The 71,598-nt window shown below is 40.4% G+C and overlaps 5 protein-coding genes and 1 long non-coding RNA gene across 7 annotated transcripts; 5 read left to right on the top strand and 1 right to left on the bottom strand.

Annotated features, from left to right (window-relative positions):
- The first annotated feature begins 14,850 nt into the window (after positions 1-14,850).
- KLHL9 (kelch like family member 9) lies at positions 14,851-19,999 on the top strand. Its single transcript, XM_008544597.2, has one exon. It carries the CDS (start codon positions 16,132-16,134, stop codon positions 17,983-17,985), a length of 1,854 nt encoding a protein of 617 aa, XP_008542819.1. The 5' UTR covers positions 14,851-16,131; the 3' UTR covers positions 17,986-19,999.
- Positions 20,000-24,704: 4,705 nt separating this feature from the next.
- LOC103567856 (uncharacterized) lies at positions 24,705-32,351 on the bottom strand. Its single transcript, XR_011531769.1, has 3 exons — positions 31,870-32,351; positions 31,099-31,167; positions 24,705-27,591 (listed from the first exon to the last, which is right to left on the bottom strand). It is a non-coding gene; the product is annotated as an uncharacterized lncRNA (long non-coding RNA).
- Positions 32,352-32,446: 95 nt separating this feature from the next.
- On the top strand, positions 32,447-33,057 carry LOC139078706 (interferon alpha-2-like). The gene has a single exon (XM_070590524.1). It carries the CDS (start codon positions 32,447-32,449, stop codon positions 32,948-32,950), a length of 504 nt encoding a protein of 167 aa, XP_070446625.1. The 3' UTR covers positions 32,951-33,057.
- A 7,409-nt stretch (positions 33,058-40,466) lies between these two features.
- On the top strand, positions 40,467-42,308 carry LOC103567855 (interferon alpha-1). Of its 2 annotated transcripts, XM_070590086.1 has the most exons (2): positions 40,467-41,214; positions 42,274-42,308. In XM_070590086.1, exons 1-2 carry the CDS (start codon positions 40,575-40,577, stop codon positions 42,306-42,308), a joined length of 675 nt encoding a protein of 224 aa, XP_070446187.1. In that variant the 5' UTR covers positions 40,467-40,574. The 2 variants fall into 2 exon arrangements, with proteins under 2 accessions (XP_070446187.1, XP_008542820.2); XM_008544598.2 differs by lacking the exon at positions 42,274-42,308 and having other exon boundaries at positions 40,467-41,345.
- A 15,169-nt stretch (positions 42,309-57,477) lies between these two features.
- On the top strand, positions 57,478-58,092 carry LOC103567852 (interferon omega-2). The gene has a single exon (XM_008544596.2). It carries the CDS (start codon positions 57,505-57,507, stop codon positions 58,090-58,092), a length of 588 nt encoding a protein of 195 aa, XP_008542818.2. The 5' UTR covers positions 57,478-57,504.
- Positions 58,093-67,294: 9,202 nt separating this feature from the next.
- Positions 67,295-67,849, top strand: LOC139078428 (interferon alpha-2-like). The gene has a single exon (XM_070589800.1). It carries the CDS (start codon positions 67,295-67,297, stop codon positions 67,847-67,849), a length of 555 nt encoding a protein of 184 aa, XP_070445901.1.
- The last annotated feature ends 3,749 nt before the right edge of the window (positions 67,850-71,598 follow it).

The raw sequence follows: 71,598 nt of genomic DNA, 5'->3' as shown, positions 1-71,598 counted from the left end.
AGTGCTACCCATTGTATTGTTCCACCTCCGGAGAACCTACCTCTGTTCCAGTCGACGCTTTACACATCTCTGTTCTCCTTCCAAGTTCTCAAGCTACTGCTGACTTTTCAGCTCCATGTGCACTGGAGTTTTTTGAGCAAATGAGAGTCCTGTGCCTAGTGGAGTCAGAACGTGGAACCGCCTAAACAGAGGCATAGATGAGCTTCTGGATTCTTTGGGTGTAGGCAAAAGTGTCCCTGTATTTAGTGTTTCTGTGCTGGTCTGCACTTCACGGGGCCTTGACCACTTGAGAGCGGGAATCAGCTGACAGGGAGGCTGGAGGCGTGGCCACGTTCACACTGTTGCTCTCCACGCTGGAAACCCTCAGTTGCTTTGACCTGGTGCTGCATGGTGATCCCACTACATCAGGTCCACTCTTTGTGCCATCTAATGTGCTCTCTCTACAGACATAGCATGGCTATATTCTCGCTGCTAGCAGCCATCGAAATAACCCTAGAAGATATGTCCCATTTTCTCTTTAGAATAGCTCCCCAGGAGTCTGTAAGATACCTGTGGGGCAAGAAAATACCTTATCAAACCATGATCCCTTGGCATCTAGCCCAGTGGCTACCATTGGAGGAGCTCCAGCAATATTCATGAAGAGAATAATGAAAGGAATAAGAAAAATATAAAGAATAATACCAACACAGTATATGTAGTTGATTCAAGAGAATAATATAAACTGGATCAAAAGACATAATGTAAAGAGTTTATTATTCAAGGGAAGTTATAAAAGAAGATTTTTTAAAAAATTTTATTGAGGTCATAAAGACTTATAACATTGTAAAATTTCAGTTGTACATTATTATTTGTTAGTCACCATATAAATGTGCTCCTTTACCCCTTACGCCCACCCCGCAAAACTCTTCCCCTCTGGTAAGCACTAATCGGTTCTCTTTGCCCATGTGTTAGTTTATCTTCCACATATGAGTGAAATCATATGGTGTTTGTCTTTCTCTGTCTGTCTTATTTCGCTTAACATAATACCCTCCAGGTCCATCCATTTTGTTGCGAATGGGACAAGTTTGTCTTTTTCTGGTTGAGTAGTATTCCATTGTACATGTATACCACATTTTCTTTATCCAATCATCAATCGATGGGCACTTGGGTTGCTTCCACTTTAAAAGAAGATTTTTGAGGAGCTTTTTTTTTAATTGATTACAAGAATATTTTCTTCAAGTTTGTATTTGCAAGATGTAAAATATCAGAATGAGAAATAAGTTCCTGGTTATTACTGGAATACACTCTCTCCACTCTTCTTTTTGCGTTTTTGTAAGTACCTGGAAAGAACTGTTGATTGCTTTTTTTTTCAGCTTGGCAAAAATAATATAATTGATTAGAGAGTTGAACATAACATTCATCTTTATTTTCTGATCTTTTTCCTATGGGTATTACTAAATAAAGGAAGAGTGCACTTCAGTTTTCTTCCTGACAGCTTCCTTCAGATAGGGAATGATACCCTGGAAGAATCTTTGAAGAGCAATACCCAAATATGACAAGCCTGAAGGATTTCTGCTTTCGTCTTTTGTTCCAGCTGTTCCTGATTTTACGGTCAAGCCTAGAGCGTAATTTATCCAGGAGAATCTTCCTCTAAGCAGCGCTGTAATCTTCTATGCTGGACACACTGAAGATTTGCTGGACATTCTGATGGCAAAAACAGGGAGCTTACCTCTTCTGGGCTTTGATGATCTCTCTACTTTTCTCAAGAAACTTGAAGTGGATTCTGGCATTCTAGCGGAACTGAGAGGCGTTCCTTTTTAGAGGCATGCCTTACAAACATGAAAAGTTCCTTATTTTCCAGGCTGTGGCTCCAAGGCCTATGCCAACCGAAAGAACAGGCACAGCTACAGCAGAGCGTCACCACTGCCATCAGCAGAGAAACCAGGGAGTCCAGAATCTCAGCGCTTCACCTGGATACAGTGACACTGAGCGCGTGGCCACCGCTCAACAGCGCGCGCAAACCCCCGTCGCTGCCCCCAGCGGCCGGCAGGGGGCGCCCGCACTCGCCGTGACCGACCCTCCGGCGCCGCCCGCCCAGCGGGACCCGCCTGGGGCTCCGGCCGCGGACACCGGGAGACCCGGCGCGTCGCCGTCCGCGGGAGCCCGGCCCGGGCGAGGCGCCGCGGGGCTCAGGGACCGCGCGGGGCGGGACAACGCGGAGCAAAGGCTTCCTTTCGGCCCGACGCCGCGGGGAGCTCCGCCGGGGCCCCGCCAGAGCCTTCCGCTGCCTGCGCCTGCCCGCGTCCATCCTTCCCTTTCTCCTGGAAGGTCGGGGCCACACCGTTTCCAAGAGCGCGCGCTCATTCGGGGACCGGCGGCTCGAGGTCAGAGCGTGCTGTGGGCTGTTTCCAGGTTCACGAGGCTTTCTGGGGAGAAAGACACGAATTCGGGGAAACGGAGACGCAGCTACAATATGGACACGAATCTATATATAAGATTTTATTAAGTTTTAATGGTTAATTTATCCTACAAAGTTAGAGTCGTTGAAAACTATTAAAGAGTAGGTGTACTAAAACACAGATTAACTTTAAAGATTTGTTTATACCAAACCCAGTTATAATTTCCTGGGCCTTAGTGAAAGCAAATTCGGCAATAATATTGTCAGAATTACTTCTTTACTTACCTTATTTTCAATTGAGAGAATTGCCATCTTTAATTTTAGCTTGCTGAAACAGTTTTGGAGAAACACCATATAAGTTATGATTTACGTTAATTCCTTCTCCATCTCGTCCCTAATGTATGTCCAAATTACAGGAGATATTCTTCCTGTCCCACGGTTTGACAATAGGATTTTATGGCAGGCCAATATTTTGATATCTTTTCTTTGGCTGACAACAATAATAATCATTTTGTTGGCACATTTTTAGGGAGCTGTCTCTATTTTGACAAAATCAAAATTTCCAGCAAGTACTTCTGTGTATAGGGTGACTGAAGAATGACCAAAAGTTTTCATTATGAAAGCTTTAATATACAGGTAAGCAAATCATATTTTTTAGCAGCGTTGTGTGAAAAGGGTCCAAGATATTTAGCAAGTAAGTATATTTCAGTTTCTTTGGTGAGAAATTTATAGACAGAATGGAATTTGTCAACATTTAACTTTGCATTTCACCCCCCCCCCCCACACACACACACATTTGTAAATCTCTCAGGCTTTTGTAATTGCAGGGCCAGATCTTATCTTTATTTAAAATTTTGATATTTTGTTCACCAAGAATTTTTTTATCATTAGTTTTGATTTTTGAAAATATTACATTAATATATCACTTTGCCTCATTACGAAATCATTTGGCACCCTGTTTCAATTTGTATCTGAGGCAAGTTCCAAATTCACCTAAACCTAATCCCACACTGGAATAGCCTTTGTTATGAAGAGTTGTGATTTTCCTTGGCTGAAAATTACATCTGAAAATCATAGAACATCCCCTTTCCTATCCCTCACTGAATTTTTTTTACAAGTTATCTTTGTCTTTATGACATTGTTTTACCTTAAACATTATTACTAGAGGTGATCTGAAACTAAGTGAAGATGAGGGAAGAGGTTATCTATATCATTTATTTATACGTTTCACAGAGTAGTTATGATCTCCCAAACAATTTGCTAAGATGCAGGTTCTCCAGAAAGAGCTTCAAGTCTGCGTGCGATTTCTCTTCTGTGCTAGGCACAGCCTTAACAATGTAGGCTGGGCTTTGCTCCTTCATGTCCTGCAGACTGCCCCCTGGCCTAGAGTTCCCATTTGGGAGGTGCTAACTTCCCTGACCCTTAAGCTTAAAAAACAACCAAGAAATTGTCAAATCGTCAGGTAAACTATGTCACACCCAAATCACAAAATTAGGTCAACATTCGTGAACTGCCATGGAAAGATTTCCAGGATATATATTATGTAGAAATATCAAATGGTATCAAAGAAATATCAAATGTTGATGCCTTTGGTATAATTATATAAAAGCATATCCAAAAAATGCACTGGTCCAATAGAGAGAGTTTGAGATGCTGACTCCTCAACTTTCGTGGATGGGGCTACCTTGAGGTCTCACTGTCTCTGGACCAGTCTTGATATTTCTAGGGCGCTGAGACTTTTGGGGGCTTTGGACAGTGTTACTTGTCAAGTCCATGTGACAGCTTTAGCAAAGTTGGGCCTTAAATTTGTCTAAAGTGCTTACCTGTGCATTCTGTTCTTCACGATCATGTTAACAGTATATGTGAATGTTCCCCAGTTAGTAGATGAGAGTTGGGTGGGCCCTCCTTCCCTCTCATTTCTCATTCCTTTCCCAAAATGGTGCTTGAGTACTGACTAAATGCTAACCACCTAAGCTGGTGATAGAGCAGTGCGTCCCTGTTCTGGAAGAAGATGGATAATTAAGCCAAAAGTCACAACATAGATGAGAAAGTAAGCCTGGGGAAGTAAAGTCACCTTCCCTAGCTGGCAAGGTCAAAGGACTCACCCTGAGAAACCCTTCTCACTATGACAGGAAGGAAGGAGGAGAGGAAGGGTGGGATACAAATGTTTTTGAGTTTGGTGAAGAAAAGTTGTCTCCTGATGGCTTCTGTTTCCTCTGTGAAGTGGCAGCTAGCACATCTGCTGAGGTTGGGGGGACAGAAGTCTGTCTGTCAAAATGGGGAATGTGTGAAATAGATTAGTTAAGGATAAGAAAGTTGGCCATGGAACAGTGATATGAGCTCTAAGAAGCAGGGAGCTTTGTGAGTTTTGTTCATTTATGTGTCCTAAGTGCACATAAGAGGAACTGACCAAATATACGGCATGAAGGAAAGTATGACTTCCATGCAGTAGTCGAGAGGCCCCTTAGCTGCAGACCACAGAGCTGTGGTGGCCCAATATACGCAAGTGTGCAATTTTATCTAGTAGGCCTCAGCCACTTACTGGAGGTCAGGTGTGGAAGAGGCAGAGGGTTTGCAATTTTGCCAGATAAGAATGAAGATACAAGAATGAGGTGAGGGTGTTTAGAATGTTTCTTATGCAGCGGACCATGAATGGCTACTCTATTAGTCTGCTCAGGCTGCCATAACAAAATAACACAGACTGGCTGGCTTAAACAACAGAAATTTATTTTCTCACAGTTCTGGAGGCTAAAAGTTCAAGATCAAGATGTCAGCAGATTTGCTTTTTTCTGAGGCCTCTCTCTTTGGCTTGCAGATGGCCGCCTTCTTGCTGTGTCCTCACATGGCCTCTTCTTGGGGCTGGCCCAATGGCATAGCAGTTAAGTTCACATACTCCACTTCGGGAGCCCAGGTGTCACAGGTTTGGATCCTGGGTGTGGACCTATCACCACCTGTCAGGCCACGCTGTGGTGACAACCCACATAAAATAGAGAACGATTGGCACAGATGTTAGCTCAGTGACAATCTTCCTCAAGAAAAAAAAATAAAAAAGAAGAAAATTGGCAACAGCTGTTAGCTCAGGGTCAATCTTCCTCACAAAAGCAAAAACCAAACAAATAAAAATGGCCTCTTCTCTCTGTGCACCCATCGCTGGTGTCTCTTCCTCTTCTTATAAGGACACCAGTCATATTGGATTAGGACTCCACCCTAAAGGCCTCATTTTAACTTAATCACCTGTTTAAAGACCTTATGTCCAAAGACAGTTGCCTTCTGAGGTACTGGGGGCTTGGAACTTCAATATGTGAATTTGGAGGGGGGACACAATTCAGCCCATTACGTTACCATAGAGAGAGAACAAAGACCAGAGGTTGTTGATGGACAAGGAGAGACTGCAAGGACCAGTAGATTGTTGGTCCTTACTAACCGGCATATAAGGGCAATTTGGAAAAGCTGAAGTTGGAGGCCAGAGGGTGGGATGCTCGGCTGTGTTACTGTATTACTTCAGAATGCAGAATAGCACCTAAAAGCAAAGATCTGTGAGTTTGGTGTAACTTGTCAGGTGATCCAGGGCCAGTCACTCAGCACTTTAAGCCACACCTCTCCTTGGATGAGTGGTCTTTGGCCATGGCAGCATAAGGAAGGTCACTGTCCTGAGGGTCACCTCCTCAGAGTTCTCTAGCCCTGGATTTTCTACCTATGTGGATACTCATCCTGTTGAATTTCAAGTTAGGAGATCAAATTTTAAAAGTGAATGTGCAGCATGGTTAATTATGTAATGAAAGGCAGACATCACTCTTCCCAGGCATTACTTGCTCTGTAAGTGTGAACCTCTCTGCAGGAGATAAAGCTTGCTTCTCTAGGCCTGGATATGGGAGCCAAGGCAGGTGAAGAAACTAAAGTGGAGCCAGGATGAGCTACACTGACCCTCACCTTCTCTCGCCTGGGCACAAGAGATGGCTCCAGTGGCTCTTTTCTCTATTTCATGGGGACTCCTCCTTTTTGGTGACTCTCTTACTTTCTGGCTCTTCTTTTTCAGCAGCTACTCCATCTGGCCTTTTAATGGCATTGACCCAGACTCCATGGATGTAGGAGAATACAGAGAGTCCTTTAAACATTTGGCCATGTGGGCTTCAGTGGGCTGAACAGTGGTCCACGTTGAGCCCAGAAAAACTGCACCCCCGTCATACATTGCAGAACCCACCTGTGGTGCGTGGGCTATGTGTGTCCTGAAGAAGATATCCCATGACTTTACCAAGGACATACTGATCACAGAGGACACCTCAGCCCTGATAGGTCAACTGTTTGCATTGAGTACAAGATCCTGCACAATTTTTAGAAAAAAAATGGCTGTAAAGAAAGCACTTACCCAAAAAAGGAGTTTGGCAGGCCTGAGAACATCCCTGCAGGCATTGTCTTTGTGCTCAAAGACAACCTCTCCTTCTACCTCCCCTGCCTGCAACACACACATACACACACTCTTGCCAAGATGGCACCAGGTCCATCTCAGCTTATCAGTGTTCCAGTCAGTCACCAGAGCCTGAGTCAGGTCGTGGGGGAGAGGGTTGAGGAGTGGGAGTGGCCTGATTAGTGATGATGGAGACACTCCCACTCCTTCCCACCCACTGGGTCCTTCTTTCCCCTCTTCTTTTGTTTCCCTCCTTTCTACTTCCACAACTCTGACCTTTTCCTTACTCTCTCCTCATTTTCCTGCAGGCGCTGTGTGGCTGCATGTGAACATCCCTATCACTGATGACTGTGTGTCCCACTTCCCCTGCATTGATGTCATCGAGCCAGGCAACAGTGTAGTCTCAGTGAGGAGCTGCTTCCTTGCCCACGGTGACCAGCCGGCAGGAAGAATTCATTTTTGAGTTCCAAGTTTATTTCAAAACAGCTGACTATCACAGATATAGCCCATCTTTAAGTAGTACCTACCAGAGCCTTGGGCCTCAGCACGTCCGTCTCAGTACCAGCACAGCAACACCCTCAACTTCAAGTCGGTTCTCACCTAGGTCTCTGTCCACTGTACAGTGGCTACTTTTCTAATATCTATAAAAGCGACTTTTTAAAGGAAAATTGTCCTGTCTCTGGACCCCTTTGGAGCTGGGCTGCCTGGTGGGCAGGAGATGGGGTGACCCAGGTCATGGGTCAGTTTTCATCTCCCTAGCTTTGAATCCACTTCCCTTCCAGTGGCTGGAGAGTGATGTGTTACTTGAAGGTATGTGGAGATTTCTCCCCAAGCCTGTAAGCAGTATATTCTCCTCCCCATCCCAGCTTTGCTGAGCCCTTTCATCACTCTGCCTTCCCTTTGGCCGCCTGGAGGAGAAAGAGCAGGAACTTATCTACTTTACCAACCCCACCACACCCTGGGTCCACAGTTCCCAACAAAGAGCTAAGGTCGCTAAACACTTTTATGCGCTTGTACCAGTGAAGGGAGGTAACCTGTAAACCCTTTTCACATGGAGCAGAGAGGTGAACGACACCCACAGCAGCCTTGCTGATAGCTCCAGTCCCTGCCTCCACCACCACCACCACTTCCCAAACACAAAGCCAGGAGCTCTGTGTCTCCTACTGACCTGGAGCATGTCACATCGGGAGAGTAGCACTCCTCCCGTTGGTGTAATCTAAGATCCTTGTCTTTTCATTGGCCAGCATGGCAGCTCACTGGACTAGTCTTTCTATGATGAACTAGTATTAAAATTTCATGGCGATTTTCCTCATTTCTTTGGATTGTGTACTTGAAACATTCCAGGCTGGCAGAAGACAGCCAGAATGGAGAAACTGTATTTTGGGTTAAATATAACCAGTATACAGGGAATCGGCCAAAAGACAAAAACAGGTCATGATTTTCTCTTCAGTACGAGAAGAATTCAGCTTCTTAGAGATGTAGACGGTTTTTGGCAGTGAAGGTAGAGGTATGTACTTCTTGGGAAGTACGTAGTGAAGTTTGGGTAGAACAAAGGGCATGGATGCTCGGAGCACACGGACCCTCACAGCCTGCTTGAAGGCTGCAGGATGTGACACTCAGCTCTTACCTCTCCTTGGGAAAAGAGGGAGCCCTGTCATCACAGGAATTTCTACCTTTGGACTCTGACTGGTCCTTGAGTTCTTGCATGGGCAGACTATCTTTCCTTGCCTCAACTCCATGCATAAGCCTCAGTTTCTTCTCTAGGATCTGGCTATTATCTGACTTGTTCTTCTGAGTTTCACCGTTCCCTTTGGCCACAAAGGCTGCTCTTATTTCTAGTAGGTTTGAGCTCTAAACAAAGGCTGACATCACCATGGATTTGTGCCGTGGATCTCCCTGTGCCTTCCCTCTTTTCCATGGATGAAGCCTCTGACTCAAACACCTCATCCTGTTTTTTAAGTTACTCTTTTATGGAGCCTATAGGAGGAATTGGGTGACTTGCTCACAGGGATCTATGCTAATTCCCTGTCCTGGGCAAGGGAACTAATCTCTGTAATGTGGAAGGACCCAAATTCCTGCATCCCCTCTTTAATACTCTCCTTCTAAGAGTCTCCTCTGGTTCCCTCTCTCCTGAGTGGATGATAGATTCTTGTCCCATGTGCTATCCTTCCCAGTTTAATTCTGCAAGCCTATGGGAAGAATTAGAGGGGGTCCCTCTCATCTGGCCTTCTTTTGTCACAGGCGGGGGTCCAGGGAAAGAGCTCTGTAGGCTGGGGACTGAATTTCTTGTGATAGCCTCTTCTCCCTGACCTGCTTGAGGATATCTCCCAAGGAACTTTTTGACATTGGCCATGGAGTTAGTCCTTGAAGCATGGGTAACTGAAGAGGGAAAGATGGACTTGGGAAGCTGTAGGTCAAGTGAGGAGGTAGTGTTGGAAGACAAAGTGAGGAGTAGCTTCAAGTATCTTGGCATGCTCTGTGGGTTGAAGGTAAAAGGCAAATTGTGGGGTAGAAATGATCCTTGAATTTTGTGGGATCCAGTGATAAAAAGGAATTTGGAGGGAGAGAGGCACCCATTGGTGGTGGTGATAACAAGGAAAGTGAGGAGGTAGCATGGTCCCGTGGGCAGGTAAAGAGGCCAGAGTGAGTAAAGACTGAGTGGAGCCCAAAGATGACAAAGAGAGGAGAATCTTCCCCAGGTCCCCCCACAAAAGACTTTCTGCTTCCATGGTTGCTGTAACTGCTCCAGAAAGGTACCTCAAAAGGGAGCTGGTGCAGGTTCCTGCAGGAGACAGGAAGTTCAAAGTGCATCAGGGAGCAGAATGGGGACAGGTCAGGGTGCCACATAGCCCTTTACTGAGATGACCATCCTTGTCTAGACTGTCCGCAGTTTCTACACTTTTGCAGATCTAGCATCTCTGGTGCGAGAAGAGTGTAATAAATGAGCTCTCTGACCAGTCGTCCACACTCCCTCCAAGGAGTGTTCAGATATTATTTATTCACATTTACAAAGATAACCCATTCGCCTGATGCAGCCAGTGTGATCTGAAACCCATTTTCCTAACTGTTCCGTGGTCTTGGTGTATTCCTTAGCCACTGAAATGCATGTCTTCTAGATGTTTTCTCCTAATCACAAGGGTCTGTGTTTCATTCATAGTAATGTACTGTCTTTTAATTTGGGGAATCTACCAAAAAACAGATTTGATGCAAGGACAACCAGAGACCTCTGTGTTTTAATTAGGGGCTATCATGGTGAACACCAGGAAACAGCCATCAGAACAATTCATCGATATCTATGCTGAGATGAATCAGGTAAAGTCCTCTCCTTCATGGGACTCTCATCTTCCAGGGACCAGACAGAACAGGACCCTGCCACTAATTCTAATAGACAGTAATTAGTGCTCTAGAAGCAGCTGTGGAGCAGGTGCTAGGCGGTCAGCATTGTGAGTTAAGAACTCTGCCAAGGAACCATGGTTCAGTGAAGATATGATAATTAGCTGCACTTTCCACAAGGGGTGATTAGGAAATTATTTCCAGGCAGACATGAAGCAGGACGGCTCCCTTTTACTAGTGTCAGAGGTAGAAAGGGATGTTGCAATCCCTATACAAAGTTATGATAAGCATATTTTCCTAATTACAAAGTCAAGACATCTGTTACAAAAAAGGAACTTGTGAAACTGGGAATTTACTATTAACAGCAATTTAATGCACCATCAAATGTGAGATTGTATTCAAAATACCTTTGCAGGTTTTACCCTCAGATTTTCAGGCTCTACCCACCTCCCGGCGTCAGACAGTCTGTGGAGCAGGAGCCTGGGTCTGCACAGCAGGTTGGAGGAAGGAAACACATTTTGGCCCCTTTTTCTCTCACCATAGCTGCCCCTGGCCTATAGGTTCCATGCCCTGCCTGAAGATGAAGACTCATTCTCTTTGTAACGAAGACTATGGCAAGAGGCTTATTCCAATACTAGAGTCAATTCCTGCCAGGAAAGAGCCTCTTATCAGCTCTGGAGGAAAATTCCAGAGGAAATTTCTGGAGGAAGAAAGGAGCACATTTATGCAGACCAAAAGGCTGCCCTCCAGACTTGGTCTCTTGCCCTGTTACACTTGGCCAGCAGGGGGCTCTTTTCCTGCAACAGCTTTATGAGCCCACAGTCACTGGATCCTGCTGTCTGCCTCCTTTGAACTACATGGAGCTGCCCTCATGTTCCAAAAGTATTCAACATAAAAAAAGGGAGACTTCTCTTACATATGTTTCAACAAAATCTGGAAATATCATTCAACGTTTACCCTCTATGTGTGTCCATCTGGGAAACCTTTAGGCCAGAAACCACAACAGAACAGGAAGCAGCTGGATTAAAAGGGCAGTGAGAGTAAAGGCAGTGAAGGAGGAGGGTTCCCTGGTAATTTCTACACTGAAGAAGAAGGAAACATTTGTGACATGGAAGTGAAGGAATAGATCCAGGAAAGCCGGGAGAGGTGCCAGGAGAAGTGTGCCAGGTGCCAAAATCAGCAAAAGAATATGATATGTCTTTTCCATTCTGGTCTATCCCAATGCCAGATATTGATTTAAGCCACTGTGCTGACTGAACGGAAATCAAACATATCTTTGATATGATGCATTCCTATTTTTCAGTCTTCAAGGTTCTTGCCAGAACTCAACTGACTTTTGTCAGTCAGCTATCAAGAGCAAGATGGTATAGTTTCAAACCAGTTTATAGAAAAAGACATGTAATATTCTCATATAGGTTTCTATGGAGAAAATGAAGACAATAGCTATGACTCATTAAATGTTAACTCCGAGGAAGGGACAATCCTAAATGCTTTAAAATGTACTTACATCAGCTCTACAAATATTTTTTACTCCATATTCCATTTGAGAAAAGTGAAACTCAGGGAAGTTGAGTTGCCTCTGGGCAGAATGTGGGTTCCATGCAGAATCCCATATAGTGAGTTATGGGTGATTCTTTAAGTTATATATTGGTTTCTGTTTTGTTCTGATCTATTTTTTCACTTGCGGAATTATTCTTTCTCTTTTTCACTGTACATCTCTTTTTGATGGCTACATTTGTACTCTCTGATGATTTTAATCTATTTTTTGTTCTTTACCTTAGATTTTTGTGGGAGAGAAATTCTCTAATCCAGTTTCATTTTTCCGTCTGATGAAGGAAGTTTCTCAAAATTTTATAGTCATTGCAGTATGGTTATCTTCGAGTCCCCCAAATTTCAGGATTTTTATAAAGCCAATGCTGCCCTCTGTAGAACAATTCAAAAGTTAATCAGGAAAGATCATCAAGCAAAACTATCAAAGAATAGAACAGGAAAAATTCTTACATATCTAGCTTTACCAGAAAATCAACTGTATTTATAAAACAGCAATGGTATAAACACAATGACAGTAAGGAAAGTTAGGTGACCAGAGTAATAAAGAAAATAATCTCGGAAATTGTGGTATTATCAGTAATTAAGTTTGAAATTAAAGGTATCTTAGCTGTTAAGAAGGAAGAAAAGAAGTTTCAGTAAATGGTAACAGGATAAATGCCTGGCAATCTAGACATAAACCAATTTAGATTCTCATCTCATATCACAGATGAAAATAAAATCCTAATGGAATATAAAAGTAAATGTGAAAGATATAAAAGGGAACTGATCATTCATGAGATCCATACAGGAATGAGAATGGGAGAGGACTGGTTGTATGTGTTCAACATTCTGGCACAGGAGAAAATATTAAAAAATGAGCTGCTTTTTGTAAACATAAAATTGACAAAGAGTTGTACCATAGGAATCCAGCTGCCATCTGCATAGGAAGGGTTTTTATTACTTTTAAGAATTAAGGATATATAAAAACATCATTCATAAAGATAATACAAAACTAGTTATGTCAAAAAACAAAACCCAAATAAAGAGAACTAAAAATAGCAAACAAAGCAAAAGAAAAAACTTTCTAGCCCACTAGTATTTAAAAACGGTTGAACAATGATGCTTGACATTTTAGCCTATTAAATAAGCAGTTATTTAAAAGACATAAAATGTTGATTTTATATGCTTTGTGCCAGTACATCCATTTCTTGAAATCTGTAGCCCAAAAAGTGTTTGTAAAGGTTAAAAAAATTATGTCCAATTATATTAACACATTTTTTCTTCAGGTCCTACCCTATTTCTCTTCTTCCCTTCACAGATAAACTTCTCAAAAGAAGTTGCTATCCACTCTGTCTCCAACACCTTTCCTCTTATTTAACCTTAGTCAATATACTCCAATCTGGATTCTAAGGAATTAATTCTGCCAAACCAGCCCTCACTTTTCCTGAATACAGGACATCATCTTCTAAACGCATTTTTTCCCTTAAATATCCTCTCATCACCATTCTTGTCCTCCTATTGTGCTGCCATTCCATTCCAGCATCCTTTTCTGGCTCCTCATTCTCTTCCCTGCGTTAAAATGTGAAGGTCACTAAGGTTCAGTTTCTTGTCATCTCCCTAATCACTACTCTCTTTCTAAGAGACTTCATTCGTTTCCAGGCCTTCAGGGACCAGGTAGACCCCAGCTCCCAACTAAACACTTCTAGCCTTGGCCCTCTGTAAATTCTAGAACTGTACATCCAATCGTCAAGCTTTAGAGTCTGGATCCTCCAGTTTCTGGTGATAGGAGCTACTTTTCTTTTGCCTATGGTATTAGCATATAATGTAGTTGAAATTAATTGATTGCTTAATACTTTTATGTTTTCTTCCAGCAAAAAGGAAGGTTCCAAGAGAGCTGGCACTTTCTTTTCTTTCTCCACCTTTTTACCCGGTCAAGGCAGTCACAGAACCTGTGATTTAGATATTCAAGTGTTACATATTGCTTGAATGAAATGAATGAATGAATGAACTGCACCTCCAAGCTTCACATGAGGTTGCAATATCAGTCTTGGCATCGATTTATTAAAAACATTGACATACAATAAATATAGTAAAATAGTTAAGTACACGAGTACATTAATATGGTCATCTATGATGGGCTGGTGTCCTCTTTGAACTGGATGCTTTAACTTAGAATTGCTTCATACTACCAATAAATGTTGTGACAAACTTTATTCAATTTATTTCATAATGAAGACAGAAAAAATAATCTTTTGAAATGACTAAACATGTGGCAGTATGATGAATTGTATCTGTCCATAAGAATTGTTTCATTAAGAGCATAGGTCTGGTTCCTTAGCTCTTAACCTTTCTTGCAAGCTTGACAATAAAAAGAAGGATCTCATGATTTCTTGCTCTGACAACTTTCCAGGTACAGCAGCTCTTTCTTTTCCATATAGAAACTGATTCCTTGGAAATACCTCTTCACGGCCAGTATGGAGTCTTCATGGCTCAGGGGAGTCCTTCCATACTCAATTCCTGCACCAAGCAGGTCTCCAGGACTTCCCAACGCTCATAAAGCCCAAGGAAGAACTTCTATAGGCCAGTCTCATTCCAGCCATCATCTTATGCAGAACAGATTGAAGATCTGCTGAAGCATCTGGTGGAGGACAGCAGTGGTCGGAGCCTTCTCGACCTTACCGCCATCCACCGGAAACAATTGGAACCAGCTAACTGTCCATCAGTAGGAGACTGGTTAAATAATTTATGACACACGCATTCAATGGGAAACAATACAACTGTTTAAAAAGATAAGTTCTCTATGTGTTGAAAATCAAGTGAAAAAAGAGATGCAGAACAGTGAATATGGCATGCTATCTTTTATATAAAAATAGGGAGAGCGTAATAAAAGAATATAGCTATATTTTTAGTTTGCATATGCATAAAGAAATGGAAAGGATTTAAAAGACAGCAATAACTTTAAATTGTAGGCAATGTTGGAAAAAACTGTGTCAAAGTATACATTTATTCATATGCCAAAATTTAAATTCACTGGTAATTAAAGAAATGCAAGTTAATAAAATATCCATAAAGGGAAAGATCAGTAGTGGGGAAATGCACACTCAAACATTGCTGGAGGTAATATGTTGGAAAGAAATTTCAATATGTCTTGAACCAGTATTCTATCTTTAGGATTTATACAAAAACAAGGGAAAGTTTTATGTCCAGATTTTATGTTTATTACACATTCTATTAAAAAAATGGAGGACAAGAAGGGCATACATTCAAGAACAAATAATGACCAAAGAAAACCATAGTGTGTTTAGTTATTGGACAATTGTGTAGCCATTTAAAAATGTGAGTGGATAACAAAAGCATGAAAAAATTATCGACGTTGGAATTCCATTTCGAGGCAAAAACTCAGGCTATATTATCTACATAGCATGGTCACAGTTTGGTATTTAATGAGAGACAAAGGATACGTGTTTTAAATAATTAAAAATTTGAAAATAACCAAAATTATAATTGAGGTGTCTATTAAATTGCGTGGGATAAGAATTATAAAGTTTTTACCAGGGGAAAAATTTTAAGCATCTTCCCCCACGCCCGCTTCTGCCAGATTTCCTTTGAATTTATACAAAAGCTGCATTTCATTGTTATTCAAAAGACAGAAGCCAGGAAGTGTAAATCTTAAAGAAAAAGTATGCATTTGTGGGGAGAGGTCAGACGCCGTGAAGAGTCTACACCAAACGTGCAGCATATTATAAGTGCACCGGTTCCGGCCTAATGACTCCCACAGACAAAGCTAGCCGCGGAGGCTCCGCTCGTGCCCAGCTGGCGCCGCTCCGCTTCCCCGACCCCCGCCCTCCCCGAGCCCCGAGCTCTTGCTCCCATCCCCCACACGCCCGCCCACTGACAGGTCGGGAGGCCGCGCAGGCGCAGTAGCTGCCGTGGCCGCTCCTAGCCCGGGGGATCCTGGGACGAGGCCTTTCCGGAAGGGCCGGCTTGGTGTCCGGCGCTAGCCCGTGTTCCAGGCCCAGGTCCAGGCCCAGGCTGGTGTTCCAGGCCCTTGCTGCAAGGCTGGCCCGTAGCCGCGGCGACGCTCTCGTGACAGCGGAGGGCGTAGCGGGCGCTCGCTGAGGTGCCGGCCTCGCCGCCGAGCGAGTCGCGGAGCGCAGTACGTGGCGGCACCTCCCCCTCGGCCCGGAGCGGAACTGCTGGAGGAGCGGCGCAGGCCGGCCGAGGTGAACCGGGTCGCTTAACTGGCTTCAGGTGATGAATCATCTGCGTAATCGTCAGATTTGAGGTCCACAGCCCTTTGTGGGCCTGCTGCAGAGCAGTCTGCAGTGGATGACTGATAGGTGTGCTCCGAGGGGCGCCGCAGTGACTGCTTGCCCACGATAAGGAAAGCGAGCTCTCCTGGTCTTTGACATCCTCGTTTCCTAAAGCGTTCACGTTATAACCCCTGCCTCCGGCGTACGTCTTTGTGCAAGAGGAAAGCTTTCACATGAAAGTGTCTCTTGGTAACGGCGATATGGGCGTCTCTGCCCATTTGCAGCCTTGCAAAGCAGGAACCACACGTTTCTTTACCAGCAATACTCACAGTTCGGTGGTGTTGCAAGGCTTTGATCAGCTTAGAATAGAAGGATTGCTTTGTGATGTGACTCTGGTCCCGGGTGATGGAGATGAAATCTTCCCTGTTCACAGAGCTATGATGGCATCTGCTAGTGATTATTTCAAGGCTATGTTCACAGGGGGAATGAAAGAACAAGATTTAATGTGCATTAAGCTTCATGGAGTGAACAAGGTTGGTCTGAAGAAAATAATTGATTTTATTTATACTGCAAAACTTTCTCTTAATATGGACAATCTTCAGGACACACTTGAAGCTGCCAGCTTTTTACAAATTTTACCTGTTTTGGATTTCTGTAAAGTGTTTCTTATTTCAGGAGTCTCTTTAGATAACTGTGTTGAAGTTGGGCGAATTGCTAACACCTATAATCTCATAGAAGTGGATAAATATGTCAATAATTTCATCCTGAAGAATTTTCCTGCGTTATTGAGTACTGGGGAGTTTCTAAAACTCCCTTTTGAACGGCTCGCCTTTGTGCTTTCCAGCAATAGTCTTAAGCACTGTACCGAACTCGAGCTGTTCAAGGCTGCCTGTCGCTGGCTAAGGTTGGAAGACCCTCGGATGGAATGTGCTGCAAAATTAATGAAGAATATTCGATTTCCACTGATGACACCACAGGACCTCATCAATTATGTGCAGACAGTAGATTTCATGAGAACAGACAATACCTGTGTGAATTTGCTTTTGGAAGCCAGCAATTACCAAATGATGCCGTATATGCAACCAGTGATGCAGTCAGATAGAACTGCCATTCGATCTGACTCAACGCACTTGGTTACATTAGGAGGAGTTTTGAGGCAGCAGCTGGTTGTCAGTAAAGAATTACGGATGTATGATGAAAGGGCACAAGAGTGGAGATCTTTAGCCCCCATGGATGCTCCTCGTTACCAGCATGGCATTGCTGTCATTGGAAACTTTCTTTATGTAGTTGGTGGTCAAAGTAATTACGATACGAAAGGAAAAACTGCCGTCGATACAGTTTTCAGATTTGATCCTCGGTATAATAAATGGATGCAGGTTGCATCATTAAATGAAAAGCGCACATTCTTCCACTTGAGTGCCCTCAAAGGACATTTGTATGCTGTTGGTGGGCGAAGTGCAGCTGGTGAACTGGCTACAGTAGAATGTTACAACCCAAGAATGAATGAGTGGAGTTATGTCGCAAAAATGTGTGAACCCCACTATGGCCATGCTGGAACAGTGTATGGAGGCTTAATGTATATTTCAGGAGGAATTACTCACGACACTTTCCAAAACGAGCTCATGTGTTTTGACCCAGATACAGACAAATGGACACAAAAGGCTCCAATGACTACAGTCAGAGGTCTGCATTGCATGTGTACAGTTGGAGACAAGCTCTATGTCATTGGTGGCAATCACTTCAGAGGAACAAGTGATTATGATGATGTTCTAAGCTGTGAATACTATTCACCGACCCTTGACCAGTGGACACCAATTGCTGCTATGTTAAGAGGTCAAAGTGATGTTGGAGTTGCTGTCTTTGAAAATAAAATCTATGTTGTAGGTGGATATTCTTGGAATAATCGTTGTATGGTTGAAATTGTCCAGAAATATGACCCAGAAAAGGATGAGTGGCATAAAGTTTTTGACCTTCCAGAGTCACTTGGTGGCATTCGAGCTTGTACTCTCACAGTTTTTCCACCTGAAGAAAACCCTGGGTCACCTTCTAGAGAGTCACCTCTTTCAGCACCTTCAGATCATTCTTAGGAATAAGGTATAATACCTTTGCAATGCATCATGGATGATCTCCTACTTCCCTGTCAGCTGTGTCTTCTTACAGTGATTGGTAGTTATTAGATAGAGAGGTAACTGATGTTATTTGTATTGTTTGGCTTAGTGTGTATCCATGGTTAACAAATGCATTCTGAAAATGTAGTCAACATAGCCAACTGTCTTAACAGATGTAAAAAGATATGTAGAAAAATGTTCAAGTTAGATGTCTTTTTGTGGTGTTGTGTAAGTCAAATTGTAGGTATTGAGTAAATGTATAATTGTGTTCATTATGCTTCAAAGTTGAAAGTTTTCATCTTTGACTGCAAAACGTCAAAGGGAGGCAGCCTGCTCTAACCTAAAAGAATAAACAAAAGATCACCAAGCATTATTAGCTACCTCCCTTTTGTTATAGAGTTTTTGACATAGCTGCCAACCCACTAGATTGTGTGAGTGCATTCAGAATATGTGAAGTGTCTTAGGCAGACAGGAGAAATAATAAATTCAAAAATATTAACTAGAAAAAACAGCATAGCCCTAAATCAGGGTCTCTTTGGAGGGGGTGGGGGTTGAGAAAATATAAACAAACAGGTCTACATACACACATATGTATATACATACATATATACATAGACACGTACATATGTGTATACATACATACACATATACGTATATAATTATTAAGTTGATTGGCTCTTTGGCTATAGTAAAATTGTTTTTAAATTTAAATTCTTTTTTTCCACCTAGCAGCTATTTCTGTTCAAATAGGAGTTCAGTTCCAGAGAATAAGTGTCTCTGTAGTCATAACTGAATTGAGATAGATAAGGACTACAACCTATTAAATTGACAACCAAATTTGTCACTTGACTAAATTGTTAGTTCCAATGAAGCATATTACTTTTTCTGCTTGTATATTGTTTTCTGTAGGGTTGCTTTTGTACAGGTTATTTAACAAAGTTTAGGTTTCAGAGAATTGTTTTGCTCAGTAAATTTAGGCTTTGTTATTTTCCACCTTTTTGTTGAGTAAAGCATGATATGAAAAAAGCAAAGAAAGAAATGTGGTGAACAAAGCTGTAGGATTTTAAGTTCAGTCTCCCCACTTAGTCATTCTAACATGATTATTTGATTTGGGGAGGTTGCCCTCGTGCTGCTCCAGCCCGTGTGCATCCTGAGCTTTGTGTGACCTGCCTCAAGGTTATGATCTGAGCAAGCAGGAGATACACTGGCTGCATCAAATCAGAAAAATGTCCTTTTGGTGCTGTCTGAAGGACAGAACCAACTTCAGATTCCCCAGGAAGCCAGCTACGGAAAGCCTAGCACACAGCTGTCTTGCAGGTAACACTAAATTAGATTTTCAGCCTCTTCAATACCTAGGGCATCCCTAATGGTTGAGAACCATCTGGGGAGATCTTAATGGAAGCTTAGCAAATGGAATCATAGGAATCCTCTCCAGGCATTCTGAAGAAATGCTTTCCTGGAATAAATTGTCTACCTGAAGAAAAAATTTATGTGCATATATATGTATATCCCTATACCTGGGAGATTGTCGTAGTGTAAATCAGGAACAACGTTGTTATTGACAATCTCATAATAAAACTCAGGAACCAAGACAGAAGGAATTGGCTTCCAGGGATCTGAACCTTATTGCCCATACAAATGTTGATTCATTTAATGCTTTTTGTGATTTCTGCATTGGCAGAAATTTTCATACTTTCTCTGTGTTTTTTTAATGACTCAATTTTGTATTACTAAAATAGCACATTTGAGTACATTTAGAAAATAGAAAAAGTAGAATTTGCTATTAACCTTGTGTATTGAATAAGCAAGAAATGTCATTCTAATCATTTCCTTGATTATTAATGAGATTAAATATTTGTGTGTTTTGAGTAGCTGTGTTTCCTCTTTGATCAAACGTTCATGTCCTTTGCCTTTGTAATACCTGTTGGAGTTGCTTTGTTTTTCATATCAAGTTATAGCATCTCTTTATATAATAAATATAATTTAACTGGCATTTGCTTACATCGAGTTTTTTTCTCCATCTATTACAGTTTTAAAAAGGCAGGGCCATTCAGTCCATTTTTGAGATCAAATTTGTCTATCTTTTTGCGTTTTGGCCTTTTGGAGGATAATTTTGCTGTGCTTCCTTTATTTCTTACATAGTATAGATGTATTACTTTTTTGGTGCTAATTCTGACATGCTGAGATGGTATTTCCCTGCTTGGCTTCTATTCTGCACAAGCTTTTCTCTTTCCCTTGTTGAAAAAAGGTTTCTGCCTTCTGTTACGTTTGACCCTGTTGCTTTCTAGTTAACTAAATATTGCTTAACGAGGTGAGCTAACTCACCTTCCTACATCCCATACTTCCAGTCTCACACACTCAACCTCTCATCCTTTTACTTGCTAATTTCCTGCAGTTGACAGCTCTCTTGGCAATCATAAAACAGCTGACTGGTGCTCTGTTAAAACTGCTAATGAAATCTGGAATTCCTTCCTTACAGATATGGAAATTTTAGGTGGCTTTGAAATGATTGACTGGAAAGAGATTTTCATAAGCTGATAATTTTTTGTAGAAAATTTAGGCTGTGTAAAAATATTTGGAAGAGGATGAAAAAACTGCAAGCACATAAAGTATTGTTAACATTTTATTTCTTGTTTCAATTTTTCTGATAAGTTCAAAAATTAACATTTGTTAGCTTTTCTAATTATAAAATAATTTCTATTGTAGAAAGTACAGGAAAATAAAAGTGAACAAAAAGTGTAAATTATCAGTGATTCCACATGCCATAGATAACTTCTGTTAACACTGGGTATATTATGCATATACATGTGTACAGAGATTCGTCAAATATTTTTCAACTATGCCAGACCCTAAGCTAGAATCTGGCTGATAAAAGGAAGGAAATCCAACTTCCAAAGACACACTGCTATCATGATTTTTTCTCTAGGTTTTCTAAAATGCATATATATTAGAAAATAATATGTAAAATGTGTTTTTCCTAATTATCAAGTGCCTTAAAAAAACAGGTTCCATTTTTACCCCAATAAATCCATACTTAATTTTTTTCCAACTTGCCAACAGTCGTAGTTTTATAGTTTACCTGCAAAGCAAACACATTCAATCATGTACAAATTTTTCTGGTTTGTAATTAAGATTAGCTTGCTCAGATTATAAAGACAAAATATGTTCCTACAGAACCTTTCATTCAGAACTACAGAAGGAGAAGTAAAAGCAATGTCCTATCCCCAGGTCAACCAATTATTAGCAACTCCTGAAAGACCTTGGGGTAAGTTAATGACATCTCTAAGCTTCAGCATCCCTGCTTGTTTATGGGATTGGGGGTGGGTGTTAATATTATCTATATCAGGATTATAAGGAGAGAATGTTATAAAGTGATTAGCAGAAGACATGCACAGAGAAGCATTTAGTAAATGATAGCTGTTAACTAATAAAGTTGGCATACTGCATCATTGTTTTTAACTACTTTCATCTGAATGATTTTCACAGGTTGTTTTCTTTGAAAGTATTAAATGTCTGCAATATTTCATCTGTGACTATGCCCTCATTTTTTCCATTTCCCTCTGAGTATATATTTCAATTCCCTAAATTTTCACAATTATGAATTAAGCAAGATTTAATATTCTTACATAAAATTTTGTCCATATCTAATACCCGGTGATAAATTCTGAAAGTAAAATCTGTCTTTAGTGACTATTTCAAAGGATATCTTTGCAATTCTAGTTATCTGACCGTTTGGATTTATATTTCTTTAATTACTGGCCAAACTGAAGTTTTTATTTATTGAGCATGAGCATTTTTTGTGTGCAAATAGTTTGTTCTTGTCTTTTGCTTTAAATGTCCTATTTGCTACAGAGACTTTTTATCCTCAATTTATGGCATTTTTATGGGGGCATGGCTATTCAATTTTTTTTGAGATATAACTGACATAACTAGTTTTCAGGTGTACAACATAGTGATTTTATATATAGTGAAATGATCACTACAATATGTCTGGTTAACATCCATCAGTACTCGTAGTTACAAATTTTCTTTTCTTGTAATAGACCTTTTATAGCCATCCCTGGTGGTCAGGTGGTTAAGATTGAGCACTCTCAGCGCTGTGGACCATGTTCACTTCCTGGTCAGGGAACCACACTACCCATCTGTCAGTTGTCACAGTCTGGTGGCTGCTGTTGCTGGGCTGCTGAAAGCTATGCTACCAGTATTTCAAAGACCAGCAGGGTCACCCATAGTGGACAGGTTTCAGTGGAGCTTCCAGACTAAGACTAGGAAGAAGGATCTGGCCACCCACTTCTGAAAAGTTGGCCATGAAAACCCTATGGATAACAGCGGAGCATTGTCTGATATAGCGCTGGAAGATGAGAGGATGGTACAAAAAGACAGGGCAGGGTTCTGCTCTGCTGTGCACAGGGTCTCGAGGAGTTGGAACCGACTGGAGGGCACTAACAGCAATGAGAAGTTTTAAGATCTACTCTTAGCAATTTTCATATATACAATACAGTATTATTGTCAACATAGTCACCATGCTGAACATTGCATCCCCAGGACTTATTTATCTTACAGCTGGAAGTTTGTACCTTTTGACCACCTTCACCCATTCAATTTAATGTAGTCAAATATGTACGTCTGTCTTGCATTTTGACCTTTTGGTGATAATTTTGCTGTTTTTTTACATAGTACTGATGTCAAATTACTTGTCCTTTATCCTACTGCTTATGTGGTGCTAATTCTTAACATGCTAAGGTGGCATTTACTGCTTGTCTCCTGTTCAAATAGCTTTCCCTCTTTCTAGTTGAAATCAAGATGAATTTTTCCTATAAATTTGTAACCATTTTATATTAACAATATTAATATTTATTTATAGCAAGTATGTTACAGCATTTTTGAGTATGTCTTAACATGCAAGTTTTTGTTTGTAAGGTAGTGAAATTTATTTTTCCTTTGTCTTTTTTTAATGCTTTCTTGCATAATTTTTTCCCATCACGAGATGGTCTAATTGTCCCAGTACTTTCTTATTGTTATGAATCTGACTTTTTTTTTTTTTAAAGATTGGCACCTGAGCTAACAACTGTTGCCAATCTTTTTTTTTTCTTTTTTCCTGCTTTTTTCTCCCCAAATCCCCGCAGTACATACTTGTATATTTTAGTTGTGGGTCCTTCTAGTTGTGGCATGTGTGATGCTGCCTCAGCATGGCCTAATGAGCAGTGCCACGTCCGCACCCAGGATCCGAATACTGGGCTGCCGAGGCGGAGCACGAGAACTTAACCACTCACCCACGGGGCCGACCCCTGGATCTGACTTTTTACTAAACTTCTAGTATAAAATTTAATGTGTTTTTAAATTATTATCCAATTGTTCCATCACTACTTTTTGAATAACCTTCACTTTCTCATTGAAGCTTTATGCTTTAAAATCATATAATAAAATCTTATTTATAATATGGGCAATTTAGCATCTTTTTCTTTAGTTCCAGTGATCTTTATTAACGTTATATTTGGTTTATAGGCTGCTGTTTTAAACGGAATTTTATATTCCAAACTCTACTGCAGTAGTAGGAAATACATGGTTTTAGCCTGTTGGTTTTCTGTCACTATTACTCTCATTGATTCTTAGTTTTTTGGGTGGAACGTTACTCAGTGATTCTTAACAGTGTTTTGGGTGGATTCTCTTGTGTTTTCACCTTAAAGAATCATATTATCTGCATAGTATAAAAACCTTGTTTCACAACTTAAAGCATTGGTTAATACTTCCAGCAAAATTATAGTGCCACGAGGCATTGTGTCTTGATAGGTAATTTTAATAGGGCTAATGCTAGTTTTAGAATTCCTCTGTTAAAGAGAGAGTCTTGATCTTGTTCATGAAGTATTTGCTTACTCATTAATTGGTATTAATTCATATTAATTCATTCATAATCCATCACAAATACTTATCAAAATTTATTGAGGTGGCAATTTAACTTTTCTCATTTCATATACTGAAGAAGAGTTTGACTTTTTATAGTTCCCAATTATTGGGTTAGAAAGCAATTTGGCAAGAGTAGTAAAAGATTATCTTCCAAATTTCATACCTTTTGGACATTAAGTCTATTTCTGGAATAAATAACAAATTAATAAGCCAAAAAATGGGTCATCTCAGCATGATACTATTATTATTTGCTTCCTAATATGAACCCATCAGACTTTCCATAAGTTTACTTTCAAAAATGAATATTTTAGAATTCTTCCCACTCTAATTTTGTTACCTTATCTATGTCTCTAGTACCCATTTGTAAGCATATATCTGAATGGCTGAATGATGGTTAAAACAAAAAGACTTAGGTATTCATTAAAGATGATTGCATACAGTAAGGAACTGAAGTTGTGTTCCTTAACCAAATACACTAATAGGTAGTTCTGTTTTCGTAGTAACAGTCTGAGTGACCACTTTCTAGGGGCTGATATTATTCTGCCATCTACTGGTTGAAATTAAAAGTCCTTGTTTAGATTCCAGAAAATGTATCCCTTTTAAACAAAACCATAATGACAAAAACCAGCAGAAATTTTTATAGTGTATGTGAAAGTTGAAAGTCTTCAGATCATGCTAAATCACATAAATAAATATTAAAAAACCTATAGTAACTTGGTGTATATGATGGGTTAGATATTCCAAGAGAAGAATATATTTTTTGGTACCACGTAAAAATACAGGTTTAAATTCCCTTGATTTTTTATTTATTTATTGATAAATTAATATAATTTGAACATTATCAAAAATATGCAAAATTTCATCTGGATTCTAATCATTCACATCCACTATGTGGCTTTTTTTCTGAGTGGATTCCCCATCTCTTTATTATTTTTATTTTTTAGCAGAGAGCCTCATCATGAAGACACATAATCTTTTCAGCGGCAGAAAGAATGTACTATGCAATATATCCGGGTATAAGTAAACCTTACAAACTTGTGCTATTCTAAGAGCTTTGTATATTGGTTTGCCCATGTGGATTCTAGGATCGTATCACTGCTCTAGCCACACAGCTTTCATCAGCCCAGACAGCAACACACATACATAAGCACTCACATGTGTTATACACAATGACTTCTGGACCAGCTGTTCCAAATTCTTTTTAGTACCATCCATGGGCTCAAAGAGAGCCTTGTTCTTGGCTATGGGAACAGTAAGAGTGGCATGATTACCCATTTCCTCATTCTCCAAAACATCGCCTCAGAGAAAAACGTTCTCCTGTTAAGCATTCTTTCCCTCAGGATGGATGTGACTGAAAACAGGTGACTTCTTTATAGTGCCTCCTGGAGGATATCAAGAGCACACATATCCCATATTTCTTTTCTAGATAGAACTGAAGGAACAAGGTAATATTTCATGCAATCTTAGACCAAGATGAGTATAAAGCTGATGACAGCAGGCAAGGTCTGTGACCTGAGCTCAGATGTTTCATTGTGCACGGCTCCTTCTCCAGTCCTAAGTCTATAGAATAATTCTGACTCTTTACTGGCGCATCTTCCAGAAGGCTGTTACTATAGAGGTAGAAATTTGTCATTCTTTGCCTCATTTCACCCAAGAACCAGTCAGTAGAGTCTGGGGGGATGGGGGGGGCAGGTCTAATTTCTACAGACTCAAACAACTTTATCTTACTTGGGAAGTATAGTTTATCACTTGGAAGTCAAAACATTCTTCTAGCTGGGAATTAGTGATCCATAAAAACTTTCTAATTCAGGGCAAATCATGAACCAAAACACAGTCAATATAAAATCCTAACTTACAGTCAGTAATAACATTTCTTTCTTCATACTAGGCAGATTGTTTACTTCAGTTTTTTATTAATCTCTCCATCCTTCTCCAGATGAGAAAAATCACAGATTTCACAATATGTATACAGGCACACTTGAAGGCATGACTTAAGCTCGAAGATCCGGGGAAAGAGGGTTTTCTAATCTTAATGGAAAACCATCTCCATTAATGAGCTCACTCATGGGTGTCTTCCTGGCCAAGGCCCCAGATATTGTGAAGAAAGATAAGCCATTCCTTCTGAGTCCTGTACAAATCCCTGACTCAGAATCTGTGAGAATAAGACAATTATTTAGGGTGGAACATTTTGGACTAATTTGTTTCAAAGCTATAGTAATGGGGACAGAAATTTTGTATTGGGAGTGGAGTGCTACAAAAAAAAAGATAACAAGCCCTATTTATCAGATCAGTTTGAGTATGAGACTGTAAAATCCTTTAAAACTTCAGAAAGATGTAAGGTGTTGCCTCAGACTTTCAAACAAACAAAAGGCCTTCCCAGGATCCTAAGACAGTGCCTCACAGATTCTCTCCATTAAGTGACAGGACTCTTAAGAAACCCAGTTGTCTCACAGAGGCCTCATGGGTAGCCCAAAGTGAAATAGGGTGTATTTGAAGGGATTTGTGGGTGTGCCTATTGTCTGATGACATTCATTATAAATTGATATACAGCAAACCCACTAAATATTTAAAGTAATTATATCAGTTTAGACTGAAAGTAAAAGAGCATACCATAAAAAGAGGCCTTTGGACCCCAAAACTTTTCCAGAAAGGAAGTAGGCTGAGAAGCCTATACAATAAAAACATGACACATGCCACAACTAGAAGGACCTGCAACTAAGATATACAACTACGTACCAGGGGGGATTTGGGGAGATAAAGCAGAAAAGAAAAAGATTGGCAACTGTTGTTAGCTCAGGTGCCAATCTTTAAGAAAAACAAAAACCAAAACTAAACAAAAAAAACACATGAGCCTCTTCTTGTGGAAAAGGAAGAATAACTTAAAAGGCAGAACCAGGAAGCTAGAGGAAAAAAGTCAGCCATGGAGAGTAATTCCTAGAGAGATGGGCTGAGCCACAATCTGAAAACTGACACCGGCTGCCCTAATGCATATAAGAATTACAATAGGCCAGTGATTGCTGAGGGCTCTTGCTTTCCCCCATTTTGAATGGGAGTGTCTGTAATGTTATTTTAGGCCTGTCTCAGACATTGCATATTGAGAGTTAAGGGACAAATAACCTCTCTGTTTAGATTACAGGTCTTCACATTGAGATAACGGCCCTCAAGGACCAGCGCTGGAGGAATTCACCTGAGGAGCTCCATCCACACCTGGATCTGACTGAGATGGTGAAACTCTAGGCTGGGATCCATGCCTCAATGAGAGGAGACTTTGGAAGGTCTTGAGAGGTGGTGAATGTATTTTACATGTGAAAGGGGTGTGATATTTTTGTGAACTGTAGTAGACTGCATTTTTCCAAAGATAGTAGCAACAATCTCTCCCATTATACATATTTTTCTAGAATGCTCAAAGTCCTCTATCAAGAAATATATCCTCTTTCCTGAAATCTGAAAGGGCTTGTGACAACTAGAATGTAGAGAGATGACACTGTGATTTCTGATGCTAGGTCATAAGGCAATGCTGCTTTCCGTCTTGCTCACTGAACCATTTAAGAGAAGCGAGATCACCGGGAGGACGTTATGCAGTGAAGCAGCCCAGACAACATGGAGAGGCCTTGGGAAGGTGCTGCTGTCCACAGCCCCAGCTGAGGTCCCAGCTGACAGACATCAACGGCCACCATACATCTGAGGAAAGAAAAATCCAAATTATTATCCACATATTCCAGCCCCCAAACATCAAAATCACCCCAAGCCTCTTCCCAGATGAAATCTGAGACAGTGTGGAACAGACAGGCCATTCCCGCTGCACTCTGCCCACATTCCTAATCCACAGAGTCTGTGAGCATAAGAAAATGTTTGTTTTAAGCTATGACATTTTACGACAAATTTGTAACACAGCAAATATTTACTGTAACATACTCTACCTGAGTCAACTAACACAAGGAGCAGAAACAAGTGGTAATAATAATTCACTCAGGAATTTCAGTCAGAATAGCAGGGCCAGGCAGGTCCTTTCCCCTGCCTGCAGACAGTAAGGGAATGGCAGAGGCTATGGTCCCGGTATAACATCCCAGGACCACTTTGTAAACAAAGTGACTATTCAACCTGGATTGAGCTCCTGGCACCAGTGCTGGGATTGGGGAGAAAATCAGAAAATATTAAAGGAGAAAAAATAAGAAAACTTTAGTGATTGTTTTTGAATTTTTCACTTAAGGAAGAAACAAAAATAGGAATGACAAATTAGTTACAAATTAATAACAAAATAACAAAGCACAACATATGAAAAGAACATGTGGGGTATGGTCAAATGTATATTTACTAGAAAATTTCTAATTGTGTATTTATTTAATAAAAAAGAGATTATGAATAAGTGAATTAAGCATTCAATTCAAGAAGCTGAGAAAAGAACACTAACAAAAATAAAGTAGAAATAAGGAATTAATAATTACAAAATCAGAAATGAACCTGAAAACAAAACAAAAAGCAATAGCCTTGATTTTAAAAAAAATCAAAAGGTGTTTCTTTAAAAGATCAGTAGAATAGAAAAAACAAGCGAAACTAATTCACAGAAAAGGGTAAAAATACTTTTGGAATAAAAAAGAAAACATTTATAGATGCAGAGAAGTTATTTTTAATTTTTTTTTTTTGAGGAAGATTAGCCCCGAGCTAACATCTGCTGCCAGTCCTCCTCTTTTTGCTGAGTAAGACTGGCCTTGAGCTAACATTGTGCCAATCTTCCTCTACTTTATATGCGGCATGCCTACCACAGCATGGCTTGACAAGCGGTACCATGTCCGCACCCTGGATCCGAACTCGGGAACCCCGGGCTGCCAAAGCAGAACCTGCGAACGTAACCACTGCCCCACCCAGCGGCCCTAAAGTTATTTTTAACTTTTAAGGAGAAACAAAGATACCCAACTTTACACCAATAAATTTTAAAGTTAGATAAAATAATTTTCTTTGAATATGCGAATAATCGTTTGATGTCACAGAAAGTAGTAAAATCCCAACCCCTCCCTCCCCTCGACACACAGGCACACAAAAGACGGCAGGGCTAGAGCTTTCAGTCAGAGAGGATTTCCGCTGCATAAACTGTTCTGGAGCATGGGCAAAGCTGTGACGCCTCCCAAGTCATTATGTGAAGTTACCACAACCCCGACAGCAAAATGGAACAAATGAAAAGTTAGCACCATCTCGTTTACGAACTAAAAGCAATATTATTAGTGAGTGCAATCCGGCGGTTTGTTAAAAATGTACTACAATCTGGACTAAGCAGAATGTATGTCAGCAAAATAAGGATGGCGAAAAACTAGGCAATTGTAGTCATGTTTATTTCAGTCCTAAGTGATAGAAGCACACTAAAAGAGAAGGAACAGAAAATAGAAATTGCTGACCTAACTGGTTAGGGGTGGTGGAGCCTCCCTTAGAACCAAAGTGACCTCACCAGCTCCGTCTCCCCCGCCCCCCTCCCCCCCTCCCCCCTCCCCCTCTTTCTCTTTCTTCCCCCAGGTCACTTCACGCCACCCCCACCCCGCCCCCGACTTTCTTTTTGCCTGGGGAGGGCGGGTGGGGGCCCTGTAGGCCAAGGCTGGGAAGAGTCAGGCGATGTTAGCTACTGTGGACCTGGGGGCCGCAGGCTCAGTCTTCGCCGCGAGAAGGGTGGGCCTGTGGGGAGAAAATCGCTGTGGATCCCAAAGCCCCAGGCCACGCCCCGCCGTCCACAGCGGGGACCAGACGGCGGGAGAACGGACTCGGGCGCTGGAGGAAGGCGGGCAGACAGCGGAAGGCCCCGGGGCTGCGGGGACCTCCTGGGAACCCAGGGTCGGTCGGCCTCCCCGGGGAGGGGACCTGGTCCTCGGGGGTCTCCCGGCCCCAGCCCCGACCCTAGAGCCTGGCCTCTGCGTCTGTGCGCGCCCGGGTGGAGCCATAGTTAATGCGTTCAGACAAAATCCACAGAGAATAGTGGCATAAAATCGGAACACCAAGGGTTAATTCATGCAGTTCCCGTCATGCTGTCACCAGAAATGTGCTCACTGCACACAGTGACAGATATGTGCTTGGCGGCGTGGCTTCAGGGAAAGGAAGACAGGGCTGGTGACTGTCCTCCAGGGAGCAGGGCAGACGGACACTGGAGGCAGGATTAGGACTCGGGAAGCAGCAGCACGCTCAGCGCGGCTCCGAGCGAGTCCTCAGAGCCGAGGAACAGGAGGGACTCGGACGCAGCAGAAGGCTCCACGTTCTGACAAAACCTGCGGCCCCTGAGTGTAAAGGACATCAGATTTCCATGTCCTCTTCTAAAGAAGTGAGACGACTTCAGTAGTGATCACACAGGAAATTGTAAAGATGAAGCAAAATAAAGTGGGCAAAGGACAGGCTGCGAATCTGAACCTGGTGAACGCGCGCTGCCAGTGTTCACGGGACTCACACGCGTCTGCACAGCCCGGCGCGGCCGGCAGGGGGCTCTGACGGCGGCTCCCCTAACTCTCGGGGGGCTGCGTGTCGAGGCTCCAAAGAAACCCCCCCGGCGAGGGGACCGTCTGCAGGGCTGTGAAGGAGCAGAGCCCAAGTCTCCACCCTCGGGTCGGCGCCCGGCGCTTGAAGGAGAGAAGCAGCCGGCGCGCCTGAGGCTCTCCGCAGAGAACCAGCCCGAGGAGGGTCGTCTGAGCCCACGTGGCTGCTCGGCGACCAGTAGAAATGAGCCAAATAGTCCCCTCCCTCGGCCTCAGCTCCCTTCACACCACCTCTGGCGATATTTCTTAAGGGACCAGTTAAAAAAAAAAGTTGCAAAGTCCAGGAAACTGATTAAAAGAAATATGGGGGAGAGAGTGACAAGAAATGGGACATTGCTAGGTTTCCAGCCAGGGAAGCTCACAACACTAATTCACAAGCTGTTTCCTGGGTTAGCATTCGGCTAAAGTGAGGGAGTACTTCCCTCAAGCATGGAAGTTAAGGAGACACCAAATCTAAGTACTCAAGATAAATAATATTTTAACACAAGATTAAAAAGGAAAACTAATGCCAAAACACCCATGATGAACAAAATATCAAAATTTTAAATACAGACAAGAAAGGACCCTGCACTGGCAAGGCTGGGAGTGTCTTACAAAGGAAGGGGGGGCTCCATGCAAAGGAAATTTAGGCAAATTCCATTCAGTCTATAAAATTCATACCAAAGAAAATTGAAGATCTGACCTGTTCAATGTCCTCCACGGCCTGTACACAGCACTAACTTCCTTTGAACAACACAGTGAAGGCGGAGTCCTGTGAAAGTCGTTTGAGCAACGTGAAGTTAAATAAAAATTATTTAAGATTCTCACGGAATCAGGAGAAAGTGTCAAACATGGCAATTCTCAATTTAAAAAAAGTAAAGAAGTAATCTTGAAAAAATATTATTCAGTTTACTTCCATTAAAGCGAGGAAAGCAAAATTATATTAAATTGTTTTGGTAAAATAAAATATAGTTTAAATAAATAGGTGAAGTTGAATAAAATGCTGTTTTAACAGTTTTAATGTTAACAATATTTAAATTTTTTTATATTTATATTTAATTATAAAATATTTTTAATTATATTATAATATAATTATACATTATATTTTAATTAATAATAATTAATATATTACTATATATAATATATAACAATATATAATATATAATAATATATATTATTAATAATAAAAATAATTAATAATAATTATAAAATATAAAAATTTAATTAAATGCTGTCAATTTCAATGTTGAAAATATTTCTAAATTTCACGTTTGATATTTATGGTTAATATTAAAATATTTTAATATCAAAAGCAGCTTAATAAAAAGCAGTTTCAATATTCCAGGTTTTCAGTTTCTCAGTACTGTCCTCCTCCACCTTCCCGCTGTCACGCTGGAAAGTCACCAGGAAAGTCCCCGAGCACGTGGGGGGCACCTTCCCCGCCTCGGACCCAGGGGCGCCGCGCCCGACTCACCCCCGCGGGTCCCCAACACCGTCCGCTCGCGGCCCACGTCCCCGCCGTCCCCTTTCTCCGCATCTGTCGCCGCATCTCGCCCACAAACGCTCCCGAATCTGTAAAAACCACTCAACACGCTCGGATTCCGGCCTCAGACCCTCAAGAAACGGCTTCTTTGTAAAAATGGCCTCGCCGAAGTTTCTGTGCGAAAGGAAAGCGCAAAACTCAGGGGCAAGTGCAGAAAATGCCGGGTTCGGTGCTCTCTCCCTGAGAAACGCGTCCCCGGCGAGGCCGCGGCCAAGCTCTCCGCGCAGCAGTAGGGCCGCGGAGAGGAAGGTGTCTCGTGCACTATTAAAGAGGCACGAAGTTGGTTCCCAAGGCTGCGACGCACACCCCCTCCAGCGGCCCGAACGACTGAAACCGACCAAGTCCGCGCCTCTGAGCGCCCGGCGTCAGGAAAGGCCCCCTTCACGCCCTCTAGCGGCCGCCCAGGGAATCCCGCTTTCCGGGGAGCCCGCGAAGGAAACTGCGCTAGTTGTTCAGCGGTGCCCTGCGCGCCCCCTGGCGGCCGTGCAGTGAATCACCGGAATTCTCAATGGCGCAGATCCATTTGCTAGTGGCAGGAGTGATGCTCTGCTCCATCCTTGCCTGCTCTCTTGGCAGGGACTCGCCTTGGATCCATAGCCTAAAAAACAGGGAGATCTTCATGCTGTTGAGACAGCTGGAAAAAATCCACTCTAAGTCATGCCTGAACGACGGAACCTACTTCAAATTTCCTTGGGAAAGCGAGACTATCACCCAAATCCGGAAGACGCAGGGCACCTGTTTCCACTATGTGATGCTCCAGGAGATCATCAACCTCTTCAACACAGACGACAGCCGTGCTGCTTGGAACAACGCCCTCCTGGATCAACTACTCTCTAGGCTTCATCACAGCCTGGAGCAGCTGGAAGAAGAAAACCTGGCTTGTCCCTATTTGGGAACTGTTGCCCGGAATTACTTCCAAAAAATCAATCACTATCTGAAGGAAAAGGCATTCAGCCCCTGTGCTTGGGAGGTTGTCAGAGGGGAAATGGAAGTGTGCCTCTCCCTCATGTAACAATACTCAGAGAAAAGTCGGCAAATAAAGAAGAAAGTTATACTTATCCGCTCTCTAATCATTTACATTGTTTGCTAAGCCCACCCCCCAAATAATCTTAACTCATATTTCTGCACCCTTTGAGAAATATCTGAAACCGAACTCACGGAATTATTTAAAAAATATACTGTACATCATGATTTACAAAAATAAGTTTGGAGAGGAGTGCATGATCTACTTTTTTAAGTAAATAATTTTATGACAATTTTTTAAAATCTGTTTAAGCTTTTTGAGCGTATTTGCTGTTTCTAAAATGTAAAGTCCAATTTTTTATGGAAATTTCCTACAGGATAGTATGTTGTTAATGACATCTGTCAGGTAAATGCTGGCAGGTGTAACAGACAAACAAAAACTATCTGTAATTTGATCATAATAGAAATTTATCTTTCCTTCTTATAAGAGCACAATGCAGGCATTCCTGATCAGAGGAATCTTCTGGTTGGCTGTTCTCCAAAAGTGATTCAGGAACATGGATACCCTCTATTTCATGACTTTGCCATATTCAACATGTGACTCCAGGTCTGTGGTACTTGAGTCTATTCCACTCAGTTGTAAAGAGAAAAAGTAAGGTGGATCACATGGGATGTTTTCAAGGGCTAGGACCAAACAGGGCAATATCACTTCTGCTCACACTAGTTGGCCTGAAGTTATTCTCATGGGTTAAGTGCAAAGAAGTTAGGAAATAGACTTCAATCGGGTGACTAATGGAAGAGGAGACAAGTTCAGTGAAGAAGACCACTCTTCACTATTTTTACACGATTTCTATTAATGCTTTTTGTAGGAGTAAAAAATAACCAATGTGTTTGCTGCACACACTTCATAAAAAAAAAGAGAAAAAGGAAAAGTATTTTTGTGAAAAAATGCTTCACGCAATGTTCGATTATAACTTCTCTTGTAGAACCATGAGGAATTTAAGGAATATCTGAAGAAGAGGGCTGGCCTCATGACCTGGTGGTTAAGTTTGGCATGCTCCGCTTCAGCAGTCCAGGTTCGGCTCCTAGGAGTGGACCTACACCATTGGTCAGCACGCATGGTGTGTTGGCGACCCACAAACACAATGGAGGAAGATTGGCACAGTTTTTAGCTCAAGGCAAATCTTCCTCAGCAAAAAAAGAAAGAAAGAAAGAAAAGAAAACTTAAGATGTATTGTCCTGGGCCAGTCTGGTGGTGCAGTGATTAAGTTTGCATGTTCCACTTTGGTGGCCCGGGGTTCGCCAGTTTGGATCCCAGGCGCAGACCTATGTACCATTTGTCAAGTCATGCTGTGGCAGGTGTCCCACATATAAAGTAGAGGAAGAGGGGTACAGATGTAGGCTCAGGGCCAGTCTTCTTCAGCAAAAAGAGGAGGATTGGCAGTGGATGTTAGCTCAGGACTAATCTTCCTCAAAAAAAAAAACCAAAAAAAAGATGTCCTCTCAAATCATAGCTATTTTGTATGTCGTGGTGTTATTCTTTTTCCTATTATTACCATGGTTATTCTGTTCATGTACATTGATTGAGCTCCTGAGGTGGTAAGGACTGGGCAAAATGGATAGGAAACAAGGTTGGGTAAGATGATTTCTCTGCCCACAGGTATCTCATAGACTTGTGGGGAAGTATTTAAGGAGATAATAGGGCCAGCCATTAAAAGCTACAGCCCTGGAAGCTAGAAGAGGGAATATATCCATGTTAGTGTATAAAGAAGAGTGAGGAGATTAGCAGGCAAACACAGCAGACCAAAATTCATAATCCAAACTCTGGGTTTTTGACCTGAAGTAGTGCTCCAATTATTATATACCACAGTTTGGTACTCAAACTTAAATGGAGGCTGCTATCCCATGGAAATGGATGAAGATAACAGGAAACAAATGATCACTTGTCACTTTTTGTGAGGAGTTCCCAAAGAATCACAGGATAAGGGCAGGTAATTGCCATTACACTCAAGATCCACCTACAAAAATGAATTTAAGCTGCTTTGAATCAGTATATCACTTTTGGCAGTATAAACATCTTGACAATATCAACTCTAATCCAGGAACACGGGATGTCATTCCATTTTTTTCTCTCTTTAATTTCTTTCAGCAGTGTTTGATAGTTTTCAGTATGCAAGTCTTTTGCCTCCTTGCTTAAGTGTATTCCTAAGTATTGTTTCCTTTTGATGATATCGTAAATGGGATTATTGTCTTAATTTCCTTTTTGGATTGTTCATTGTAAGTGTACAGAAATACAACTGATTTTTGTGTGTTTATTTTGTCTCCTGAAAGGTTGCTGAATTATTTATTAGTTCTAAAACTCTCTGTGCTTGTGTGTGTGTAGAATCTTTAGTGTTTTCTACATATAAGATTATGTCATCTGCGAACAGAGAGAAATTTACTTCTTTTCCAATTTGGATGCCTTATTTTTCTTGCCTAATTGCTCTGGCTAAGAGTTCAAGTACCATGTTGAATAGAAGTATGAGGGTGGCATCCTTGCTTTGTTCCCTTTCTTAGTGGAAAAGATTTCAGTTTGTCACCATTGAGTACAATGTTAGCTGTGGGTTTTTCATACATGGTCTTTATTATGTTGAGGCAATTTCCTTCTATTCCTAGTTTGCTGACTGTTTTTATTATAAAAAAGTGTTGGAACTTGCCAAATGCTGTTTCTGCATCTATTGAGATGAAGGCATGTTTTTTTCCTTTCATTTTTGTCAATGGGGTGTATTACATTGATTGATTTTTGTATGTTGAAACATCTTTGCCTTCCAGGAATAAATCTAACTAGGTCATGGTGTAAAGTTCTATTAATCTGCTGCTGAATTTGGTTTGCTAGTAGTTTTTCGTGGATTTTTGCATCAATTTTTTTCTTGTAGTATTTTTTTCTGGTTTTAATATCAGGGTAATGCTCACCTCATAAAATGAATTTGGAAGTGTTCTCTCTCCTTCAATTTTTTGGAAGAGTTTGAGATGGATTGGTGTTAATTTGTTAAATGTTTGGTAGAATTCTCCAGTGAAGCCATCTACTACTGGGCTTTCTTTGTTGGGAGGTTTTGATTACTGAGTCAATCTCCTTGCTCATTATGGATCTGTTCAGATATTTTATTTCTTCATGATTCAGTCTTGGTAGGTTGTATGTTTCAATTTGTCGGTGTATGACAGTTCATAGTACTATTTTATGCCCCTTCGTGTTTCTGTGATATTAGTCGTAATGTCTCCTCTTTCATTTTTGATGTTTCTTATTTGGGTCTTCTTTTTTTTAGTTAGCATCATTAAGGGTTTGTTAGTTTTATTGATCTTTTCAAAACACCGACTCTTAGTTTCATTGATTTTTTTCTATTATTTTTCCATTCTCTATTTCCTTTATTTCTGCTCTAGTATTTATTATTTCCTTCCATCTACTAACTATGAGTTTAGTTTGCTTTTCTTTTTCTAGTTCCTTAAGGTATAAAGTTAGGTTGTTCATTTCAAATGTTTCTTTTTTGTTGTTGTTGAGGAAGATTCACTCTGAGCTAACATCTCTTGCCAATTTTCTTTCTTTGCTTGAAGAAGATTCATCCTGATGTAACATTTATGCCAGTCTTCCTCTATTTTGTGTGCAGGTTGCCACCACAGTATGGCCTCCAACCAGTGGTATTGATCCGTGTCTGGGAACCAAAACTAGGATGCTGAAGCAGAGCACAACAAACTTAACCACTAGGCCACAGGGCTGGCCCCCTATTTCTTCTTTTTTTAATGTAAGCCTTTACAGCTGTAAATTTCCCTCTTAACACTACTTTCACTCTATCTTATACGTTTTAGTATTTTACGTTTTCATTTTCACTTGTCATGATATTTTCTAATTTTCCTTGTGTTCCTTCTTGTACTTTTTATCACATTTTGACATAAATTTATTTTCTTTTTGCTCCCATGCATTGGGATGCAAAATCAGACGACTGTTACTTTCTAGGTAAAGTGAAATGAGAAATAAAGATATCCAGTGTTGTAAACACTATATAGAAACATTTTATAGTCCATTTGTTTTATCATATTCACATCCCTCTATTGACATTAACATGAAGATGAAAATAAAAGGAATCCAGGGGCAGCAAATCAAATTTGCACGGTAAAATGCTACATAAAAATGGAATATGCAGGGACCTGCCCAGTGGCGCAGCAGTTAAGTTCACATGCTCTGCTTTGGCAGCCTGGGGTTTGCCACTTTGGATCTTGGACGCAGCCCTACCCACCACTTATCAAGCCATGCTGTGGCAGGTGTCTCACATATAAAGTAGAGGAAGATGGGCATGGATATTAGCTCAGGGCTAATCTTCCTCAAAAAAAAGGGAATATGCAAAAATTCATAAAATCTCAAATGAACAAAGAAAACATGCTCATTTTCCAGTGTTTGATAGACTAACAATAATAGTTTAAGTGAAGTTGCCTTTTAAGTGAAGTATTCTCAGCTTGTGATTAGAATGAATCCAAAACTGATAAAAATGTGTTGACTGGATAAATTACCAAAACTTATTAAATTTTGCAAAATACATTCTTTGGAAAGAAACCTCATCTATTATGGAAATTTCTATGTTCATTTCAGAAGTTAGAGCATTTAATGGTTCAATGATATAAAGAGTTTAATTGAACCACGAAAAATAATGAATAATTTATTTGGCTATTTTAAAAAAATTGATCCATTCTATAATCTCTACCCTCACATAGACAGGCTGACTTTCTACTACTGTCATCTAAAGATTATCAAATGATTTGAAGCCTAGGTTTCTGAATGATGGAAAAATTGTGTGACAAGTATTTACAGTTCACACATATTCTGGGGAATTTGTCCATTCTTGACAAGGGCAGGAAGGCAGGAGGATTAATCACTTGGGGGACACAGGCTATTGCCCCCCTCAAAAGTAATGTGGTAGATTGTTTGGTTGCTGTGAGCTGTGTGTATCAGGGAGAGTTTGAGGTTAAATATGTGGCTTTGTGTATGACACCAGGCTGGTTATTTTCTATTATGACAAAGTAGAGGGCAAATTTGAGGTGAGGCCCAACTCGTGAGTTTAATGTAGTGCTAGGCAAAGGCTGAAAATTGTGCTGCCCTGGCAGTTTGAATCCCGAGAACCATACGCACCTTGGAGAAACTAGAATCTAGTGGTTTTAGCAATAAACTCAGTAAGCGTTATTGACATTCAATAAGAGTAGAGTTGAATTATCAGCCATGTCCATTACAATCCTAGCCAATGTGGCCATGACGAAGCAAAGCAGCTTGGTCATCCATGAACACCTTCCAGTAGGAAGAGAAAATCTAAGAAACTGCTTTAGTAAAAATTATTTATTGAGTGATTACACTTGGCCAGGTGCCTGGGTTAACACAGTGAATTACATAGAGTCTAGTTACTAATGAGCTGATTTGCCTAAGATGGTCTCATATCTACTTTCTTAGTCCGTTCAGGCTGCTATAACAAAATACTTAAGACTGGGTGGCTTAAAAATAACAGACATTGATTGCTCACAGTTCTGAAGGCTGGAAGTCCAAGATCATGGCTCCAGCATGGTCAGGTGAGGGTCCACTTCTGGGTCACAGACTTCTTATTGTGTCCTCACAAGTGGGAAGGAGCCAGAGACCTCTCTGAAGCCTTTTTTTTTTTTTTTTGGTGAGAAAGATTGACCCTGAGCTAACATCCATGCCAAGCCAATCTGCCTCTACTTTGTGTGTGGGTTGCCACCACAGCATGGCTGAAGAGTGGTGTAGGTCCATGCCTGGGATCTGAACTCATGAACTTGGGCTGCCAAAGAGAGTGTGGTGAACTTAACCTCTGGGCCATGGGGCCAGACCCTAGAGCCTTTCTTTTAAGGGCAGTTATTCCAATCATGTGACCTGGCCCTCATGACCTAAACATCTCCCAAAAGCTCTACCTCCTAATACCATCACATCAGGCATTAGGATTTCAAGATATGAACCTTGGCAGGGACACAAACATTTAGACTATAGCATCTACCATTTAAAGACAAGAAATCTCGAGGGCTTAAGCAACCTAACTTCCTATACAAAATAAAAGGAGCAAAGCAGAGTTCAGGATCAGAGCTGAAAGTTAATTCTTCACATGATGATAATCAATATTTATGCAGTTTAGATTTAAGGACAAAGATGTTTCCGTTTTGTTTGAAAAGAATAGACTTGGATTAGAACCTCTGAAAGTCCTTTGGAAAATTTGAAATTTAATGCAAAAATACAAAGAAAGATTCAAATTGATGATGTTTCTAAATTGCCCTTCTCACTGGGGATGATATTGCTACCAAGGGTGCAAAAATTAGTTCTTAGGGGTGTGAACAAATGTTAGATATTACAATGGTTTGTGGCATGACAAAGCTTAACTCTGTGCAACAAAATCTTATTCCTTAGTTCATTTTTATCATTGAGTTTTCTTGTGTATTATATAAGAGGCATAGACATTGAGTTCATGGAAGATACATAAAATGTATACAAGATCAGCCCTATAAAACCTATGGTGAATAGATGGCTCACTGGAGGACTCTCCCTTCATCATTTGCTTGATCTTAAATCATGCTGTGAGAGGCGGGCTTCACTCACTTATGAGCTGCCATTGGCTGTCCTGTGGATGTTGCTTATGTTTGAACCTCAGTGCTTCCAAGTGTGAGGTGGGCTTTGAGAATTAAATGCAAATAGTTTATATTTAATGATTTAACTCTACTAAAGTTATTCAGGGGGACCAGCCCCGTGGCTGAGCGGTTAAGTTCATGCACTCTGCTTCAGCGGCCCAGGGTTTCACCGGTTCGTATCCTGGGCGCGGACATGGCACCGCTCATCAGGCCATGCTGAAGTGGCATCCCACATGCCGCAACTAAAAGGACTCACAACTAAAAATACACAACTATGTACCAGGGGGCTTTGGGAGAAAAAGGAAAAATAAAAATCTTAAAAAAAAAAGTTATTCAACACATCAATAATTATGTCAACAGATGAACAGAAAAAATGTTGACAATACATGGATGAATATCCAGTAGCCACTGAGCTTAAAAATTATTTTCTGATATGAAGCAAAATTAAAACTTGAGTACCTACAAATAGATGTTAAGAAAGTAACTTATTTTTTCAATGATTTTCAGCAGTTTTGATGGAGTTTTAAGCATATCTATACATTGGTATTATTAGAAAGTATTTATGTAAATTTTTATTTGAATATGTAATTGGATAGATGACTATTTATATCAGAAATATATTACATTAAAAGTTACTCTAAAAACTTAATTACAAGGCTAAATTAAATGTCAACAGCTTTTAAATTTAACTTTTAGCTTAAATGTTTTAGTCATTCTTAATCATGCATTGAATAAAAAGAGTGAAGTTTACACTTTCTTTTTATATGGATAAAGTAGAGATACATAGAGAGTACATAAACAGACATGCAGTATATCTGTGTTATCAAAATTTCATGGGGGTTCAATTAGGAAAAAATATCTAAAAAAGCGCTAGGGACGGGGAAGGGGAAGCAATAATGAAAAATAAATGGTTGAGAAATGATGCTTTAACCCATTTGGAGAGTGCAAAACGAAAAGCAGAAACAGAAATAGAAAGTAAGAGAGAACAGTCAGAAAATGGAAACTCATATGTGCCCTATTTAAGACACATGCACAGAGGAAGGTCTTCAGAAAACCCAGAGACCAAGGCTCACAGGTTACCCACCCCAGCCAGGCCAGCAGCATCTGCAAGATCCCCAATGGCTCTACCCTTTTCCTTACTGATGGCCCTGGTGGTGCTCAGCTGCCACTCCATCTGCTCTCTGGGATGTGACCTGCCTCACACCCATAGCCTGGGCAACACAAGGGTCTTGATGCTCCTGGGACAAATGAGGAGAATCTCCCCCTTCTCCTGCCTGAAGGACAGAAATGACTTTGGATTCCCCCAGGAGGTGTTTGACGGCAACCAGTTCCGGAAGGCTCAAGCCATCTCCGCGGTCCATGAGACGATCCAACAGATCTTCCACCTCTTCAGCACAGACGGCTCGTCTGCTGCCTGGGACGAGAGCCTCCTAGACAAACTCTACACTGGACTTTATCAGCAGCTGACTGAGCTGGAAGCCTGTCTGAGCCAGGAGGTGGGGGTGGAAGAGACGCCCCTGATGAACGAGGACTCCCTGCTGGCTGTGAGGAGATACTTCCAAAGAATCGCTCTCTATCTGCAAGAGAAGAAATACAGCCCTTGTGCCTGGGAGATCGTCAGAGCAGAAATCATGAGATCCTTCTCTTCATCCACAAACTTGCCGCAGAGTTAAGGAGGAAGAAATGACACCTGGTTCAACATGGAAATGTGTCTCACTGACTGATAATATCACACTTCCACTTGCTCTGCCATGTCAAGGACTCTCACTTCTGCTGTAATCATGATCTGAACTCAATCAAATTTGTCAAATGTTTTCAATAGTATTAATGAATATTGTGCTTAACCCTGCGGACACTAGTCTGATACAGATGACCAGGTTGATCTATTTATTTATCTATTTAAATATTTATTTATTTATTTATTTATAAGATTTAAATTATTTTTGTACATATAATATGATGTGAAACTTTACATGTGATTTAATATAGCACAATGTATTCTTTATATTTAGTCAATTTATTATTTTCTTTGTTCATTAAATTTTTACCACGGAAAATATCTTGTATTTGTTAATTTTTTAGAAAAGAAACACCACATCTGAGTGTGCAATCTGACAGAGAATGGATGGCACAATTCATTTACCCATCATTGTTATATTCAAGTCAGAAGTAAAAATGGACTTCCTCTAAGCCAGGTTGAATGTTGTCCTCATGATGTAGAAGTGAACCTAACAAATATGGTTCCTGTGTTCTTGTATGTTTGGTTTTTGTAGGGAAAGTAACCTAAAAGCACTAATCAGTTCATTTGTAATTAAACATTAATTATTTTAAAATTAATAATAATTAAGATTAGAAATTATTATCAGTTAGGTTTAATGCTATAATGAGAAGGGAAAAAATGGAATTCTCTTGATGGGAGTTGGATCGAGTCATGTCAGAATGTAAGAACAAAAGTAGTAGATATTCTCCGTATTTGCATGGTTGCCATCTAAGTGCAAATGTCCACTGGATATTTGAGTTTGCAATTTATTTACAAGCAACTCCATGAACTGCAAAGCTTAGGAAGGAAAATGATCAGATGGGGAGACAGTACAGAATAAGAAAATGACTTAAAATTGATTCCTAGGACCTTCAACCATAAAAGAGAGGGAAAAGCCATAAATGAAACAGGTAGAATGGCCCTATGCTAACAAGAGGAGAGAGAACAGTGAGAAGACCATGTTTAAGGACTTAAATGCTTAGAAGTCTCAATGGGTTCATGAAAATCGTGGATGGAAACTGCCCACCACACTGGGAAAAGAGATGGCATTGCTGACCTCAGGGATAACTGGTTTGGCATAGTCAATCACCAGAAACCACATTGGAGTAGGAGGAAGGGTGAATAAGAGAAGTTAATGACAACACACTCCTCCCATGAACACACAAGGTTACAACTATTCTTGGATAAATTACCCTGGAGAAAGACCTGAAAAGTGGATAAAAAGAACCCGCACAACAAAAGACAGTCCTGACTGAGGCAGAAGAGGCAGAAATCCTTCTGGAGAGAAAAAAAAGTGACCTTAGTGAGCCTTGGTGCTTCACAGCCAGCCGGATGGGAGCCACCCTAAGCTATTCAGCCTTCTCTGGAGGAACGGGGACCTGAGTCATGGCCTGTTACTTCTATAAGCATCCTTCAGACTCAGCACAACTGAGATGAGTCTCATAATATCTGCCTTCACTGGCTATTAACTGAAATGCGGAACACCCCCAGAAAAGCAATTGGACACAAGCTGAAAAAAGCTGACTCTTAAAGGGCCTACACACAAATTCACCCACCTCAGAGAGCAACCTAAAATCACCAGAAAGAAAGGTACACAGTCCTTTGGTGGTACACAGTCACCTGGTAGGTACTGGGTGCATCTTGGTGAAATGTGAGACCTCTCCAGAGATTAAGACATTGGTGGCAAGCATTGTTGTGACCTAGTACAGGTGCGCTGACATGAACCTGGCAGACCATTGGAGTTCTTCCCCTGGCTTGTTAGCCCAGGGGTCTGCCACACCCACTAGAGCACATATTTAATCCAGTTCAGCCAGGACAGGCAGCCCACCCTAGGGACTGGCCCCATCCAACAGCAAGCTCTCTGGATACTTGTTGGCCTGAATAACTGGGTTCCTTGGTCCTCTACAAGCAGGTGACTGCATCTGCCTCTATGCAGCAGGGCCTGTGTGAGGAGCAAGTGAACTGTGGGGGGCATTGGTGGAGACTGTGGGGGCCTCTGCAGTGGGGTGACTGGGTATGCTCCAGGGGGTTGAGAAGTGTGCACAGACAAGGACTGTGTTGACAGTGTGTATAGACCTGTCGGGGGTGGGGCTTATCAGTGGCAGAAACCCTGTGCTCCACAAATAGCCTCAAAGGGGTTCAGCCCCGCCTCCCAAAGCCTGAAACAATAGGGTAATCTTGTGCCTGAGGCCATCCCCACTCAGCTGCAATCCTAAGAGAGCTGACAACAGGTTCAGCCCTGATGCCTACAGCAATTGTAAGCCCCTGATTCTAGCAACCAGACACACTGGGTACCTACTCACTTAATAGAAAAAGTGCAACAAGAATGTGCTATTAGACCTTGCAGCCAATGGTGCTGGGGCTCCTCAAACCCAATTTACAAACAGCCAGCCAGGGAGGGAAAACCTAGACTCCCTGGGTACCTGAAGCAAGAGCAGCCCTGTCCCAGCAGAAGGACACAAGTAGCCAACACAGGGGTCTCTCCTGGAACATTTGGACTGGTGACTAGAGGGAAGCACACTGCTGGGTCTCAAAAGGAGTCTCTTACATAAGGCCACTTCTCCAAGATCAGGAGACATAGCTGACTCACCTAATACATAGATGTAAGCACAGAGAAAGAGGCATAATGACAAGGCAAAGGAATACATTCCAAACAAGGGAACAGGACAAAACCTCCCAAAAAGAACTAAATGAAGCAGAAATAAGCAATCTACCTGACAAAGAGTTCAAACAAAAACTCATAAGGATGCTCACAGATATTGGGAGAAGACTGGATGAACACAGTGAGCTCATCAACAAAGAACTGGAAAATATAAAAAAGAACCAATCAGAAGTGAAGAATACTAGAAGTTAAAAATTCCCTAGAGGGACTCAATAGCAGAGTAGATGATATAGAAGAACAGATCAGCGAGCTGGATGAAAGACTAGAGGAAATCACCCAAGCTGAACTGATAAAATAAAAAGGAATTAGACAGAATGAGAACAGTCTAAGGGAACTCTGGGACAATATCAAGCGCACTAACATGCATATTATAGGTTTCCCAGAAGGAGAAGAGAGAGACAAAGGGGCAGAGAACCTATCTGAAGAAATAATAGCTGAAAACTTTCCTAACCTAAGCAAGGAAACAGACATCCAAGTGCAGGAAGCACAGAGAACACCAAACAAGATAAACCCAAAGAGGATCACACCAAGACATATTATAATTAAAACATCCAAGATTAAAGAGAAAGAGAAAATCCTAAAAGCTGTAAGAGAAAGGCAACAAGTGACATACAAAGGAAAGCCCATAAGGCTATCAGCGGACTTCTCAGCCAAAACCCAACAGGCTAGAAGAGAGTGGCATGACGTATTTAAAGTGCTGAAAGGAAAAAACCTACAGCCAAGAATACTCTATCTGGAAAGGTTAACCTTCAGAGTGGAAGGAGAGATAAAGAGTTTCCCAGACAAGCAAAAACTAAAGGAGTTTATCACCAAGAAACCAGTTCTATAAGAAATGCTGAAGGGGGGCTGGCCTCGTGGCCGAGTGGTTAAGTTCGCGTGCTCCGCTACAGGCGGCCCAGTGTTTCGTTAGTTCGAATCCTGGGCGCGGACATGGCACTGCTCATCAGACCACGCTGAGGCAGCGTCCCACATGCCACAACTAGAAGAACCCACAACGAAGAATACGCAACTATGTACTGGGGGGCTTTGGGGAGAAAAAGGAAAAAATAAAATCTTTAAAAAAAAAAAAAAAGAAATGCTGAAGGGACTTATTTAAGTGGGAAAGAGAAGACCAGCAACAGGAATAAGACAGTTATTTTAAAAAGTCAATAAAATCACTGGTAAAGGCAAAAATACAGTAAAGGTAGCAGATCAAACCACCTATGAAGATAATATTAAGGTTAAAAGAGATTAGATATGATTTCAAAAACATAAAATGTTGGAGGAGGGGAGTAAAAGAGTAGAGCTTTTAGATTTTGCTAGTTTATACAATTGCAGTACTGTGACAATCAGTCAATTGTATCATTGCAGATTTATTTTTCACTCATGTATTAGTGAAGTTAAATTTTTTCTGCATTTTCTTACCAATTACAATTTGAACCTATTACATCCTAATTATGTAATTTATGTAAATAGTTTGACACATTCTACCTCCATTGAGCTAATAAGGATTTAATGATTTTCTTATAAGTTTGATAGAGCTCTCTCTATAAAAAAAATTAACCATTACATCTATATAGATTGGAAACATTTTTTCATGTCTATTTTATCCCTTTCTCTTAATTTTGTGCATTTACTTTCTTGAAATTATCTTTTTTGTGCAAACCAGTGATTAGATAAAGAAAATGTGGTATATATATGCAAAGGAATAGTACTCACATAAAAAAAGATAAAATTGTTCCATTTGCAACATGGATGGACCTTGAGGATATTATGTTAAGCGAAATAAGCCAGACAGAGGAAGACAAACATCATATGATTTCACCCATTTGTGGAAGATAAACTAACACAGGAACCAAGAGAACAGTTTAGTTGTTACCAGAGGGGAAGGGGGTTGGGGAGTGATCACAAGGGGTGAAGGGGCACATTTATATGGTGACTGATGAATAATAATGTGCAACTGAAGTTTCACGATGTTATAAACTATTATGCTATCAATAAGAAAATGTATATATTTAAACAAACAAAAAAAGAAGTTAATGACAATATATGACAATGGTTTTTAGAGGTTTCCTTTCTGAAGTGGGGGGAGAAATAGGGTGGGAGCTAGAATAGAGTGTAGATTATTTTTCTCTGCATTGTTTTCCCTTTTTGAGATATATTTGCTTTTGGATAGGTTTCATGGATTTGATGTATTGACAAATCATATTAATATGTTTAATGTTTTATTTACTTTAAATCATGAAATATTTAATTACTTACAACGGTAATTTATCACCATTTTGATTAGTATCATGTCGAAGGTCAGTAAGCTGCTCTGTGGATTGCAGATTGAAACAATCCTCTACATGGGGAAACAGATGGAACTGACCCTAGTGAGAGCTGGTTTGGTGGAATTAATGAGCAGAAACTACACTGGAGTAGTGGAAGGGTGACAAGAGAAGAGAAGAACTCCCACTGTCACTTTTCTCACCTGGGGATTCACTTTATTTCCTTCATCATGTTCAGACCTACATTTATTTTCCTTTTGCCTCAATGCATCCAAATGCAAGGACAGCTTTCTAAGAAAGCTGAAAGGAGAAGGAAAAAAATGATGTATTGAAAATGATGGATAATAATGGTAAAGGACCATTATGTTTCCATTTTTACTTCCCTATTTTGGTACTAACCTCAAGATGAAATAGAAGGTAATTCAGTAGCAGCAGGACAAACTTCACCCAGAAAAGGACTAAATTTTAAAAAATAACAATAACATTATAGAGACTCTAAACTAGTAAAGCAAAGATGGCTAGTTTTCTGTAGCATCATATGCTGCCCTCACTGTCCTACATCCTTACTGTGAGATGGGAAATGATGAATCAAGAAGCTCTATAGAAATGTACAGACTGAATAATCTAGGGATGGTAATTAATTATGTCAATATAAGCTTCTGATGGGAAATCAATATAAGCTTCTTTTGCGAAGTCTGATGGAAAATCTGAGAATACGACTTGTTAATAATCATATCTTAAGTAATTGTTATGAACTCTGTGCTAATGATATAATAATGAACAAGATATAGACCTTTCTCCTAAGGAGGTTACTTGTCAAACAGGTCTAAAAAGTCCATTTGCAAGAAGGTAAATACAGAGGGATAAGGAAGCTTGGCTGACGTGCAAAATAAAGGGAGAAACATAGAGCCCAGGAACAGATGTGAAATTTTGTTCCTAGCAAGAACACTATTTACGTAAGTATAACTATTTCTTGCTTTTTTCGTATGTGAGGAAGATTAGCCCTGATTTAACATTCACCATCAATCCTCCTCTGTTTGCTGAGAAAGACTGACTCTGAGCTAACATCTGTGCCCATCTTCCTCAATTTTATATGTGGGACACGTGCCACAGCATCGCTTGATAAGCGGTGCGTAGGTCTGCACCTGGATGGGAACTGGTGAACCCCAGGCCGCCAAAGTGAAGCACACAAACTTAACCACTGCACCACCGGGCCAGCCTCAATAAGTTTAAATTTGACAAAAAGACTTTCCTCATTTGAAATATTTGAATCCACTTATTTTGAAACATCTGAAGTTTCTTGGGGCAAATTAAACGTAAATCAAGAAAAAGAAAGAATGATTTAAATGGTTGCCTTCTAATTTACTTAGAGCATACACAAAGGAAAGGAAAAAAGATAAAATGTGTACAGGAACATTCAGAAAATGAAAACTACTGTGTTCTCTACTTAAGAGACATGCATAGAAGGGTCTTCAAAGAAACTTGGGGTCAACAGTCATGCACCTCATCCAGGCTACCAGCATCCACAGGCTCCCAAATGCCCACCTGTCCTGACTGCCCTCTTGGTGGGTAGTCACATTACCATCTGAGCTCTGGGCTGGGACCTGCCTCAGAGACAGGGACTGGTTCACAGGAAGACCTGACGCTTCTGAGACAAATGAGGAGGATCTGCTGATTATCCTAACTGAAAGACATCTCCTCTGTGAGATGGTGGATTCAGCCAGTTCCCAGAGGCCCAGGCCACGTCTGTCCTCCAGGAGATGCTCCAGCAATCTTCAACCTCTTCCACACAGAGCGCTCCTCTGCTGCCTGGAAAACAACTCACCTCAATAAACTTTGTACTGACTCCATTGGCAGCTGGGAGACCTGGACACCTGTTTGGAGCAAGAGATGGGAGAGGAAGAATCTGTCCAGGGAATGGAGGGCCCTACACTGGCCGTGAAGAGGTACTTCGGGGAATCCCTCTCTACCTGACAGAGAAGACATACAGTGACTGTGCCTGGGAGCTTGTCAGAACGGAAATCATAGATCCTCCTCTTGACCCATAAACTTGCAAGAAAGATGAATAAGTAAGGAAAGGGATCTGGAAATAATTTCCTTTAACAAATACAGTTATTGAAATGATTCTGCTTACCTACTGCATAGTCACATGTCCGTGTATTCAGTCATTTTAAAGACTCTTACTTCTGCTGTAGTCATATAACACATTAAGTTAAATTGTTCAACATTGTTAAAATGTTTTTGTTAAAATGAGTATCTCTAGGGGCACGACTCCTTGAGAGAGAGCCATTCTGATGTTGAGTATATATTCATATATTGGAGGAACTTCTGGTTTCTCATTCAACATGTAAACAGCTTGGAAGTCATCATTCCTCACCTCACAACAACAACAACAAAATGCAGCATGACTTGAAAAACAATTCTTTTTAGATCCATTGAGAATTAAGGTCCCAGGGCAAGATACTGGCCCAACAACTGGAGAGAAAGGAGGATGCAGAGAATCACAGCTTACCTGGAGCAGAAGCCCACAGCTGGAGCTAGTATTGGTGGGAACAGTTAAACTGTAATTGAAGAAGTGCTGGAGGCTCTGTGTGGATGAGCTTCAGTGTTAAAAAGTCCAGGGGTCCAGAGTTAGCGGAGCCCCACACTTTTGTGAGTCTTACCTTCAGGATCCCTACCAGAGTCTCTTGCAAAGATCAGAGAAAAATCTGTTTTTTCCAGCAGAGGGAGGGAAAGAGTAGTCATTCTGAAATACTCTGAGTGTTCTGTCCTCTTTAACACAGGCCTACCCTCAAGGGAAACCATTTTACCAGAGCCTAACCCACCTAGGGGAGGGGAAATACCTAACTCCAAAACCCTCTAAGTTTCCTGTCTCACCTAACAGGGAGGTAAAGAGCTGAGAAGCACTTGTGAAGGTCGCAGCCCAGGGGCACAGGCTCACTGAAATACTGAGACTAACCATAGGGTTCTACAACACTTCCCCTCCCCTGCACCTCCATAACATCAGTAGGGTTCACGTATAATAACTAGAGATTACAATGGGAAGAACGGCAAGTGTCAGACTTTATTTAAGAAGAAGTCTCTAGGGAAACCCAAAGACAACAGGGGAGAGGAAAGCAAGGCTACAAGAGGAAATTTTGGCCTCTGACACCTACAGCTACAGCAAACACAGACAAACTCCCAGCAAGTGAAATGTAAGACCTCACCCTAAGGGTCAATTTACCTCAGTTCCTTTTACCCAGTGCGTCATGTCCAGCTTTCAACAGAAACTTATAAATCATACTAAAAGGTGAAAAACTCAGTTTTAAGAGACAGAGCATGCATCAGAACTAGACTCACATATGGCAGAGATTTTGGAATTACCCGACCTGGAATTTAAAATAACTATGATTAATATGCTGAGGGCTCCAATGTATTAATTTATTCATTTATTTACTTTATGTATGTCATAATATGTATGGTATTTAAACTAGTTTTATTCATATAATCTGATGTTCACCTAATATATTCAATTACAGCAAAAAATGTTCAGCTTTATCTTTTATCAAGTTATTTTCTTGTTTAATTTATAAAATTCTTCCCCAGGAGACATTGTGGATTTGTTTATCCTTAAAAAAAGAAATAGTCTAAATTTCCAATCAATATTAAAACATAAATGATAATTTCAACTCACTCATTTGTTTTTTCCACTCAGTTATAGTTTGAAACTGCATATTTCCATATCAGATTATGTGATAGTTCTGAGAATGCAGAGGAAGGAGAAGATGAAAAACCTATTCTCTTGGAGCTTTGAATTTTGAAGAGAAACAGATATAAAAATAGTAATCAGGCTTAATGAATTTCAGTTATGTTTCATGTTGCAATGAGAGGTGGAGGACAAAGGATTCTGTCGCCAGAAGCTTGAACGAGGGATATCAAGAAGGGGGAAAAAGCAGATGCACTCGATAAAGGGCCCAATAAACATCTAAAGACAGATGCCCCATGTGTAGATAAATATGTAAACATGGAATCTCCAACAGTGTATGTCTTGGAGATGTCAATTTGAAGTTGTTTGTGGCATATTTTGAAATCAGGGCAAGGTAATGGATGTTGTTACATGGATGAGTAGAGTGTAGAATGAGAAGATGACTTAAAGCTTGTGAGGACCTTCTACTTTTAAGGCTGAGAGAGAGGAGAGCCCACAGAGTGGACAGAGATGGAGTAGCCAGTGCAGAGACAGGAGAAAACCAGGAGGAAGGATCCACAGAAAGTGTAACCGAAAGTTGGGTCTCTGAACCCGATACCAATCCAAATAACGAGAACAGAGTCTTGAGTGGAAGAGGAAAGGTTTTTACTATGCCAGGCACAGGGAGCAAAGCAAGGGCTCATGCCTCAAAAATTGCTAGCTCCTCGATGAGGAATGGGTAGGAATTTTTATTGGGGCTTTTGGGTAGGGGAGGGGGCGCATGTAGCTGTGCAGGCTGGTGTTTTCCCACCAGCCTGGTTTGGCCTTGAGAGGCTGCTTGCAGCAAGGCCAGGGGGAGGGTGAGATAGGAGGATGGCAGGTGGGCGTTCTTCGCCGTTGTCTCTTGTCTCGTCTTCCTGTTTGAGGCGGGTTCAAGCTCCGGGAGTCGAGGTGTTGAGGTCTGGGAAGCCTCCGCTCCTTGATACTCTTGAGACAGTGGCTTTCCTGGAAAACTCAAGGACACATGATTAGCCAAACTTCAGAGTGCCTCCAACTCCAGGCCACCTGGGCTTTGAACAATTTGGAACTCCCATTTAGTTGTAAAGCTCAAGGAGTCAAAGTTTAAAGAAACAGGTATTTACATATGAGTGGAGCTAGAGAAGCAGGAAAGGGGGTGGTGGGTTTTAGTTTTAACCCCATATACGCTGGGTTCAATGTGGGGGAACTGATATCAGGGCTGATGTTAAGAGCCTGTAACAAAAGCATTGAAGGAGAAAACAAAGAGTTTGAGAATTTCGCAAGATGAAACTTTGGTAATTATTTGTGACATGTGACATGGGATTCTGCATTAAATCCAGATTCCACCAGGACATATGTGTGATCCTGGGGAATTCACTTAACTTCACTGAGCCTCAGTTTTCTCAAATATAAAGTAAGGTGGAAATATTCGTAGAGCTGTCGTGAGTATTAAACGAACTAGAAGAGATAAAAGCACTTAGCGAAGTATCTTTCACTGAGTGAGGGCTGAACAGATGGTGACTATTTTCTTCCTTTTTCTTAAAGATCTATATGAGAATAGTGAACTCTCTTGCCTCTCTCTCCATGTATAACTGACCACAAAATGCTGAAAGTCTAAAAAACAGAATAAGGAAAAAGTGGCTCAGCAAGTATATGTAATTTTATAAAAAATAATATATATATACATATAAATATGTACATATATACTATAAAATACATATATCATAAAATATACTATATATATTATATATCTACAAAGATATACAGTAACATATATGTTTACATAGTATTCATTTGCTCATTCTGATGCCTGGCACACTTCCCCCTTCCTCTCCACTTTCCTGGATCCCATTCTTTCACTCCCATATCACAGTTGTTTCCTTTCTCCCAGTGTAGAAACACAAAGCATGCTCCCCTCATTAACTCTTCATTAAGCTGTTCTGCACATTCTTAGAATGCTCTCTTTTCCTTTGTGGTTTCTGACTGTCAATTTCCTCTTAGGTGTACAAAGCCACAAATTGAAAAGCTGAGTGAAAGTTCTAGGTTTTTCTGAAACTCTCATATGAGAAGCCTTTTTTTTCCCCTCCCCATGAGTATTTTCGGAAATGAGGGGAAGTACCTGTTGCAATGATGTAACAGTTGCTGTACTAAAAAGGAAACAGAAAGCAGGATCCAATTGGCTGTGTGGACTATTAAAATATTTATAAAGGAAGAGTGCCCCCTACTGGCCAAAATGGACAAAGACAGAGACCAAGTCTGGAGGCCTGACTTCTGTTCTATGCAGAATTCTGTCCCATTGGAGCATTTTGTCCAGAGTTAAAAAAGACTCTTTCTTGGAAAGAACTGACCCTAACACTGGAAGAAGCCCATTTCCTGAGGTTTTGTATATTTTTTAAAAACATACTTTGTTTTATAGAGCAGTTTTAGGTTCACAGCAAAAGTCAAAGCAGAAGGTATAGATTCCCCACATACTTCCTGCCCCTCCATTTGCATAGTCTTCCCATTATCAGCATCTCCCATCAGATGAAACACGTGGTACAAGTGATGAACCAAAACTCACCTATCATTATCACCCAGATCCCACAGTTTATATGTAGGTTCACTCTTGGTGTTGCTTATTCTACGGATTTGGAGGAATGTAAGCGATATATCCACCACTATAGCATCACTACCCTAAAATCCTCTGAGCTCCACTTGTTCATCCCCATAACCCCTGGCAACCACTGATCTTTTCACTGCCCCCAAAGCTTTGCAATTTCCAGAACGTCATATGTTGGAATCATACAACAAGAAGCCTTTTCACCTTGGCTTCTTTCACTCAGTAATATGCATTTAAATGTCCTCATGCCTTCCATGTTCGGTGGGCAAACATTGTGTGATTTGGCTCCATATTCTCACTTTACCATGAAACATCTCTGTAACTATATCCTGATCACATCCAGAAGTTATTAGTTTGTTACATATTCGAAAGTACTGGAGAACCACAGGAAGGAGGGCAGAAGGGGTGAGGGTCGCTGAGCTGGCAGCTGAGGCGCAGGGTTTGGGGGAAGGGAGCTAATCACCCACCTGCCCAGCACAGGTAGGTCCCAGGGCAATGTGACTGGAGAAGAGGCACAGGCATCCACGGTCCCCACCCTGGTTCCTTTGGAGCAGGGAGTGGAGGTCACAGTGCAGCACCAGCTGGAGACCGCTGGGTCCTGTGAGCCCAGGGAGTGTGAACGTGGCCCCGCCTCCACACTCCCGCCTGCCCAGAGCTGCGCACCGCAGGTCAAGACAGTCCAGCCCTGGATGGAAACACAGTACATACTAGAGGGAACCCTGCCCACATGTCTGCACCTGACGAACTGGCAAAGAATCCAGGAGCTCATCTGGGCCTCTCTTGAGGCGCGTCGCGTTCTGATTCCACTAGGAGGAGGCAGCACCAGACTCAGGTCTCTCTCACTTGCTCAAAAAATTCAAAGCACAGGAAACATGGAGTTGAAAGTCAGCAGTAGCCTGAGAACTTGGAAGGAGAAGAAAGGTTAAAGTTTTCACTGGAACAGCAGCAGGTCCTCTGGAGATGGAACAATATAATGGGCAGCATTGAGTCAAGTGTTTCTCTAGAACATTCTGATTCAGAGGGTGAGAAGATTGAAGTGGATGCTGAGAACACAGAGTCATTCCGCGGAGACATGGCCAATAGCAGTGTCCCCAGCGAGGGTGACACTGATAGTACAATAGCCTGCGGAGTATTGGAAGGGGCAAAGGTTCCTTCAGTGTCAGCTGCAAACTTCAGTTCCCTCCCTAGGACTCAGCAAGTCATCACATCACAGGGAAAATTACTCCTGGGGTCAAGGCAATCCAAGGAATCTCCTAATTTAGGGTCATGGTGCAGCCTCCTTTATAAACAGACAAAATGAAACAATGCTTGAGTAGAAGGGACACAGCAGGGATTTGAACACATTTAGCAACAAGCCTGGTAGAGCATTCCCAGCAGGACACATATTAGCAATGTGTATACTGGGAGATCACAATCTCTAAAAGCAACAAAGACCTTTGAGAAAATTCATTTATTTAGTTTAGGCATTTGGAAAGAGGACATTGATGGATCAATCCTCTTTCTTGTCTTTCCAGTTGGTGCACACTGCACTGAGTAGGTACACTTAGAGTTTGGAAACCTTCCTGAGGATTAGGGCCCCCCAAATTAGCAAAGAACATTCCTATATTACCATTAAAAATATCATTTTATCATTTTATCAATTAATGCTGACTTTAATAACATGTTTACCTCATTCCTACATTTTTATTTTATGAATTTTTAATAGGATGAGCCTTGAAAAATAAATAAAGACAACTATACTAAGCAGTGTGGCTGAGTCTGGAGCTCAAGCCAGACTCTCCTTGCTAAGTAGCCCCTTAAAAGCATCCACTGCTTCTGTCTGGGAAGGGCATAGTACTTCTCCATCTTGGTCACACACAAGCCTCCACAGCACTCATATCACAACCATTAGTTGCAAAGCCAGAGAGGAGAAGAGATTCTTTCCTGGGCTCTCTCAATAGACAAGAGGAAGCACTGTCTGGGCTGGAAGTGAGAAACGGAGTTGTCCTTGGGAATGAGAAGAGCACGCTGGCCTGAAGAGGTCTCCCATGGAATCAGTGAGGTCCTGAAGGAGGAAAGTCAGAGCCCATATGGCTGGAAACTGTCAGGGGTTTTTTGTTTATTCTTAAACTCACAAGAAAACACAAGAGTTGAAACTAAACATGCTTCCAAAGTCTGCACTTAATGGGTTAATAAAAGTTATTTTACTGTATTTCATTGAAGAAATCACTCATAAAAATCTTAGACTTTTTTTTCAATTGGCAGAAAAATCTACTCCCTTCTAATTATTAATAGAGATTTTGTCTGTTTTTTCTTAAAGTCAGTTCAGCACACTCATACCACACATGTGTTGCCCTAGACAAGAATCTTTTGGCATTTGAAGTGGAACTCAGGATCCTTTGTCTTCTCACTGTCCTGTCTCTATGATTTCATGCCATGTCCTCTCATTGTTTCATAATCCCCTTGTCCATTTCTATCCCTCACTTCCTTTAATGGCTCGTCCAGACAAGCCATTATATTGACTCTTCCTAAAGTTTGCCCTTGGATCTTTGGTATATTTGGAAGAGTTCAAATCTCCAGATTTATATTTTTATCCAGCTGTACCAGTGAGTGTAATCCAAAGGGGTAATTCAGACGATTGAGTTAATATTCTAAAGAACTTACAATACTGGGTAGTCCATAGTAAGCAGGCAAAAAGTTCCGTTATTTCTTAATATCCTGTTTACTATTATCCAAATTAAGATCATAATCTTTTGGAATCATCTAAGTCCTTCCTTTTAATCCTATTTAAATTAATTGAATTCTAATTTCCTTTCTTTTAATTTTTTGAGGCAATCGTTTCATTGTCTGAGTGGATTTATCAACTAGGTAGAGAGCTCAGGCAAGAGCTGGTACCCACTACCCTGACGGAGAGGGTTAGTGTTCTAGCAACTGGGGCTCTGGTTGCCAGTCTCTGTCAGCTGGTTGGTGAGACTTCTTCCTTCTCTCCTCAGAGCTGATCACAAGTGGATTAAATGAAAGAAAAATCAGATGGCTGGTCTTGTAAAGCTGAAGGCAGGCCATTGACCCAGGAGTTGGTCTTTGAGCTTCTGACAGAAGCAGCCATTGTCCTGCCTTTGAGTTATTCAACATGGGCCTTCATTCTGGCCCTCTGCCACACCTTGGTCCCCAACTTTGCTGAACTGAATTGTGCTAACTTAGAATATGTCATTTCATCAGCGGAAAATCTCTTCCCTTTTTTCACTTTCACAACATTCAGACTTAAATTTGTTTTCTTTTTGCCACAAAACTACTGTCGAATTTTACTTTCTAGGAAAGTCGAAATCAGGAACAAAAAATCTGAAATCCTGAAAATTATACATGTTGCAGCCTCTTTGCCTTTCTTTTACTTCCTTTGTTGTTCTCACTTCATCATGAATTAAAATGTAATGCAGGAGCAGCAAGAAAAATCTTGCCCATTACCACTGAGTGAAAAGAAGGTGCAAAAATTTTAAATGAAAAATCATGAACAAGTAAAAGAAAGAGGTTATTTCTCCCTGATATAGCAGCCTGGCCTCACTGTCCTGCATTCTCAGAGAGAGACAAAGACAGGAACAAAGAAGCCCAGTGGAATCCACTGACTGGTAAACAATCAAAGATCTTTAGTTTCTGTAATAGAAGCTCCTAATGAGAGACATCATCATCACTGAATCCCCTGTGCCCAGCTCAGAAACTTTGAGCATAACAAGTGTTCAATAGTTTAAGTAAGAGAGTTGAATGGTAAAATCTGTACTTGGCAACATAAAAATTATGTGCCTAGTAAAGGTGAAATGATTACAGTTGGGTAATTCCTCCACCCCCTTAGACAGTAAAAAGTTTGCTCTCAGCTTCTGGGGGCTGTTGACTCTTTTGAGACCTGGGGACTCGGGTCAGGAGAGCAGGAGGTCAACACTGAGAACTGGGGTCCTTCACACAAACAGTCTAGAAGCAAGGGGAAGGGACAAGGGTCTTGAAAGAGTAATCATTTTGCCAACGCAGAAACAGGCCCCTCCACAGAAAAGAAATGCTGACGTCCTCAGGCTGTGGTGAGCCCACCCTCAGGGCATGAGTCCAGGAGAGTTCAGGATGAGGCCTCTGTCACTATGGAGGAGCTGTGATATGTACTAGACGTGATATGTACCTTGTGAGTGGGGTGGTGCTGGGAAAATAAATTACCTTGGATTTGAATCTCCATACCCATCTGCTCCTGAAAAGACCAGGATTCCTGCTGGGGATGTTGGCACAGCTTGAGAAGAAAAATAGGCCTCCAGTAAGAAAATGGCAGAAAGAAAGGACAATGTCTACGTTAGTCCTGATCTTGTGGCCCCAAGGAAGCATAACCACATGGACCTGCATGAATGAATTCTAGAAGAAAGAGACACATTGGAGAAGCTCATTCACTCATAATCATCAGCCTCTGCTGTGAATCAAACAGTCAATTAAATGCAGTCCTTGGTTCTAAAGAGCTTAACTGCCAAAGGTGGTCTCATAAATCCCTCAACAAATACACGACTGTTAGGCCTGAGGGAACCTGCCCTCCTATGTAAAGTAAGGAGGGCAAAATGAAGCCTAAGACCTGGGCTAAAAATGTGTCCGCAACATAGAAGAATAACATTTACATATGAAAAAGAGAGATAGATTGTAGATTGCGTGTGTGTGTGCGCGTGTGTGAGTATTGATATACCTATATCACTCTGACTGTAGAAGAAAGACTTTTCTCATTTGATTGATGAGTATCCATTCAGATTGGCACATCTGAAGTTTACTGGGAACATTAAACTTTTATTGCAAAACTAATAGCTTGGTTTGATGATGTCTTCTTAGACCACATGGAGAATATGTAAATGAAAACAAAAAAGGAAGTAAAAGTACAGAGAAATGTTTAGAAAATGAAAATTACAGTGTTCCCTATTTAACGGCCATGCTTGGCAAGAATGTCATCAGAGAACCTCGGGTCCAAGGTTCAGAGACACCCAGCTCAGCCAGGCCAGCAGCACCCTCGTTTTCCCCATGGCCCTCCTGCCCTCTCTCTTGACGGCCCTGGTGGTGATCAGTTATGGCCCTGGTGGAGCTCTGGGCTGTGACCTGCCTCACAGCCACATCCTGGTTAGCAGGAAGAACTTCGTGCTTCTGGGCCAAATGAGGAGAATCTCCTCCGCAATCTGTCTGAAGGACAGAAAAGACTTCAGGTTCCCCCAGGACATGGCGGATGGCAGGCAGTTCCCAGAGGCCCAGGCCGCGTCTGTCCTCCACGAGATGCTCCAGCAGATCTTCAGCCTCTTCCACACAGAGCGCTCGTCTGCTGCCTGGAACACGACCCTCCTGGACGAACTCTGCACGGGACTCCTTCGGCAGCTGGAAGACCTGGACACCTGTTTGGAGCAGGAGATGGGAGAGGAAGAATCTGCCCTGGGAACTGTGCGCCCTACACTGGCCGTGAAGAGGTACTTCCGGGGGATCCATCTCTACCTGAAAGAGAAGAAATACAGTGACTGTGCCTGGGAGATTGTCCGAATGGAAATCATGAGATCCTTCCCTTCATCATCAAACCTGCAAGGAAGGTTAAGAATGAAGGATGGAGAACTGGGCTCACCTTGAAATGATTCTCCTTAACTACTGGGTCATGTTACCCTTGCATATGTCCTTGGTCATTTCAAAAGGCTCTTATTTCTGCTTTAGTCTCAGTCTTTATTGAATTTACTTGAGAAAATATTTTGTCAGCAGTATTAAGCAAGAATATGTAAAAAATATTCGGGTCCTGGGGCATCAGTGCCTAAGAAACGACTGACCTGATGCTTTTATTTATTTATTTATTTATTCATATTTATTTATTTATATTTATGTCTTACCATATTTATATTTATACTTTCCTATAAAAGATATTTGCCTTTTTATTGTACTAAAATTTAGAAAACTTGTTGATCTTTCCATTTTCTTAAATTTGCCTTTTGTTTTGTTCATTAAATTTTTATGAAAGAAAACTTCCTGAGTCTGTTTATCCTCCAAAACCTGAATCCAAACCCTGGTTTTCTAAACAAAATCAAAGAATGGATGGTCATATTCATCCACTCATTCATTCAGTTCATGTCATATGTATAAACTGAGCATCAAAGTGGGAGATTGTGGAATTGCCTTCAAGAAACACAGGTGAATAAATGTAACAAACTTTCTCTGTTGAAACTCTCAGTCATACAGGGAAACTGACATAAAAAGATTATAAATTTTTAAATTTCAGTTATATTAAAAAATACAAAAAGAAGAAAAGGGGAATGAGGTTTTCACATCAGAAACTTTAGATAAAAATAATTTTGGGGGGCAAAATGATGCCCTTTCTAGGGTGCCTGGGAGATATGTAACTGCAGAAGTCTTGTTCGCTGTTGGGCATATGGGTCTAGAATGAACAACAAATGCCCTGGGTGCAGGTACTAATTGGGGATTCTAAACTGTGTATCTGGGCAGGAGGGCATGGGATGGATGTGTCACCTATAATAGAGTGGACGATGAGGAGAGGACCTAAACTTAGTCCTGCAGACCCTCAACAATTAAAGGTTGGGCAGAGGAGAGTCTGCAATGAGCACTGAGGCCAGGTGGCAAGTGCAGTTAGGACACATGGAGACGGATAGCAGGGAGACTACTGAAGGGACGAGTGTGTTTAAAAGACAGAGTGGTGCTTGCAGGGCAGGTGTGCACTGAAGTGTCCCAGTAGACCTGAAAACAGACGCCGCTGGTGACCTGAGCAGGATCTGGGTTAGTAGAAATAATGGGACAGAAACCATATGAGAGTAGGGTGAAAAAGAAACGTAAGAATGAGAATTAGGGGCACTGTGCATAGAAAGTTATTCTGGGAAGCTTGTTTGGGAAGTGGAGGAGACTCTCCTGGAGAAATTCCTCAACTTGGTCAGCAGCTGAGAGACCAGGATATCTGTTAGGAGAAAAACATAAAAGAAATTCCTGAGGCAAGTACTTCCTATTGGCTGTGTAGGGGTACTTGAAGGAACCAGTCTTTATTTTAAAGAGAAGGAATATAGTGAATGGACATAGGAGGTTGTCACAGTGAAAATCAAGAGCCAGTTGTCTTCAGCATTAATCTTGTTTAAAAAAAAGACAGCAAAAATCTAATTCACTTTGGATTTGGCAATGACTCTTTAGATACACCAAAAACACGATCCATGAAAGAAAAAAGTGATAAGTTGAACCGCATTAAAATTAAAAACTTCTGCTTGTGAATGACACTGTCAAGAGAATGAGAAGACAAACCACAGAGTAGGAGAAAATATTTGCAAAAGACAGCTCTCATAAAGGACTGTTGTCCAAAATACACAGAAAACTCTTAGAACTCAACGATAAGTAAATGAAAAACCCAATTAAATATAGGCAAAAAATCCGAATAGACACTTCACCAAAGATGATATAGAGATGGCAAATAAGCATATGAAAAGTTGCTCAACATCATATATCATCAGGGAAATGCAAATTGAAACAACAATGAGATTTCACTACACATCTATTAGAATGGCTGAAATCCAGAACACAGACAACACCAAATGCTGGTGAGGATGTGGAGCAACAGGAACTCTCATTCATTATTGGTGGAAATGCAAAATGGTCCAGCCACTTTGGAAGACAGTTTGGCAGTTTCTGACAAAACGAAACATACTCTTACCATAACAACCCAGCAACCGCGCTCCTTGGGATTTACCCAAGTAAGTTGAAAACTTGCGTTCACACAAAACCCTCCACAGGGATGTTTATAGCAGCTTCATTTATAATTGCCAAAACATGGAAACAGCCAAGATGTCCTTCAATAGATGAATGGATAAACAAACTGTGGTACAACCAGACGACATATTATTCAGTACTAAAAAGAAATGAGCTATCAAGCCATGAGAAAGACTTGAAAGAACTTTAAATGAGTATTATTAACTGAAAGATGACAATCTGAAAGGCTACATACTGTATGATTCCAAGTATATGACATTCTAGAAAAGGGCAAAACTATGAAGACAGTCAGAAGATCAGCAGTTGCCAAGATTTGGGGAGGTGGATGAATAGGTGGAGAACAGGAAAATTTTAGGGCAAGAAAAGTATTCTGTATCATACTATAACAATGCATATGTGTCATTATGTGTTATGTCAAATCCCATGGAACGCACAACACAAAAAGTGAAACCTAATATGAATTATGGCTTTAATTGATTTTTTTTAAAATAAGGAAAATTCTCGGTAAACAGATTCAGTACAAAAACGGCACAAAACTCGGGGGGACATGGCAGAAAATGTTGGGTTTTGTGTTTGCTCCCTGAGAAACACGTTTCTGGTGAGGCCAGGGCCAAGCTCCCTCCTCAGTAGTCAGGGCCACAGAAAGGGAGGTTTCTTAGTCCCTATTAAAGCCACACAAGTTCCTCCCCAAGGCGGTGACAGTGTCTCTCCCATGTCCCCCCAGCGTTCCGGCCAACTGAAGCCAAAGCTCCCAGGTCTGTGCCTGTTGGTTAACTTAATGCTTGCTCCTGAAAGAGATAAACATAAACTGTCAGTAATTCAATCGTAATAGAAATTTATCTTTCCTTCTTCTAAGAGTACAATTCAGGCATTCCTGATCACATCATCTTCCTGTTGGCTCTTCTCTAAAGAGTGATTCAGGGGCACCCTCTATTTTGTGACTTTGCCATATTTCCTGTGACTCCAAATCTGTCTATGATACTTGAGTCTATTTCAGTCAGTTGCAAGGAGAAAAAGTAAGGTGGATCACACAGGAGTTTTTCAAGGCCCAGGACCATACAGGGCAATATCACTTCTGCTCACATTGCTTGGCCTGAATTTCTTCTCATGGGATACCTAAGTGCAAAGAAGTTGGGACATAGATTCCAGTTGGGTGACTAACGGAAGGGGAGACAAGTTCAGTGAATGAGACCACTCTTCGTTTTTGAGCTATTTGTACTGATGCTTTCATAGGGGGAAAACATAACAAATGTGTTTGCTGCACACACTTTATTTTAAAAAAATACTGACCCAAAATATGATTCCGCAATTTAAAGCTGGGGAGATGATGTGGATGTCACTCCTTAGAGTGCACAGTATCATTGATCCTTTGAACGAAGCATTCAGGTTAACTCCTAGGGCTTAGGCTAAAGTTAGAAAATAGCCACAAGTGTGGAGACATCACAAGTTGTTTCCTTATTAGCTGAAGGAGACAAGGAAAGTATGAACTGTTAGCTCCTTGCAGGTACTGAGGACCACTGAAATAAAAGTGAAGAGTGAGTCTTCCATTCATGACCAGGCCCAGGATTCTCATACTAGTATTCTAAATATTGAAAATGCAAACTTGAAGAAAACATACATGGAAACAAACAATTTTTTAAAAATACCTCACATAGTAGTCCACTATAACGTCTCTTGTAGACCCATGAAGAATTTATAAAGGATCTTAATATCTATCGTCCTCTCAAATCATAGCTATCTAATAAATGTTGGTGTTATTCTTTCTCCTTTTATTACCATGATTATTCTGCTCACGTATATTGGTTGAGCTCCTGAAATGATAAGGACTGGACCAGATGCCTAAGAAACAAGTTTGGGTAAGATGATTTCTCTGCCCACAGGTATCTTATAGGCTGTCAGGGAGGTATTTAAGGAGATAACAGGGCTGGTCATTAAAAGCTACATCCGTGACAGCTAGAAGAAAGAAGATAGCCATGTTAGTGTATAAAGAAGACTGAAGACATTAGCAGGCAACAACAGCCGATCGAAGACTCATAATCTAAACTCTTGGTTTTTGACCTGAAGTAGCGTTTCGATTATTACAATACCACATTTTGGCAATAAAACTTATGGAGGCCACTGACCCACGGAAATAGGAATAATAGGAAGCAAATGATCACTTGTCACTTTTTGTGAGGAGTCTCCAAAGAATCACAGGATATGGGTAGGTAATTGCCACTACAGTCAAGCTCCACCTAAAAAAGTGAATTCAGGCTACTTTAGTCTGTACATTGCTTTGGGTAGTATGAACATTTTAACAATGCTAACTCTAACCTAGAAAAACAGGATGTCATTGCATTTATTTGTCTCTTCAATATCTTTCAGCGATGTTTTATAGTTTTCAGTGTACAAGTCTTTCATCTCTTTTGTTAAGTATATTCCTGAGTGTTTATTTCCTTTTGATGCTATTGTAAATGGGATTATTTTCTTAATTTTCTTTTTTGATTGTACATTGTTAGTGTACAGAAACACAACTGATTTTGTATGTATTTTGTCTCCTGCAACTTTGCTGAATTCATTTATTAGTACTAACAACTTGTGTGTGTCTGTGTGTTTGTGTGTGTAATCTTAGAGTTTTCTATACATAAGATTATGTCACCTGGGAACAGAGACAAATTTACTTCTTTTCCAATTTAGATGCAGTTTATTTCTTTTTCTTGCCTGATTGCTCTGGCTAGGAGTTCAAGTACCATATTGAATAGAAGTGGTGAGAGTGGCATCCTCACCTTGTTTCTGATCTTAGAGGAAAAGATTTCAGTTTGTCCCTATTGAGTACAATGTTAGCTGGGGATTTTTCATATATGGTCTTTATTATGTTGAGGCAATTTTCTTCTCTTCCTAGTTTGTTGAGTGTTTTTGTCATAAAAGAGTGTTGAAATTTGTCAAATTCTTTTTCTGCATCAACTGAGATGATTACATGGTTTTCTCCCTCTCATTTTGTCAATGTGGTGTAGTGCATTGATTGATTTTTCTATGCTAAAACAGCTTATCATTCCAGAAATAAATCCCACTTAGTCATGGTATATAATCCTTTTACTCTGTTGCTGAATTTGACTATTTTGTTGTGGATTTTTGCATCAATATTCATCAGAGATATTGGTCTGTGTTTTCTTTTTATGTAGTATTTTTGTCTGGTTTTGATATCAGGGTAATGCTTGCTTCATCAAATGAGTTTGGAAGTGCTCTCTCGTCTTCAATTTCTTGGAAGAGTTTGAGAAGGATTGGTGTTAATTTGTTAAATGCTTGGTAGAATTTTCCAGTGAAGCCATCTAGTACTGGGCTTTTCTTTGTTAGGGGGTTTTTGATTATTGACTCCATTTCTTTGCTCACTATGAATCTTTCAGATTTTTATTTCTTCATGATTCAGTCTTGGTAGGTTGTATGTTTCAATTTGTTGGTATATAATTGTTCATAGTAGTCTCTTATGCTCCTTTGTATTACTGTAGTATCAGTTGTAGTGTCTCCTTTTTCATTTCTGACTTTTGTTATTTGAGTCTTCTCTCTTTTTTTTAGTTACTATCATTAAGGGTTTGTTAATTTTGTTGATCTTTTCAAAACACCAACTTTCAGTTTCACTGATTTTTCCTATCATTTTTCTATTCTCTATTTCATTTATCTCTGCTCTAGTATTTATTATTTCCTTCCACCTGCCAAATATGAATGTAGTTTGTTCTTCTTTTTCTAGTTCCTTAAGGTGTAAAGTTAAGTTGTTGATTTCAGATATTTCTTCTTTTTTTAATGTAAGCTTTTATAGCTCTAAATTTTCCTGTTAGCACTAATTTCACTGCATTGAATAACTTTTGGTATGTTGTGTTTTCATTTTCATTTGTCTTATGATATTATCTAATTTCCTCTGGATTCCTTCTTATACTTTTATCACATTTTGACATGCATTTACTTTCTTTATGTACCCATGCTTTGGGATACAAAGCAGACCATTTTTACTTTCTAGGAAAAGTGACATGAGAAAGAAAAATATCTGGTGTTGTAAACACTATGTAGAAACATTTTATAGTCCATTTGTTTGATCATATTCACATCCCTTTATTGACATTAGCTTGAAGATGAAAATGAAGGGAATTCAGGGGTAGCAAACCAAATTTGCACAGTAAAATGCCCCATAAATAGGGATTATCCAAAGGTTCCCAATACAATCTCAAGTGAGCAAAGAGAAAATGCTCACTTTCCAGGGTTTAATAGACTGAGAATAATAGTTGGGCAAAATTGCCTTGTATTTCAGGGTGTGAAGATTAGAATGAACCCAAAATCCAGTAAAAATGTATTGACTGGATAAACTAATAAGCTTATTAAATTTCATAACATACATTTTTTGGAAAGAAGACTCATCTATCATGCAAATCCCTATGCTTATTTCAGAACTTAGAGTATGTAATGCTTTACTCAAATAAAGAGCTTAATTGAATCATGAAAAATAAAGAATAGTAAAATTTATTTGGCTATTTAAAAACAAAAGATCCATTCTAGAATCTCTATCCTCATATAGACAGGCTGACTTTCTATCAGTGTCGTCTAAAGATTACCAAATGATTTGAGGCGTAGGTTTCTGAGTGATGGAAAAATTATATTACATCTATTTAGTGCTTACATACATTCTTGGAATGTTGTCCATACTTGACAAGGGCAGGCAAGCTGGATTGATAATTTCAGGGACATAGGCTGCTGCCCACCTCAAAAGTAATGTGTTAAATTGTCTGGTTGCTGTGAGCTGTGTCAATAAGGGAGAATTTAAATTTAGATACATAGCTTTGCGTATGATACCAGGTTAGTTATTTGCTATTATGAAAAAGTAGAGGGCAAATTAGAGATGAAGTCATATTTGTGAGTTTACTATAGTGGTCGGCAAAGGCTGATAATTGTGCTATCCTTGCAGTTTGAATTCCCAAAGTGCCCTGAAGCACCTAGAATCCTGGTGGGTTTAGCAATAAACTCAGTAGGCATTATTGATGCTCAATAAGAGTAGAGTGGAAATATTTGCTATGTCCATTACAATCCTAGCCAATGTGGCCATGACGAAGCAAAATATTTGGTTATTCCTGAACACCTTCCAGTAGGAAGAGAAAATCTGAGAAACCACTTTAGGAAAAATTATTTATTGAGTGATTACACCAGGCCTGGTGCCAAGGATAACATACTGAATAAGACAGAGTCCAGTTACTAATGAGCTGGTTTTCCTGAGATGGTCTACCCACTTTCTTAGTCCACTTGGGGCTGCTATAACAAAATACCACAGACTGTCTGCTTAACAAAACAGAAATTTATTGCTCACGGTTCTGGAGGCAGAAGTGCAAGATCATGGCTCCAGCATGGTTGGGTGAGGACCCACTTCTAGGTTGCAGACTTATTGTGTCCTCACAAGCTGAAAGGAGCTAGGGATCTCTGTGGAGCCTTTTTAAAAAAAAAAAAAATAGGGCAGTAATTCCATTCATGTGGGCTGGGTCTTCATGACCTAAGCACTTCCCAAAGGCCCACCTCCTAATACCATCACATCAGGCATCAGGATTTCAAGATATAAATTTGCGGGGGACACAAAGTTTCAGACTATAGCACCTACCATTTAAAGAGTAGGAATCTCCAGGGCTGAGGCAGCCTAACTTCCTATGCAAAATAAAGAGTAAAGCAGAGTTCAGGATCAGAGCTGAAAGTTAATTCTTCACGTGATAATAATGAATATTTATGCAATGCTGAATTAAGGACAGAGATGTTTTACTTTTGTTTGAAAAGAATAGACATGAATTGGAACCTCTGAAAGTTCTTTGGGAAATTTGAAATTCAATGCAAAATGCAAAGAGAGATTCAAATCAATGATGTTTTCTAAATCGGCTATTTTCATTGAGGATATTGCTTCCAAGGGTGCAAAACTTAGTTCGGGGGAGGGTGAACAAATTTTAAATATTACAATGATTTGTAGTGCTCCAAAGCTCAATGCTGTCCGGCAAAATCTTATTCCTTAGTACTCATTTTTCTAATTGGGTTTTCTTGTGTATCATATAAAAGCATTGACATTGAGTTCATGGGAGATACTCAAAATGTATACGAGATCAGTGCTATAAAACCTATGGTGAATAGATTGCTCCCTAGCAGACTTTCTTTCTATCATTTGCTTAATCTCAAAATTACATTGTGAGAGGTGGCCTATTTTTGCTGATGAGCTGACATTGGCTTTCTGTGGATGTTGCTTATGTTTAAACCTTGATGCTTCTGAGTATGAGGTGGGCATTGAGAATTAAATGAAAGTAGTTTATATTTTAATTCTACTAAAGTTACACAACAATTAATAATTACACCAATTGTTGAAAGGAAAAAATATTGTCAGAGTATCTAGCAGCTACTGAAGTTAAAAATTATTTTCTGATATGAAGCAAAAGTATGTAAAAATACATGTTAAGAAAATAATTTGAATTTTCAATTGTTTTTAGCAGTTCAGAAGGATTTTTGTAAGTATATCATAATATTGGTATTATGGTTATGTATTCATATAAAATTTAATTTGAATACGTATTTGATACATTACGATTTATATAAGTAAATATATTACATTAAAAGTTTCCCTTTATGAACTTAGTTATAAAGTGAAATTAAATGTCCATTCCTCATAAGTTTAACTTTTAGCTTGAAATTTTAGGTCATTCTTAATCTTGCACTGAAGAGAAAGAGTAAAGTTTGAGCTTTCTTTTTCTATTTATAGAGTAGAAATACGTAGAGAACACATAAAAAGGTATACCGTATATCTATGTTACTAAGTTTTCTTGGGAGATTCAATTAGAAAAACATCTAAAAAGACTCTGGAGGCAGGAAGGAATAGTGAAGAAAAAATATGGTTGAGAAACATTGCTCTAAATCAATGCAGAAAGTGCATAAAGGAAAGCAAAAACAGAAGTAGAAAGTAAGTGAAACGTTCAGAAAATGGAAACTTGTGTGTGCCCTATTTAAGACACATGCACAAAGAAAGGTTTTCAGAGAACCCAGAGACAGGTACAGGTCACTCACCTGAGCCAGGCCAGCAGCATCTGCAAGATCCCCAATGGCTCTACCCTTTTCCTTACTGATGGCCCTGGTGGTGCTCAGCTGCCACTCCAGCTGCTCTCTGGGATGTGACCTGCCTCACACCCATAGCCTGGGCAACACAAGGGTCTTGATGCTCCTGGGACAAATGAGGAGAATCTCCCCCTTCTCCTGCCTGAAGGACAGAAATGACTTTGGATTCCCCCAGGAGGTGTTTGACGGCAACCAGTTCCGGAAGGCTCAAGCCATCTCCGCGGTCCATGAGACGATCCAACAGATCTTCCACCTCTTCAGCACAGAGGGCTCGTCTGCTGCCTGGGACGAGAGCCTCCTAGACAAGCTCTACACTGGACTTTATCAGCAGCTGACTGAGCTGGAAGCCTGTCTGAGCCAGGAGGTGGGGGTGGAAGAGACGCCCCTGATGAACGAGGACTCCCTGCTGGCTGTGAGGAGATACTTCCAAAGAATCGCTCTCTATCTGCAAGAGAAGAAATACAGCCCTTGTGCCTGGGAGATCGTCAGAGCAGAAATCATGAGATGCTTCTCTTCATCCACAAACTTGCCGCAGAGTTAAGGAGGAAGAAATGACACCTGGTTCAACATGGAAATGCTTCTCATCGACTGATAATATCACACTTCACTTGCTCTGCCATGTCAAGGACTCAAGGATTTCTGCTGTAATCGTGATCTGAACTCAATCAAATTTGTCAAATGTTTTCAAGCGTATTAATGAATATTGTGTTTAACCCTGCGGACACTAGTCTGATACAGATGACCCGGCTGCTCTATTTATTTATTTAAATATTTATTTATTTAATTATTTATGAGATTTAAATTATTTTTGTTGCTATAACATTATGTGCACCTTTACATTGTAGTTTAATATAACAAAATGCATTCTTTATATTTAGCCAATTTATTATTTTCTTTGTTCATTAAATCTTTACTGTAGAAAATATCTTCTATTTGTTTATTCTTTAAAAAAGAAACACCACACCTGAGTGTGCAAGCTGATTAAAGAATGGATGGCACTATTCATTTACCATCATTGTTATATTCAAGTTAGAAGTAAAAATAGACTTCCTCTAAGCCTGGTTGTATGTTGACCTCAGGATATGAGGTGAACACAACAAATACAGTTCCTGCTTTCTTGTATGTTTGTTTTTTGCGGGAAAAGTAACCTAAAAACACTAACCAATTGATTGGTAATTGAATATTAGTTATTTTAAAATTAACACTAATTAATGTTAGAAATTATTATCAGTTAGGTTTAATGCTAAAATGGGAAGGGAAAAAATGGAATTCTCTCAGCACAAGCTGGATCGAGTCATGTCAGGATGTAAGAACAAAAGTGGTAGATATTCTCTGTATTTTCCCGGTAGACATCTAAGTGCAAATGTTCGCAGGATAGTTGAGTTTACAATTTACAAGCAATTCCACAAACTGTAGAGTATACGAAGGAAAGTGGTCACCTGGGAAGAGAGGGTATGGGAATGAGAAAGGACTTAAATTGGCTGCTAGGACCTTCAACCTTAAAAGTGAGGGAAGAACCACAAAGAAAACAGGTGGAATAGCCATGCTTTTTCAGAACGAGAGAGAATGGAGAGAAGACCATGTTTAAAGACTGAAACCGCTTAGAATACTCAATGTATTAATGAAAAATGTGGATGGAAACTGCCCAGCACACTGGGAAATAGATGGCATTGGTGACTTCAGAGACAGTTGATTTCGTGGAACTAGTCACCGGAACCACACTGGAATAGGGGGAAGGGTGAATAAGAAATGTTAATGACAATATTTAGAAAATAGCTTTGAGAAGTTTGCCTTCTGAAGTGGAGGAGAAAAATAGGTCTGACCTATAATACAGCATGGATTATTTTTTCTCTGCATCATTTTCCCTCTTTTGAAATATATTTGCCTCTGGATAGATTTCATGGAATCGATATATTGGCAAATCATATTAATATGTTTAATGTTTTATTTACTTTAAATCATGGCATATTTAGTTACTTATGATGGTCGTTTATCAATATTTTGATTAGTACTATGTTGAAGGTCAGTAGGCTGCTCTGTTGATTGAAACCATCCACTACATGAGGAAACAGATGAAACTGACCTTAGTGTGAGTTTGTTTGGTGGAATTAATGATCAGAAACCACACTGGAGTAGTGAAAAGGGTGATAAGAGAAGAACTCCTGCTGTCATTTTTCTCACCTGGGGATTCACTTTATTTCTTTCGTCATATTCAGACTGACAATTGTTTTCCTTTTGACTCAGTGCATCCAAATGCAAGGACAGCTTTCTAAGAAAGTTGAGTGGAGAAAGAAAAAATGATGTATTGAAAATGATGGAAAATAATGGTATGGGCCAGTTATGTTTCCATTTTTACTTCCCTATTTTGGTACTAACTTCAAGATGAAATAGAAAGTATCTCAAAGCAGCAAGACAATCCTTACTCAGAAAAATACTAAAGTAAAATGACGTACAAAATTATAAAAACTTTGAAGCTAGTAAACGATTGGTGACCTCTGGGAGAGTTGATTTGGTAGAATTAATCTCCAGAAAACATACTGGAGCAGGAGGAAGGGTGAATAAGAGAAGTTGATGATGATATATAGAAAATAGCTTTGAGAAGTTTGCCTTCTGAAGTGGAGGACATGACATATTTAATCACTTTCTCTCCTTGATAAGCATGCACTGCTTTTGTCTGGGAAGTCATAATGCTCCTCCATCTTGGTCACACGTAAGCCTCTTCAGCACTCACGTCGCAACCATTGGTTGCAAATCAGAGAGGAGAAGAGATTCTTCACTGGGCTCAATCAGTAGACAACGGGAAGTGCAGTCTGTGCTGGAGGTGAGAAACGGAGCTGTCCTTGGGAATGAGAAGAGCAGGATGGGCTGAAGAGGTCTCCCATGGAATCAGCGAGGTCTAGAAGGATGAAAGTGAGAGCCCATATGGAAATTCTCAGGTGCTTTTTGTTTATTCTTAATGATTTTGAAATAAAGACATTTTAACTGGAAAGAAACTGACAGAATTTACCATAAAAGATCCTTGTTATAGTAGATATTAGTGCTTTACTTTATATGAGAAAACAATCACCTGAAGGCCCTAATTTAAGGAAGTCTTAAAGAGGAATGCTATTGCTATATATGTGGTTACATCTAAACAATCATTGACTGCACAAACAATAATAATAAGGTCTAATTCTTAGGAACTAAAACAGGGTAGAACTAAAATACTGTGATCGTAATTAAAGTATCTTTAGATTTTTCCATAAGTGAGTAAAGATGTTGATTTTTCTTCGGGCTTTTTGAAATGTCTATTGAAAGCCATGGATTGTTTAATAACTAGGTAAAAAGAAGAGATATAAAAGAGACATAAAGCACATAAAAGAAGAGAAAGCTTAATAAATCAGAAAATATAAATATGAAAGATAATATGATAGAAGTAAATCTAAATTTATGAGCAATCACTATAAGTGGTCTAAATTTTATAGTTGGAGAAATAGATTTTTGGGATACCTCAAAAACAATTTTCAGTACTTCCACTACTGATCATGATATAGGTACAGAGACTAGTTTTATCTCTCATCTTAAACACAACAAAAAGAAGAAAATATATGGAACAATACTTTTCAGACAAAGGGTGATGTAGGACAGCACAGTAATCCCTGACAAAGGGAAACAAATGAGGTGAGCTCTATAATTTTCCAATTTACCTCCCGGAGAAAAATCACAGGCTGTTCAGGGAATGGATATCCCAAACAGCTGTGTTGAATTGCTATTCTTAAACTCACAAGAAAACTTAAGAGTTAAAAATAAATAGGCTTCCAGAGGTCTGCAGTTAATGGATTAATAAAATTATTTTACCATCTTCATTGAAGAAATCACTCATGAAATCTTAGACTTTTTTTCAATTGGCAGAAAAATCTACTCCCTTCCAACTAATTAATAGGGATTTTGTCTGCTTTTCTTTAGAATTTAAAGTCAGTTCAGTGGACTCATACCACACCCCTTTGCCCTACAAAACAATAGACAACAATCCTTTGGCAGTTAAAGTGGAATTCAGCATCCTTTGTCATCTTATTCTCTTCATAAACTCAGGCCCTCCAGAAGCAGTTCACCCAACCCCATCTCTTATCAACAGAGTGATTAAGAATTCCCTTTTGGAAAATATGCAAAGTCACATAGCCAAGGCATGGGCAAAAGAAGAAATCTACACCTGAAATGACCGCAAAACCAAAGATCTTCCTTCCCATGGAACCCAAGGACCATGTCCAGAACTTGAAAGTAGGACTCATAAAAAGCAAGGCTTCCCTCATT

This window comes from Equus przewalskii, chromosome 22 (assembly GCF_037783145.1).
Source record: "Equus przewalskii isolate Varuska chromosome 22, EquPr2, whole genome shotgun sequence".
NCBI lineage: Eukaryota > Metazoa > Chordata > Mammalia > Perissodactyla > Equidae > Equus > Equus przewalskii.
This window is presented reverse-complemented; position numbering and strand designations above follow the sequence as displayed.

What these genes read in the sequence shown, in the direction of transcription:
- KLHL9 (XM_008544597.2), top strand. Translation starts at nt 16,132, where the DNA reads ATGAAAGTGTCTCTTGGTAACGGCGATATGGGCGTCTCTGCCCATTTG.
- LOC139078706 (XM_070590524.1), top strand. Translation starts at nt 32,447, where the DNA reads ATGGCGCAGATCCATTTGCTAGTGGCAGGAGTGATGCTCTGCTCCATC.
- LOC103567855 (XM_070590086.1), top strand. Translation starts at nt 40,575, where the DNA reads ATGCACAGAGGAAGGTCTTCAGAAAACCCAGAGACCAAGGCTCACAGG. An exon ending in ATCCACAAACTTGCCGCAGA is followed by an intron (nt 41,215 to 42,273) that starts GTTAAGGAGGAA and finishes ACCATGTTTAAG; the next exon opens with GACTTAAATGCTTAGAAGTC.
- LOC103567852 (XM_008544596.2), top strand. Translation starts at nt 57,505, where the DNA reads ATGGCCCTCCTGCCCTCTCTCTTGACGGCCCTGGTGGTGATCAGTTAT.
- LOC139078428 (XM_070589800.1), top strand. Translation starts at nt 67,295, where the DNA reads ATGGCTCTACCCTTTTCCTTACTGATGGCCCTGGTGGTGCTCAGCTGC.